The sequence below is a fragment of the Python bivittatus genome, unplaced genomic scaffold (genome assembly GCF_059951505.1).
Source record: "Python bivittatus isolate LINGU-HERP-01145 unplaced genomic scaffold, Pbiv_v1 ctg000080_np1212, whole genome shotgun sequence".
Classification (NCBI taxonomy): Eukaryota; Metazoa; Chordata; class Lepidosauria; order Squamata; family Pythonidae; genus Python; species Python bivittatus.
Window position 1 is genome coordinate 88,080,231 of NW_028277035.1, and position 60,367 is coordinate 88,140,597.

Below are 60,367 nucleotides of genomic sequence, written 5' to 3' on the forward strand. Positions count from 1 at the left end.
TTAGGAATCACAAATATTCCTCGGCTGCAGGAATATTTTTCAACGGGCCCGTTTTGCCTCCCTTCCTGAAGGCAGCTTTTTCTGAATTGGTGATTCACTGTGGTTCATGTTCGATCCAGTGGGAAAAGAGTACTGTGTGAAAGAGCATGATTGACAAGGAGTCCTTAAAATTGGCACCTGCCATGTTGTCACTTGGGCCATCAGAAGACATGATGACAGAAGATTGCTTCCCTGGGAGTCAGCTGGAATAACCATTTGCCAAAGAAGAGAGAATGTGTTTTAAAAAAGGAAATCACTAGCAACATTCATTCATTCATTCATTCATTCATTCATTCATTCATTCATTCATTCATTCATTCAAGCAATTTATGTGGCCACCTAACTCACTCACAGTGACTTCGGGCAGCTTACAGGAAAAATCCCAAATACAAAACCCACTCCGCCCCCCTGCCCCCTGGGGCGACAACAATACATTTACACTAGCCATTTGATGGGCTCTGGGTCGACCTGGGATCCCCAGGCCTGCTGGCAAAACCATGTATTCAGGGCCTTGAAGAAGAGCATCAAGGTGGGGGCCGGACTTATCTCTGCAGGGATGATGTTCCACAGGGAGGGAGCCACCACGAAGGCCCTTCTTCTCGGTCCCACTAGATGGACTTCCTTAATAAGGGGGACCCGTAACATACCCTGCCTCCCCAATCTGGTGGGTTGGGCAGATGAAACCCGGAAAAGGCGGTCCTTCAGATAACCTGGCCCCAAGCCATGTAGGGCTTTAAAGGTGACAATCAGCCCCTTGAATTGGACCCAGAAGCAAATCGGCAGCCAGTGCAGCTCCTGCAAGAGAGAGATTTTTCATCCAATTTGGATGAAAGAAAGAGATGAAAAGTCACCAGTGCTTGGAATGTGTTGATATGTTTAAAACCTCATGTGTAGTCTTGAGTTTTGTGCTAAATAAGATTTGCACAGGAACAAAATGGAAATATTTAAATAACTTATCTGTACAGTTTTAGATTTTTATGGATGTAATTCTATGTAACACATTGCTTTTAACATCCAGGAATAATGCTCAAATATATTTTTACCTCCTCTACTTAGCAAAGGCAGTACTTGGCTACAATGCAGTCAGTGGTAATCAGTTAGACCGTGGATAACCCTTTAATATGTTTATCCAAGTTTATGCTCCGACCACTGATGCAGAAGAAGAGGAGGCAGTTGATTAGTTTATGGTCAAATCCAGTCAACAGAACAGGCATGTAAAATCTCCTGCTTGTGCTTGGGAATACCAAAGTTGGAAATAATTAGGAGGAAGTATAGCTGGACTGTATGGCCTAGGAAGCAGAAATGAAGCAGGAGAATGACTTACCACTTTCTGCCAACTCCATGATTCTTCATTGCTAACAGTCTTAAAACAACCAAAATGATGCCTATACACACGGACATCAGCAGATGGAGTATAGTCAAGTTGACTATATTATTACCACAAGGAGATGAAAGAGTTCAGTTATAATAGCAAAGACATGGCCAAAGGTTGATTGTGCAACAGATCATGAACTGATAACGTGCAAGTTCAGTCAAACTCAAGCAAAAAAACAAATCCAATCAGTTTTCATGATAAGATCTTGAGCATATGACTCATCATTTTCAAGGAAAAAATCAGGAATCACTTTAAGGTCCCATGCCTCATTGGCAAGGAACCAGAGAAACTGTGAAATGCAATCCAAGAAGTTGTTAAGGATGAATGGGAAAAGAGACATTCAAAGACCAAGAAATAGGAGAAAACAAACTGGATGTCAGAACAAACCACGGAAATTGCGAAGAAGAGAAGCAAAAGCCAAAAAACACAAAAATCTCAGGGAGGATTTTTAAAATAATTTCAAAGAGCTGTTGGAAGAGACAAGAAACAATATTGCAATGATATCTGTAAAGAAAAACAGTCTTCCAAAATTCAGGAGGAGATTCCAACCTCATTGAACTGGTATGCTAAAAGATACCAATGGACAGATAGTAACCAGTTCAAAGATCAAAGGAGCATACTCAAATTCTATATAGTAGAGATGTCAACATCCAAGATACCTTAGAAGATATTCCCTATTTACAAGAACCTATAATACTAGAAGATAAATTTAGATCAGCTTTCCAGTCATTACCAATTTGGAAGGCTATAGGAATTGATGGAATATCTACAGAAATATGGCAAGCAACAGAAGAAGAATCAGTAAAGGTTCTAACAAAACTATGCCAGCAAATTTAAAGATTGACACAGTGGCCAACAGATTAGAAGAAATCAGCCAACATACCAATGTATAGAAAGGAGACTTAACGCAGTGTGCAAACAGTCATACAATAACCTTAATTTCACACACTAGCAAAATAATACTTAAAATAATTCAACACAGATTAGAGCTGTACATGGAAAGGGATGTGCTCAATCTGGTTTTAGATAAAGTCAAAGAACAAGAGACATTATTGCTGATGCATGCTGGATAATTGAGAAAGTCAAAAAATACCAAAAATAAGTCAATGTGTGCTTCATGGATTATATAAAGGCCTTGGATTGTGTTGACTAGATGGAATGTCCTTAAGAAAATGGGAATCCCAGAAGATCTCATTGTCCTCATGAGAAACCTGTACACAGGACAGGATGCCACAGCCCACGGCAAAACAAACTTGTTTCTCATCACCAAAGGAGTGAGACGAGACTGCATATTCTCCCCTTATTTATTCAACCTGCTGAATATATATTGAGAAAAGCTGGATTGAAAAAAGATGAGTATGGTTTTAAAACTGGAGGCGCCTGCACTATGCTGATGACACTACTCTTGATAGCTGAAAATGCAGATGATCTGCAAACTCTAGTGATGAGAGTCAAGGAGCACAGCGAAAAAAATAGAAATGTATTTATTTTCTTTAAATATAAAGAAGACCAAACAAAGGATAACAAGAAGAGCAACCAGTCTTAGAATTGGCAATGAAGATACTGAAGTGGTAGATACTTTCTCCTTTTAAGTTTGACTATCAACAGAAAAGGAACCAACAATCAAGAAATATGTCACAGACTAGTTAGGTAGCAATAAAGGTCTTGGAAAAGATATTCAGATGCTATAATGTGCCTATACCTGCAAAGATCAGAATGGTTTTCTCTTTGACACTCTATGAAAGTTGGACTTTGAGGAAACAGAATAGAAAGAGTATTTTGAACTTTGGTGCTGGAGAAGACTCCTCAGAATACATGGATAGTCAAGATAAAGAGAAATATATCATGGAACACATCAATCCAGAGTTCTCACTCAAGGCACAAATGACCAGGCTCAAATGATCATATTTTGGACAATTTTGCAAATACCTAGTTCTCTTGAGAAGTCTATAATGAAAACCTGGCTCTTCTCCAGGCCTTTGGTGAGGGAAAGCTAGGCCCCTCACTTTAACATGCTTGCCATCTGTTACCTTTGTTATGCTTTATTGATTTTACTGTAATTTCTTTCATTGTTGTGAGCCACCCAGAGTTGTCAAGAGTTAGGTGGCATACAAGTTTGAGTATGGTGGAAGAGGATGACTAGCAGCAGGATGGACTTGATTGCGACTATCTACGTGGTCACGAAGAGTCAACACCAACTTGATAGTATATATAATAAGTAACCCCATTAAAGAAATGTGCATGAATCTGTGCAACAATGACAGGCAAGTGTTCTAAAATCAAGACTCCCTATCAGAATTCATCCAAAGGGGGACAAGCTTATCTGAATGGTGGGCCAAGAATGGAAGAGTACCAGTGACTTGGGTTTGCCTATCTCCATTTCCCATGTATATAACTTGTGCCACATCTTGCTTTCAAGAAGTAGAAAAGCACTGATTGGTTCTTGAATTAAAGCTGATGGAAATTCACCAAGTGGGAAAAAAATTTGCTGAGGCTTACAGTTTGTCCTGCCCAATAGCCCACTTCTACCACAGCTTGAGAATTTCATAAACCAAGTGGCACTGAATGTGTGATATAACTGAGAGCCAAACTAGATATATCACAATATGTGTACAAATACAGGTAGTCCTCACTTAATGTCCGCAATTGGGACTGGCAACTCCATTGCTAAGCGAATCACCCACAGTTGTTAAGCAAGACATCATGTGACCACAACTTGCAACTTACTGCTGGCTTCTCCATTGACTTTGCTTCTTAAAAGCTGGTTGTTTGAGGATGGGTTGTAAAGCTACTTTTTCAGTGCCGTCGTAAGTTCAAATGGTTACTAAACAGGGCAGTTGTTAACCGAGGACTACCTGTAGATCAACTAGTACCCTGTAGGATTAAGGGAGAGGAATCTGTGTCCCTCCTGATATTGTGGACTGCAACCCTTACAAGTGATTATGTTAACTGCAGCAGCCAGTTGAGCATCCTTATCTGGGGGATCACCAGTCTCTCCTTTGTAGTCCAGATTAGTCTTCCCCAATCTAGCATCTTCCAGATGTATGGTCTCAATTTAGCAATGGTCATGCTGGCTAGGAATTCTGGGAGGTGAAGTCTGCACATCTGAAGAGCACCAATCAAGGGAGCCTACTCTAAATGTTTTATTCCAACTTCCATCAGCCTCAACCAGTACTGTGAATGGCAAGAAATCATAGAAGCTAAAAACAAAAACAAAAGCCCAGAGGACACCAGGTTGCCTTTCTCTGAAGGGATAGGGAAGGCTAGGGGAGTAAGAGGTCACCACAAGGATGTCCTCCAAGTAATACCGCTTACAAAGGAAAATGGGTATTTCTTCTTGCTCTCAATACATATTCAGGACCTTTTGGGTGCCACTGGCTACTGTACCTGAATTTTGATCCTCCTGTTTGAAAGTACAATCCAAATGATGGTCCTGGAGAGATTTAATGGGATTCTTGTCCCAGAGATACTGAAGGAGCAGCCCTTTCAGGTCACAGCAATGATCCATTACTAATCCAGCATCATGCACTCCAGAGTGGACAACCAGATGTCTGTAGAAAGCCCCAGAGGCCAGGCCCAGAGCAGCACCTTCCCACAATAGTATTGTTCTTCAGCAACTGAGGTGCAAAGAATACTGCTTCTGAACACAGAAACTGGACTCCCCCTAATTGCTAATTGTTGTTGTTTAGTCGTTAAGTTGTGTCCGACTCTTCGTGACCCCATGAACCATATTGCGCCAGGCCTTCCTGTCCTTCACTGCCTCCCTGAGTTTGCTCAGTTTCATGCTCATTGCTTCAGTGATAGCAATTAGCAAAACAGGTGTATGGCCCAATAGATCGAAGGTGAACTTTCAGGATTCTCATTGTTTGTGGAATTCAAGCACATGCGTGCATACAACATTCACATACTTCAGTGAGGACCAACGGTAATTCCCTTCACACTTCACACTTGCCATTTAAAACCAGGCCTTGAGCAGAATACAACCCGTCAGTCACATAGTGTGACTTCCCCTTCCTTGTCAATACCCTACGTTTAAAATCCCTGAGAAGGCAGCCAAATAAATTTACTGCAGGTGTATTGATGGTGGGGAGACAGAGCATGGACTGGTAAGCATGTAAGGAACCAGAGAGCACTGTGCGCTATTCAGGGGGGGTGTTTATTGCCAGGTGGGCATGCTTCCATACGAAACGAAGGGAGAAACCAAGCCAAGAACAGCAAGCTTGTTCTCCTCGGGGAAACGTATGTTGGCTCATGTCATGTCATGTCGGATTTTTTTTTAATTTGTTATCGCTGGTGATGGAGAAGGCTTGTACACCTGCCAATAAGGTCTTTCTCACTTTCAAGTAAAATCACCTTTCTTGTTCTCCCAAAGAAGCAACATGAGAACACTTCCATTCCACTCACTAGCCTAGAATGAAATAAATGAGCTGCAATTCAGAAGATTGCTCCCATATGGGACCCTATCTATTGATTCTCCTTCTCTCATACACTAATACACTCACCACAGTACTAACTATATTGCATCGAATAACACTGTGTTACGGTACAGTGTAAATGACGTCAGTGTATTGCTTTGCTTCCAGTGAACGTCTAATCTTGCCATTTCTCTTAATATATCCCAGTAGTTTTCAATCTTTTCAGACATAGTATTCACCTTTAGTCTAAACCTGCAAACAAAATCCAGGTTCCTTATTTTAAAAGGAAGAAGCAAACAAAAATAAACATTCTTTCTTTTTCTTGCTTTCCAAAACATGGTTACTGGTTGCACCGTCAGCAAAAAGTGGCAGATCCTCTGCTTGGAGAAGTTCTCCGTAGTGCTTAGTTCAAGAAGTGATCATGGCAAAAGGGAGATTCATCTTAGCTCTTTTCGGCATTTTCTTAGGCATATAATTCTGTCTGTTCTCGGTACAGCCAGAAACTAACACGATTCCTCTCTTTTGTGAATTGTTGGCTGATGCAACGTTGATTTGTAAACTATTCTTCTATTTAATTGCTGATAGGTGTTTTAGCCTGCCATGTGGCAGAATAAAAACGTCTGGAAAGAAATCAATCAACATTGCACAACTACCGATTCTTTGAATGTTCTCTTCTGGATTACATTTTGACGCAGAAGAGCAAATCCCATTAGCCTATTGCCAAATATTTCAATACAGAATGTCCACATCCGTATTTACATAAGGTTCAGGCACTGGCTGAAAGCAGAGTGCCACAGCGGCTGTTTGTTCTGAAAAGCAACAAGGAGGGAGAATGGTGACTCTCCGTTGGTAGGTCGCGCTAGTACCCCTTTACCAGTTGCTGCTGCTCCACAGGATTCTGCAAATAATTCTAAAAAACTGAAATAGCTGGAGGAAAAGTATCAGAAGCCAAGCAGATGCAATGTAGTAGGATTATTTGATTTGAAATTGAATAATCAAGAAATAATCCCATAAAAAGCTAACCAAGTGTCACTGTTGTGTTGCGTTTGCGTTACCAATATGAATAGCAACATTCATTCCAAATAAATGCTTAATAAAACAGTACACAGAACCTGAGTAGCCTATAACTTGGGAACTTCAGAAAGCATTAATTTCTCAGTTTGCTAATGCAGCAAACTGCATATCCCTCCCAATTAAGAAGCTGGAGGAAATCTAAGTGGTTTTGACAGAAGATGTCTCATTTTTGCTTAACAAAGCAACGCAAAACCTCAAGTCATTGGTATGCTTATGCATCCTTCCATATTTTTTGTTCAAATGCATCAAGGAAGCATCCTGGAGCTCTGACAGCTGGATTACATAATAATGCTAATAATAATGTATGGCTTTGCATAAATTGAGGACAGCAAAATAGGAAGCAGGGGTTGGGGAGACAGGGTTGTTTGCTTTTGGAAAGGGCTGGGGAAATATCAGCAGTGATTGTTGTGGACCTGGGATTTCCATGACAGAATACCCCCTTGTTGCTGTAGGGGACTTTTGGTCCTCCGTCATAAATTTGAAGGTAGAATCAAGGAACTGGAAGGGGCCACTTGGGCCATCGAGTCCAATCCTCTGCTCAGTGCAACCCAAACTCTAAAGCATCCTCAACAAATGGTTGTCCATGGCTTCTTTGACTAGCCAGCCCTATCAAATGCTAGAAAAAGAATTATAGTAAGAGCCAAACAATTGGAATGTGTGTTCCTGTAACTTAAATCCGTTATCCCATATCCTGCACACTGGAACAACAGAGAAAAGGATCTTGACCTTGTTTGACGTAAATATACATTTGATGTTACTAGGAAGACCAATGCCATGTTGGATGACAGGAGTGACTCCTAGTACAAGTGGAAGGTACCAAATGGGTGTAGAGGCCTCTGAAGAGGCAATGCTATATTCCCTCCCCTTTGTTGGATTCTACTTAAAGCATTACCACTGCAATAAATTGCTGCATGAGATCAATTACACAGACTGTCTGAAAAGGACCGGCTTTTATTTTATTGTGGAAAATAAGTTTTTGCTTCTTTAAGCTTTTCTCACCAATTAGGTCTGAACATAAAATCAGCATCTCTTCATCAAACACCTGGATTCAAACATTCAGATGTACAGACAGTTGGAATTTCAGCAGAGATATTTTCATGAACAGAAGGCAGCTCAGGACAGAAAGGGGGAAAAACTGTAGCTGCTGGTGGAGTTTCCTTTCTGCTGCTCCGCTGAGCATCTTCCAGTTGTTTCACCAAAATCACTAACTGCAATGGAAAGTGTGATCATTTCACTGCGACCTAGGACAAACACTAACACAGACAGTAGGCCAAAGAAAAGAGTTTGGGCCACAGATGGTATGGATTAAGTTACATAGAACTGAGGAGTCAGAAAGAAAATGATTTAGTAGCTCTGCCCTCTTATTCTATTTCCATTTCCCTGATTGATTGATTGATTGATTGATTGATTGGATTGATTGATTGACTGACTGAGCACCAGAGGACAAAGAGGAAAGAAGGAGGGAGCCAGAAAGAGAGTCCATTTTCCCTCCCCTTCTTCCAGAACTTCAGCAGCTGCCTTCTACTGATAGGAAACGGTCGTGGACTTGCAAACTGAGACATCAAGCTGAGTCACAGAACACAAAAACAAAAGTAAGAACAGTTCTGTTACTGTTTCTAGTTTTGAAATGGCAATTCCTCACCCTGGATCCAGCAAATCCTAAAAGTAGGGATTAAAACAACCTGCCAAAGCATCCATTGCCACCATCTTTCACCCCCTGCCCCTCATCCAGATAAGATGGGTTACATTTCTGAAGGGTACCACATTGTAGACAGATGACTCAAGTGATAATTTTCACATGTATATTCTGGAAGTTGTTAAACGCAAGTAGCATCATGCCAAAAGATCTTTGCTCTCCACGGAGACATCCCCACTCATGTTCTATATACATTTCTGCCCTATTTTACTTTCTTTTCAAATGGAAGCCCAACCTAGAAAATTGGCAAATAGTAGTCTCTCTCAAAGAATTAAAGTTAAATCAACTTATGAACATTTCCAAATTATCAAAATTTGAGATGCAGATCACAACAGGACATTTTTTCTTTCTTTAGAGAGCCTCATCCTCTGCAGCATTAGTTTCTTTTTTCAAAAGAAAATCTCAGGACATAAGCAGATGCATCAAACCATTCACAGCAGCCTCCCATCTCCTACCCTCCCACTTGCCCCAGCTAGAAGAGCAGATATATGGAGGGAAAACCTCCCATACCTATTTCATTTAACCACTTCCTTACTGAAGTGGAATGCCAAAACACAGTCTTTCTTCCTCCATTCATCATAGAGGTGGTCTGATGTATTTTTAAAAAAGAGAGAAAAAGTAATAAGCATTCAAATAAAGCAATACCCTTTGGTGTGGTCTAAAATTTGGCCAAAGGAGGTCTGAAGTCACTTCCTCATGCCTGCCTCATAAAGTGGCAGCTGGAGCAGTAAAATGGCAACTCCCAAAGGCAAGAATGGGGAAAATGGACACTGCCCCACCGAATAAGGCTAGACTCCTTTGTTGGAGAAGTCCTTTCATGAGATGCTCCAATGCCTCAAGAAGTCTCCTCCCTCCACTCTTAGTGCCCACACTGTTCCCAAGTATGTAGCAGTGACCAATTCCAATATGGCCATTCAGAAAAACCAGTAATTAAAAACTGCAGCAGAGTCACAAGCACACTCTGCCACAGATCAGGATGGAGTTCCTACACCAGGGAAATTAAGGCAGCCTTGGGCAAGTTCTCCTCATAAACCTGGGAAGAGAACATGGCACTGACATCAAGCCATCAGTCAGCTTCCCTTAAATATACAGGCAACAGATATATGTGAAGCCTCTGTTATTTCAGATTACAAGTGGAGACTGAAATGTTTGCAAGTTCCCTCATGTGTCACAAAGAGCTAGCCTTGGGCCTTCCCCCCAATGCCCAAGAGGAATTTTATAGAAGGGCATCTTCAAACTTAAAGGCTCACCTGCATCCCTTTATTTTCTGTTGTAGCTTACAGAAAGAACCATTTGACGGGAAGTTCCTTTGGCAGGCACCAACTAGAAGGTTGCAAAGCCAGAACTTCATGTATCTCATTACCAGGTGAGAGGATGAGAAGAAAATGCCCACCTCCATCCAAAACTTCATTTAAGCTAAAATTAACAGGCCCCAGCATGGAGCTGTACAAAGGTAGCATGTGTTCATGCTCTCCAACTACCCTTAGTGCCCAAGTAAAAGCAATAAAAGAGGCTCTGACCTCCCTTTCCATCTCATCTGAGTGACAATCATATTAAGTTTGTCATTGTGCACATTGTATCTCCATTGTCCCATTCAATAGGGTTAAAGAATTAGGATATCTAAGAGATCAACATAAAAATGGCCAATATGGTCAATAAAGATGGTCCTTTTGAGGGTTCAATCGTCATTCAAAAGAGCTTCCTGCTTTCAAAACCCTACATATGCCCAGGTGAGAAGTGAAGCAGCAGCCAAGAGATGAGAAAAACCTTTATTTTCTCTCTATAGCTTATCTGTGACCTATCAAGTTGAATGCAGTGTACCAGTTTTGAATGGTAGTTTACTGGGAACTTAACAAGTCTCCCAATTTTGCTTGGCTAGAATTAAAGATATGTATTAAGTCTGTGGCCAATCACACTACATGATTAATGAGTTACATCTGCCTTGTAAGATCACAAGCTGCTCTGGCCTGCTATATCTCAATGAAACTGGAAAAACTTCAGTGGGTCATTGCTTTGGTTTAGCATTCACTTTGACCTCAAAATGCACCAATTTGGACAAGCCACCAAGGATCTAATGAGTGGACAGGCTGCAATGTCAAGGAGGAAGATAGGCACTGGGGAGAGGAGAGAGAGCCCAGAATGCTCCTTCTCATCCACAATGTTGGGGCTTCAGAATACCCCCATAACCTATCCCTCCTGTCATTACCCCCTCCCCCAAATTAAGTGCACAAAACAATCCTCATTCCTGGAATGCACCTGAATGCCACACAGGAGAAGAAAATATAGAGTTTTGCCCTCCCACCCCTACCCAGCACCCTTTTCCCGATGGGGTCCAACATGCTCAAAGATCATCAGCTGCTAACTCCAGCTGGGGTCATAGCCTGTCCAGTCACGGGGAGGAGCCAGGTAAACACGGCGGCCTCGGTAAAGAAAGCTGACAATGCCCTGATAGCCAGCACGGGGCACTCCTGATTTGAGGTCATCCATAACACCCAAGGCTTTTGCAAAGGCCTTGAAAGAGTCGCGAGTGGTATACTGCACTCGCACAGTACCTAACTCCCGGTGTTGGTTCCCCTGTAGTTCTTCTACACGCAGCTCAGGGGCACCATAGACCCGGGCCAAGAATGAGTGTTCATACTCATTCTTCTTGAGGTAAGAAAGGTCCATCTGGGTGAAAGGCACAAAACGGTCATTGAGCTTGATGAACTTCAGATATTGGTCAAAGAACTGACCGTGGCTCACGCCTTTACGGCCAAAAGTCATTGTGCGTGACACTTCAGGCCTGATGCATGAACGGCCCTGCCGCTGTTCAGGCTGTCGCATCCAGTCATCCCAGAAAGCCTTGGGCCACTTGGGTTCCAGCTCATCCCACAAGTCAGAGAGCAGAAGCCAGCCCAGACCAGGGAAAAAGTCAGTACGATAGAGAAGTTCGGGATGGGCAGCATCTACCATCTGTTCCTTGCCATTATCATTCCAGGCAGAGATACACCAAAGGGTTGGGTCGGCTAGCAGAAGTGGAAAAGCTGCTTGAAAGTATTCAAAGAAATCTGGAGCGACTTCCAAGTCATCTTCTACTACAATAGCTGCTTGGTATTTGAAGGTCCGGAAAACCTGACTCAAGGCCCAGCGATAGTGTCGAGCAATTTTGTAGTATCCCTGAAACTTGCGATGGTCAGTGGGCACAGGGATATCACTTAGGTTGGGCTGCTTGATGTGCATGATAGAATCTCCATAGGAGGCAATGACTCTAGCTGTTTCCTCATGTCCACAGTCCTGGCTTACAATGATGGGGAATCGTTCCTTTGAGGGACGGTAATGCAATAGTTTATCTAGACAACGGCGGACTGTGCTGCGGTCACAGGCAATCACTACCACAGGCAAAACAGCATCAGGAGATATTTGACTGTGATGGGGTAAGAGCACAGCTGTGGAAGGCTGGGCTGACACTGGAGTTGACAGGTGGAGGTTTTTGGTCTTCCATTTGCTCCAAAGGGAACTGTAACGGTAGATCTGATGTAAAAGGTCCTTTTGGCGCTCTAATTCGACCTCAGCATCCTGGGCCAGTCGGATCACCTCTTCAGTTAAGTGGCTATGGTCTGATAAAGACTGTGGCCGAGTCCACAGGAAGAAGAGGATCAGGGCGTTCCAGGCCACAAAAAGCACCACGCCCCAGAGAATCAGGCTACTTTTCTTCAGCATCCTTCACAGGCACAGGCCACACGCTGTCCTCTTATGTCCTCCCCTCTGATAAGCTTCAAATCACCACCGTCAACCTGAAAAATGAGTGGTAAAACAGCATTACTGATTCATCTGTCTTTCCATTCCTTCACCACCCTATCTTTTAAAATGGAATTACACAACATTCTTTGTTTCTCATTATTTATTTTAAATACCAAATAAGATTAGATTTTGCTGAAGAGTCTTATTGGAAGAGGCATTTCTGCTTTGACTTAGATTAGCCACTCTCTAAATGGTTCCCAAAGGTCTCCTGACTTGGTTCTTAATCTAATCATTGGTTCCATATTAACCTGCAAGTCCCCTTCACTGTAGACCTGTACATAAACAGACACTACCATCGATTCCTAGATCAGAGGTATAAAAAAACAAACAAAATTACATCATATAAAGGCAAAACAAATTTGCCTAGATCAGGATGTACAACTTTTTCTTGGCTAAAGGCTACATTTGCCCTCTGAGTGATGTGGGTCAGTCCAGAACAAGAATACCATTTTATTTATTTCAATTTAATTAAAATTAAACTGGATTAATTAAGTATAGTTAATATTATTCTCCAATCATGTTTCTCTTCTGTTAACGAAGGTGAAGTCTTTGTCAACAGAGAACATACTTCATGCACTGTATTAAAAGCAAGCACATAAACAAGTTAACTAAGGTATAAGCCTGCATTCATTTTAAACACGTTTTGCATAAAAAGGAACAGGAAATCTTATCCAAGAAATGAAAAAATAGAAAAACAGGGACAACGTTTTTATCTCCCAGCATCACCAAGTTTAAGATGACTGTTCTTGAACAAAGAACATAGAATTAGACTGCAACATAAACAACTAAACCGAACAGTGACTCATGCCGTTATCATCTAGACCAGCAGTTCTCAAAGTGTGGTCTGGGGACTTCTGGAGATCCCCGAGCCCCTTTCAGGGGGTCCACAAAGTCAAATAAATATTCTAAAATTTCTCAGTTTTAATTTCTAATATAGTAAATATCGATACATAACCTACATAAACCAAAGTTCTTTGGGGTCCTCAATCATTTTTAAGAGTGTAATGGGATCCTAAGAACCACCGACCCAGACTACTACAATTTGTCTACATGGGGCTGCTCTTGAAGATAAAGGTGGTGTAAAATACAGCTGCCCACCTGCTGACAGATTAAACCTGTTATGGCAGCATCATTCCAATATTTTTAGGAACTGCACTGGCTCCTGCGTTGCTTCAGGTTCATTCAAAAAGCTGATTATTGCCTCTATAGCTCTTTATTACCTAATTCCAGGTTATATTCAAGACCCTCTACTCTAAATGTACAGATGCCTGGAGCTCTCTGGAGTCAGGTGGTTTCTAAATTTGAAAAATTAAAAAGTAAGTAAGTAGAATCTGCTTATGAAGTAGGAGCAGCCCAAGAGGACATGTAGATATCCCCTCCCCAGGATGTCAGGGGATAGGGATTTGAAAGTAGGCCTTTTCAGACACAGCCCTCTCACTCTGGAGTAGCTTGCAACCTGACACGAACTCTTTTGTAGAGTCTTTGGGAAATAAAGGGCCATTCGGGGCAACTTCCAGTTTCAACGCTTGTTTACTGCTGTGTGATGGCCTATATGTGTTTTTAGAATGTGATGATTTTATCATTCTTAGAATATTGCTTTATTTTTTATTGCATCATTGTTCTATTGTTTCATTGTTTTTATTGCACTGTAAGTCACCTAGAGTCTCCTTGAATGTTGGATAGAAATGGCATGCAAATGATAAAACCAAACATACAAAACTCATCAAGGTTTTATTTCTATCCTATAAAATTAGGCTTTAAAAGTATCAGAAAATATCTTAACTTGTTGCAACAGACTAACATGACCATTCCCCTGGAAATTGTATTTCAGAGTTTAGAATTCCTACATTAAAAATCCTTCCTTCCTTCCTTCCTTCCTTCCTTCCTTCCTTCCTTCCTTCCTTCCTTCCTTCCTTCCTTCCTTCCTTCCTTCCTTCCTTCCTTCCTTCCTTCCCCCCCCTCCATTAAGCTTAGAGGAAGAAAATGAAAGCAAATTTATCATTCCTTGTATTGGCAGGTAGGGAAATCGACTTCCTTATGTGCCAAGCCAAGCTCCAAACCTATGATAATAAAGAAGATGGATCTGAAGAGATTCTTCATTTCACAAGTGCAGAGTGAGATAAACACTTTGATCAAATACCTCTTTTCCCAACTCTGGTAGGCCTCCCAAATGGATAGGTGTGGAGAGGAAGATATCCTAACTCTAACTTCATTAGATTAAATGAACCTTTTTTTTTCCCTGGGTAATAATACTGATCTGTGTGTAAGTGGCGACAGGAAGAAATAGTACGCATAGGGATGAAGTCACACATCTCTTCTCCATGAAATCACCAGATTCCTTTACTCTTTTTCACCATGTTTTCCCTTCAACAAAACCTCAAAGATTTGACTTCAGAATAACAAAAGGACTTGAGTCATTATGTGCAATTTTGTTTCATGGCCATTTGCATAATTTATTTGGAAATACAATTCGATCCTTTGGGGGAACAAAATATGAACAGCTCTCCTTTCAGGGTCAAAAAAGAACTTGGCTTCTTAAGGAAACCACAACATTAGAGAAAGGTTGGGCTGCTGTCACAACCCAGCATGCAAAGTTATAACAAGAGTTTAAAAGATACAAACCAGAATGGGTCAAAAGGAGCTATAGTAACTGGGACAATTGTATATTTAAGGTACATTTCTTTCTGAAGCAATCAGGGTGCTGTGCAGCACCGCCATCAAGGAATAAAAGAGGAAATATTCAGGATGGCTTTGTAACACTAAGTTCATTTTATTTCATACTTTCATTTAACAGTAAAATTTCAACAGCTTTTACATTCAGAACATACACATTCATTTACACTGAACTCAAAGAATAATCAGGAGACAATGGATGATTAACTAGAACTCATACTTTGGCAAGCTATTTCTCTCAGTTATAAGGGAAAGGACTGAAGCATGCTCCTTGAGCCCACTGAAATTCTACCAAGGCTTTCTTTTTAATGTTGAAAACAATATTTTTAAGTCAAATGACATAGCTTTAATAGCCTAACCAGACAGGAATCTCAGCTCTGATGCAAATGAAATGATATACAGTGCGTGAGTGGCATTAATAAGCTGAGAAACACCATCACCTACCTGGACATAGAGTAATTCAATTAGAACTGAGGAGCTTTTTGGGGGGGGGGGGGAGGTATTGGATTCAACAGATGTTTTCAAAAAGTTTGATCATTGTTCTTCCTATGCTAGAGATGTAATAAATGTGAAGTAACAGTGCCTATCCTCTGCTAGTTCTTTTTTGTTAGATGTTATTACTATGGGGAATTGTGTTCTTGGAAAGAAGTTAAGGGTAAAGATATTAATGTATTTTTATATTATATTCCCAAAACATGGAACGTGTCTTTCTCACTCTTTAATACACATGCACACATACACACAAACATCATGCTTGGGCTGTTGCAAAAAAAGATGATTATGTATTCTTGGAAGAGCATGTACATACTAGACAACCATTAGGTTGGCGTAATGAATCTGTCAGCTCTCAGCTTTTGAATTGGTTCTTTATCAGTAGAGAGGTAACATCAGACAAGATGATTCCACGTTCTAGATTTAATCTATTGCTAAGAAAAAACCCTGAACAAACTGCTGGGGGTCTTTGGGGGTCTTTGTTGTTAACTGCCTAAGCCACTATTTTGATGAGCAGGATGGCAGGATAGCTAACATACTTTTATAAATAAAATGTGCTGAGCAGATGCATGGAAGGAATTTCCAGGGAATGTCAGCATGGAAACTGAAGCTTAGGACTGGAACCATTCTGATGTAAGTTTCAGTAAGAATTAGTCAATGTAAAATTGTTTGCCCAACATTTTAATTTCCTGTGACATCATTTATATCAAGTTTACAGCAGCAAGTGATAGCAAGTTTTATTTTATACCTGATAAGAACTCCCTTTTCATACTACAGGGAAGCCCAATCCACGTTCCTGTTATGGAGAAAATAAAATGCTGGCAATTTACATCTCAAAGCACAAGTCATCCATAAAGCTGCAGACTGAAGAAGTGAAACTGCAAGCAGAGAATACATGATACGCCATGACTCCACGCCATTTAATCCAATTTTTCACATTTCATGCTTTAGCTTAAAACGTCCTGGGGAAAAATCTGGTTCAAGCTGACCCTCAACTGGTGACTTTGGGTGAATCAAGCTCTCTCTGTGCCTAACATATACCACAGCAGGGTTATTTCAGGGAAAACTGACAGGAATGCAAATAATCACTTGACCCTATAGATTCTGTTGGTCTTTTTGAAAGAAATCCCTGATCATCCTAACTCTGCTTAGCAGTAGTCTTCTTAATTCCCCTTCAACAAAAGTTCCAGACATAGAGAGTCTCCCAAAAGTCTTAGTGCAGTTTTAAGCTTTTAAAACTTTTGGGAGACTCTGTATAATTAACGCTGCAGGTTTGCATGCGCTTCGTCACCAGATCTCACTCCACTTTGTACATAAATGAAAAGAATATATCCCTACTTGATACAGACAATATCTGTAGAAGGTAGCTATTATCTAGTGCTGTCTGTGGAATCTGAAACACGTCTGTTGAATGGAAAGAGAACAGCCTCACAGCAATGCCATATTTGGTTTACTCCATTTGGAACTGACATGTAACCATATCTAAGGCATAACAAAAAAATTTTTTCAAAATGAACAGCAGTGTGAACTGCACTGCAGTCTTCTACAATCTAATTTTCTCCAGATGAATCAGATTACAATTTCCAAGTTCTCAGCCAGCACAACCATCCTGACCAGGAACGGAGAGGGAGAGAGGATGCCTTGAGTCATTGTTGACTCCTGGCGACTGCCTGGACTAGTCCCTGCAGTTTTCTTGGCAAGATTCAGAAGTGGTTTGCCCTTGCCTCCTTCTTCCTAGGGCTGAGACAGAGGGACTGGCCCAAGGTCACCCAGCTGGCTTCGTGCCTGAGGCGGGACTAGAACTCCCGGTCTCTAGCCCAGGGCCTTAACCACTACACCACACTGGCTCTCTGACAACTCTCTGATAACTGCAGCCCCATGCATTTGAATGGCGTCACATCAGAAAAGCTGTTACAGACCATGTTTTAACAGAGAGGAGTGGGGGGAGGAGAGAAACAGAATTGGGACTTCTCTGAAATTTGGGGACATTCCCAGAAGTTGCATTTAACCAGAAACAGCCCTAGTGTTTATAATATGAATGAGCAGTATAAGACTACCAAGTGACTAAGGCTTGCAAGAGTTCTATTGAAGGCTTATTGCTCATTTCAAAATCTTTTCTCAGGGATCATAATGCCCCTATTTCTGTTAATACACACTGAAATGCTTGAGGCATACCACAGGGAAGCATTTACCGCAGAGCAAAACATGTACAGTACAGTATTCTGAAACACAGACAGGACTTTGTAATAAAACCCTGCCTTTATGTAACGTACAGTGCATTCCTACGCATACATACCTACATCATTCCAACTGTAAAGATTTGCCTTGTCTGATTTCGGCATTTTTGAAGGGCAAAATTCTGTACTTTCAGGCTTTGCGTTACTGCCTGGATGTGGCCATCTGCAAGCAGCATATGTCTCCAAAATGTGGAGAAGCGGAAGTATGTTTCCTCACCCAAATGCTGGAGTTCTATGCAGTTCATCATCCATTAAGTATTACATAAAAATCAACACATTTGCAGCTGAACTCCTGACCAAAGGAGTCTTGAAAACAGAATGCAAAGAAGACATACTTCAAGAAGAAGGTGTGGGTGGGACTGGATTTTGGAGGCCATTCGAGGTGCTGTTGTTGTTGTTTTAATCTATGGTAACTACTTTTGGGCTTATGCTAATCTTCACCTCTTTCCCAAGTCAAAATGGAGGGAAACGCTGCTGACGGTTTTCAACAATCATGATTAAAAGAGGTTTAGGAGCCACAGGTTCCTTACCCCACCTTAAAGCAAAAGGCAACTCCTTGGTTATTTGTTATGGACACATAACTTGAAACTAAATTAATACTTACTCCAAGTATTATCACAGTGTTTCTCAACCTTGGCAACTTGAAGACGTGTGGACTTCAACTCCTGGAATTCCCCATCCAGCCATGCTGGCTGGGGAATTCTGGGGGTTGAAATCCACACGTCTTCAAGTTGCCAAGGTTGAGAAACACTGTATTACTGTATCTCACACCACTATTTATCAGTAATAGAGAAGAAATGCCACCTGTGTTCCCCTGCGGAACCTGTAGCCTCTCAAACGTGGCTGAACTACAATTCTGAGTTTCCTCACTAATGGTTACACTGGCTAAAGCTGGTGACCACATAGCTCAGCCACATCTGGAGGGTCATGGATTCTGCACAGGATGCAAGCAGCTTGCTCACCTGGCTCAAGAAACATTTTGGTTGCCATCTTCTACCCCCTTACCTAATTCCAATCAGTCCTTCTGAGAACCTTCAGCTCTGTACTTTACACGGTAAATTCACCAATGTTGACTGCACGTTCCAAATTGCACTGCACGTTTTCAGGGTGCAAAAGAGAAAGCACCGGGGAGACCCAGGTTCTAGTCCATCCTCAACATGCAAGCTCATGGCCAAATAGTGGCTGTACAATTTCAGGCTGTTTTGGAGTAAATTAATTAATTACTAAAACTGTTTTTAACGGATGCTAATGGGAAAGCTTGCCTTCCAGAGTCTTCTTTTCATTTCCACCCTTTTAAAAAAGAAATAACCAACAATATTATAGAACCAAAATTTGGCAATTTTGCCACTGATTTTCAGCAGTATGATTTTGAGGAACCCAACTGAAATGATTTGGGAGGCAGGAGGTGTGTATTGCATATGGCTTCATCTATAAGGATCCTCTGCAGACTTCTTAGCAAAGGGCTTTACTAGTTTATCTTTTACCAGTAGTCCTCGAGTTACAACCATTTGTTCAGCAACTGTTCGAAGTTACGACGATGCTGAAAAAAATGGACTTATGACTGGTCCCCAAATTTATGGCCATTGCCGCACCCCTGTGATTGCAATCTGGGTGTTTGGCAACCCATTCACACATATGACCAGTTGCCAAGCACCCCACGATCATGTGATCACCATTTGCAACCTTCCCTGCCAGCTTCCCACAAGCAAAGTCAATGGGGAAGCCAGCAGGGGAGGTCACAACTTGCTCAGTTAAATTTCCCCCACCCATCCTGGCCTTTCTTCACTCACATGCGCTGGGTCCTCCTTCCCCCTTCACTCGCTTGCACACACCAGTGCCTTCCTTTCCCCTCACTTGGCTCACATGCACGCACCAGTGCTCTCCATTCCCCTTTGCTTGCACACACCGTGTCCCTTTTGTACTGTGTTGGGGCTCTGGGGCTTTGCTGGAGGAAGACCTCACAGGAGGAAGGAGAAAGCCTCATGAACAAATGGCCAGCAGCTTCCAACATTCACTGCAGAGCACGCACCAGAAGCACCCCTGGAGAGTCCTTGAGCGAGGGAAGGAGGGCACTGGTGAGTGTGAGCAAAGGGGGAAGGAGGGCGCTGGTGCATATGAGTGAGCAAAGTAGGGAAGAAAGACGCGGTGCATGCAAGCGAGTGAAGGAGGAAGGAGGGCCAAGAAAAAGTGAGGATGCTCTCTCCACTTTTTAGTTTGCATTGTAGTTTTAACTTTTTAGCTTAATTTTAACCTTTGTAGTTTTTAACTTATATATATTTTATAGTTTTTATTATATGATTTTATAGTTTTTTATCTGTAATGCCTAGAGTCACTTGTATAGTGAGATGGGCAGCATATATAAATTTGAAAAAATCAATCAATCAATCAATCAATCAATCAATCAATCAATCAATCAATCCCCTGAGCCACAGTGTGGCAATCAGCTCCAGAGCCGTGCCATTCTGGGGCTGCTTGCTGCCTCACAAGGCAAGGTGCAGGGTGGCCAAAAGGACAGAGATAGGTGGGTGCGGGGAGTTGGAGGCAATCCCTTACCTTACTGAGGTTCGAGGCTAGGAGGGATCAAGCCCAGAAAGGCTTGGATTGGGGTGGGTCCTCAGCTAACATCTGGTGGAATTTGCTTAACAACGGCAATGGGGAGTGCCAGGACTGCCATCACTAAGTGATGCAGTCAGTGACATCTCACTTTATGACTGGATCACTTAGCAATGGATATTCCAGTCCCAACTGTGGTCGTAAGTCAAGGACTACCTGTAAAGCAATAGAATAGTTTCCTGGATTGTAATTTACTAACCTGCTGAAAAGGTCTAAGTCAGTGATTCTCAACCTTTTTGAAGCTGCCGCCCCCCCTAAGGAGTGGAAAATTTTTCAACGCCACCCTTTGGGGAGGGGGAGTTACTGAATTATAAAAGGCAAAAATTTTAAGTAATTTTTTTCAGTAGACTTACACACCAAATTTGTTCGATTTAACTCGATACTTTTGCCCTGGAAGGTAATTGCATTCCTTTTATTAAAATTAAAATGACTAATGCAAAAAAAATGAAGCGAACGAAAAACAACTCAAGAAACACGGGTCAAATCAAACATTCATATTGAAAGGACGCTCAACGCACGCACTGCGATTAATCGTGCGGGAAGACAGCTGACGCACGCACTGCGATTAATCGCACGGGAAAACAGCTGACGCATGCGCTGTGCTGGTTGGGATCGGAGAAGAATCGTAGTGTTGAGTTCTTCAAGGTCATCCTACCTAGAATACAAATTTGTCTCACCATTCTTAGAAGTGCGTGAAAGCAGCCGTCGTGTAAGTTCGTTTTATTGCTGGTACAAATGGTGTAAACCGGATAATCGATTTAATAAATTTTTTTGGGAGTTTTAAAATTAAGTTCGAATGCCAAAACATGCTCATCGCCCCTCTACCGCCTAAAACATGCCCATCGCCCCCCTACCGCCCAAAACAAGTTCACCGCCCCTCAGCATCCTCCCACCGGCCCCGTTGAGAACCAATGGTCTAAGTGGATCAGACTCTGTTTTTCCTCCTCTTAAATCAATTGAAATTTATCCAAGCAGCAGCAACTAACTGAGGCTATGGTATTTTTTTGAACTCCCAACAGGACTATTTTTCCTTTAATAAAAACAAAGTACAGTTCCTTTTCAGAACAGGAAATTGTGTTTTTCTATATGCCTTGCAAAATAAAGATTAGGATGTGCTGACAAACAGAATTTCAATATTACTATTGCCTTTCCAGAATGTTACACCAAACCAAAACCTTCAGAATTCAAAAGGCAATTACTTATTATGTTTTCATTAAACAAAAGTTTTGCCTATAGTAGAATCAGTGTGTTGGCCTACAAAGGATAAGATGGCTACAAAGATAGTCAATTTACAGAATGTGAGACAACTGAGCCTAGGAACAATCACAAATTTTTGCTTCAGTAAATCTCAGAGACAACAATTCCTTTTGGGCATTACTCTGAAACTGAGATTTACAAATCAAAATAATTCTTTTTCCCTCTCTAATACGCATACTACTACTTTCCAATTATGGCACAGCTCTGTTCACAACAGAAGATAGAACATTGTCTCATTGTTCCTAGTGCTTTGACTTTGAACTCCTACAATATGTTTCTACTGGCCATTTTAGCTGCAACTTATGAGAGTTGAAATCATCAACATCTGGAGGACACCAGGCTGATTACCTCTGTCTCACAACAAAGCAGCACATTGGTCGGTCCTCTAAAACACATTAAGTAAGATCCTGGAGATGTCAAAGAGCAAGCCTGGGACCTTTAATGTGTAAGCTACCTGGAAGCTTCAGTACTTTCTAACTGAAAGACTTAACTTGAACAAGACAGCTTTAAAACCAAGACAGGTTATTCACTAATCCAAGGCAGACTCAGATTACAACCATGAGATCTGGATTTTTCTTGACTTCTGCTTTTGCCATGTCAGTTTGTTAACTCTTTGATGGCAAAGACATAGGCAGTTTAGAAACCTACAAAATTTGCTTAACTTTACATTTTTACTCTACTTTCTGTCAATAATTACTGTTATTATCCCTATGCTTTATATGAACTTCAGCACCCCAAAAGTGGAAATGGGGAAAAGGTACAAACAAGGCAGCATGGCAAGGAAAAAACCTTCCAGGTTTAAAATTAAGAATCAACTACTTCAAAAGTATAGGAAACCTAACAATTTCAACACAGATTTCACAAGATATAGCACACAAATATATGAGCTGGCTTGGATAACAATGGTCTATAGCAGTGTTTTTCAAACTTGGCACCTTTAAGATGTGTGGACTTCTACTCCCAGAATTCCCCAGCCAGCATAGTGTTGATGTCTATAACACCTGGCCTACATTAGCCATAATGCTGCAAGATTTGAGCAGCTTGATATAAAAGATTGTTTGTAAAAGAAGAAAGTTCTGCTCTGGATGACATGCAATTAAGCTGCTCAGCCTCCCCCTGCCCCAAAATTGTCCACTGGCCAGTTTATTTCTTGATCAGTTCTTCATAAGACAAGGGTGTCCACACCAATGCAGATGACTTTGTTTTCTTCAAATTTTCAACTGAAATACTTGTGCGAGAGTTCATTGCAAGACAGACAATGGTTCCTCCACTATTCATTTTCAACCCCTACATCTAATGAAGAAATGATAAAATGGCTAAAGTGTCTTTTACGGCACTTTAGCTAACAGCTTCACATAGAAATAAATCTTATTACATTCAGTGGAGTCCACTGTCATAGATGCATATAAGTTTCCAAACTTCAAAGTATTAAATGTTTTATTAGCTCACCCATCCCACAAATCACACTATCATCATTATCAATTCTATATAAATAAGAGGCAGAAAGTTCTTTCCATATTTTGGGGAAAACTAAGGATGATAATTACAAATGTCTGGTTTATATTTTAGCGCAAAGCAAAATAATTTGAACTTCTCAAATGTGCATGAAGCAGAACCCTGTTATCCTTTGGTTTTACATTTCACATTTTCTATGAAGCTCTCTAATTAAAAAAATACATAAATAATGGTTTTCACGAAGATTTAAAAACAGATGTGAAAATGGTATAGAACGTGTGCCCAGAATGCAAAAATAATAGCAACAAAATTACATATGCTTTATCTATTCATCCCTAGTGAGTGCTTAAGAATCTCTAACAAAGCTAGGGTACTAATTTTATCATCTTTATTGCAACCTTTATTCAGCACACAGAATTCTGCCTTTTGCAGCTGAATAAACGTACCTAAATGCAGCATCCCATTAAAACCACCCCTACTAAAAGAAAAACATTCCAAATGCATGCCGAATGAATTCATAAGATTCAAATCTCAACTCAGCAAGGCGTAATATAATTCTCTCACATATACCCCTGTTGGAGTTCCAGCCTGAAGATCATCAGACTTTTTAAATCAAGTGATAAACAATATCCCAGTTCCAGCCAGTACAGCCAGACTAGATAGAGGGTACACGATCACAACAAAATCAAGTCATTTTTTCCTACAAGAACTGCAGAGCACAGCAATCTTGTAAGCCTCAGTGCCAAGCAACAGAGGACAACCACTGCCAAGAGAGTCTTAGACGCTCACTCTGACTTACTCAATAAATAGGGTTTTTTTTTTCCACAGAAGTTGACTTAGCACAATTTAAATAAAACACACTGAGATTTTTTTTTTCTAGAAAGAGGACAGTTCTGGGTATTAAAACATGAGTAAAATAAAGGAGCCAAACCTTCATGAATTCATGAGAAATGAAAGGCCAGACAAATCCATCTAGGAGAAGCGAGCAGCTCATGCTCTGAGTCTTACCGCTAGCCCAGAGTTTCTCAACCTCAGCAACTTTAAGAAGTTGGCTTAACTAAGCTGGCTGGGGAATTCTGGGAGCTGAAGACCACCCTTCTTAAAATTGCTGAGGTTGAGAAACACTGGGCCAGACTAATAGCTACTCTACAACATCAAAAGAATTTATCAAGCTGTCAGAGGAAAGTTTGTGGCAGCTAAACCAGTTCCGAAAACCCTGGCCTCGTTTAAAAAGGAAAGGAAGTCAACAGGTCCTGGGCTCTCCCTGTTTCATCTGGCTCCAGCTTGAAGCCTCAGGCTGGAAACTCTGGTCTCCAAAGAGAACCGAGAGCACACACAGGCCAATTTCTCTTTTGCTCCTTTGATTCATAACTTTTCTTTTAAAATACAGCATTTGTTTCTGTACCACATGCTTCCCTCAAAAAACATGAAGAATTCTGAATTATTATTGTATGTATTAAAATATGCATATACATACATATGCACTTCCACCTTGAGATAGCTGGATTTTAACCTCAGACATACTTCAAGCTGGATTTATTCTGAACATTGAGACAAACCACTATTACTGCTTTATTTATTCATTTATTTAATTTTAGGCACTGCCCAACTTCAGACTGACTCTGGGCAATCCACAATAAAAGAAGACAAAATAAGGAATACAATCTAGAGAAAAATAGAGAAAAAAAATAGAGAACAATATGATGAATCTGGCCAACAACATCAACCCATTCCATCATATCCAACAGGGGCCCCAACCACCTTAGCCCAAGATGTGAGAGAACAACCAGGTCTTTAAGGCTTTCTGGAACACCATAAGGGTGGGAGCTACACAGATCTTAGGAAGAACTTATTCCAGAGGGGAGACACACTTCCTGGGTCCCAATAGATGACACTGTTTCATCGAGGGGACCTGGAGCATGCCAACGCCGTTGGCTCGTACCAGCACGGCAGACACTATGGGAGACAGACATTCCCTCAGATAACCAGACCCTATCCCATGTAGATAGCTTTCATTACAGGTAGTCCTTGTTTAGTGACTGCCTCATTTAGTGACCTTTGCAGTTACAACAGTGTTGAAAAAGTCCAATCCTCGCATTTACAACCTTTGCAGGTCTCTAAAGCAAAGGAAAGCTGAAATAAAATCATAAGCACAGTTGCAGTTTTACTTAGCAACCGCTTTGCTCAATGACTGAGTTGTCAGTCCCAGTTCTGGTTGCTAAACGAGGAGCACCTGAATTGGTAACCAGTGCAGCTCATGAAGCAGGAGTGTTACATGGGCATACTGCAGCAAACTGCCTGCACTGTTGCATTCTGACCCAGCTGAAGTTTCCAAATGATCTTCAAGAGCTGTCCCATGTAGAGCACATTGCAACAGTCAAGCTGTGAGGTGAGTAGAGCACGAGTGACTGTCTGAAGGGCCTCCTGATTCAGGAAAGGGTGCAACTGACACACCAGAAGGAGTTGTGCAAAAGTCTTCCTTTTTCCCAGATCCAGTTGGCCCTTAAATCCCTAGCCGCTCCCTCTTGGTAGGATTGAGTCGGAGTCAGTTTCTCCCCATCCAGGCCTATACAGCCTCCAAGCACTGGGATAGAACCTTGACAGCCTCACTTAGTTGGGCTGGAATCAAAAGATATAACTGAATACCATATTTTTCCGTCAATAAGACGCCCCCATGTACAAGACGACCCCCACTTTTCCAACCCAAAATTAAGAAATCAATATTTTAAAGATAGTGCAGAACACATTTTTATTTAGTAATTAGTTAACATTTACCTGATACACTCGGTGGGAGGAGGTCCAAACCGCCTCTCTGCAGCTCTATTTCCATGCTCTTTTGCATAACTGATTACATTCAATCACAAGTGAAACTGCCGATAGCTTGTCTCTGCAAACAGATTTCCTCTAATTGGTTTGTTCAGCATCAGCTGACGTCAGTTACATAAGGCTCGTGATTGGAAGAAGTCTGTTTGCAGACTCAAGCTATTTCACTCGTGATTGGAGGCTAGCAATAGGAGGAAGCCCGTTTGCAGAGACAAAGTATGAGCAGTTTTGCCACCGCGCGGTTCTCTCCTTGGCTGACTTCCTTGAATAAGACGCCCTTCAATTTTTAGCGTAAGGATTTTAGAAAAAAGTATCGTCTTATAGTCGGAAAAATACAGTTAATATCAGCATACTGATGATACCAAAACCCAAACCTGGGGGCCTAGAGACTGAGCTCTCCCCACCAGCCAAAAATGATGGGAATCAGCTCTGAAGGAAGGAAGAGAACCACCGTAAAACAGCACCCCCAATTCCCAACCCCCGGACCAATCTAGAAGGATACTATGGTTGATGGTATTGAAAGCCATCAAAATATTAAGGACTATGAGAATGGATGCACCACTTCCATCTTGGCTGTCTCCATACTAAATCATGGCCTGAAGCCCAACTGAAACCTTTCTAGATGATCTGCTTCCTCCAGGGTCCTCTGCAATTACAGTCAAACCATATTTTCAATAACCTTCCTTTTTTAGGAAACATAGGATAATAGTTATCTAAAACCGTTGGGTGAGTAGGGGGTGCACTCCCATCTCCTTCAAGGCTCCCTCAAAGAGCCTACCACCACAGCATGGACCCAACTACAAGTCACCTCCCTGGCCACCTTAATGATCCAGGAGGGCCCTGGATCCAACAAACAACATTCTTGATAGTATAGCACCTTTGTACCAGGCAAGAAAAAAGGGCTCCTAACTATTTGTTGTTTCCAGTGTTCTAGGAAGAGGAATGACTATGAATATCCCAATTCTCTCCCATTATCAAAAAAACTAATATCAGTACCTCAACAAAAGGGTTCATGAAACATTACTTTAGATTGATATCACAGTTCTAAGCAATTAGGACTCCAACCCTTAAAATTAAAGAATGTGGGATGAAATTCAAGTAATCAAGAAACGCCAGGGTGATACAGTGGTCAAGGTGTTGGATTATCATTGAGGAGCCAGGCTCAACTCCACTCTCAGCCACATAAACTCATTGGGTAACTTTGGACTAATCAGTCACTCTCTATCAGCTCAACTTACCTCACAGGAATGCTGTTGCAGGGAAAAAATAAATAAAATGTTATGTACTCTGCCTTGGGCACAAGAAAGAAATATGGTATGAACATCTAACAAATAAATAATCAATCTGTTCTAACAACTCACCTTGTTTTCATTAGAATTAAACTCTATGAAAGTTAGGGAGCCATTTCTAAATTCTGAACTGTATTTGGGTCTTCTTATTGCATTTATGGAGGATCTGAACATATTTCCTCCATGTTTCTAGGAATCTTAATCTAATGACTAAATAATAAAATAAACAGCTTACTGAGAAAATTGTAAAGCACAAGGTTAATCAAACTCAAATTCTCTTAGTTATTTGTTGTTATTTAGATAACAACTTCCTTTATCCTTGGCTGGGATTATACAGTCCATATATAAACAGAAAGCTGAACATCAATAAGAAACTGAGGATAACATCCCTCAAATATGTTAACAACATTAACATCTTTGACAGGAATAAAATTGGCTAGGGGTGTTTCAGACATGTTTCAGAAAAAAATTGTTCAGCAAATTCTAAGTCAAGCCCATCAGGACAGTTAAGATAGCTTGCTGCCCTACCCAGAGAAAATAAAACGTGTTTTCACACTTTAGTGAAGCTAAATAAACTAAGTTGGGCCGTTCAGGAATTTGGTGCAGCTGCAGCATCAGCTTAAATTTGATGGAAACTCCCTCTTCCATCCTGTTTTATATCCACAGGAACCCAGTCCTGCTCTCTGGTTTGCTATCCAGGAAAGATGTGGAGAGATTGAGAGAGAGAGGCAGATGTGTTCCCTTAACTGCAGTTCTTCAATCTGGAAGGAAAACCAAAAGCACTGAAACTTACAAATGTCAGTTTACCCAAAATGGTACCATGTACGTCAGGTTCAGCAAATAGCAACAAAAAATAAATAGCAACTATCAGCAAGTTATCACAGGATAGACTCGCAAAGCATGCTATCAGCATGGGCCACCCTTTAACCTTGAGTTCTAGTTATACTTCTACACACATGGATAGTGCCCAGAAGGAGCCACAAGTTTGTTACCATTATGGCACAACTTCAAAGAATATGTCACTTGGTGCCATAGTCAGACATTATATTGGGCCAGAATGTGGAAAGATTAATTATAAACACATAGCATGTGATACTGCTAAATCATTCCTGCTCAGCTCTGTCTCTCATGGGTGTAACTAAGCAAAATCACGTCCATGGCTTGTTTAGTGTTAATGTGCAAACCAGAACTCTAGGTTACTTCTCTCTTACCAAAGGAGCATTCTCAATTCTCATAAATAATATTCGACAATGCACAGAACAGGGCTCTCCAAGTCTGTTTAGCACTTCACACTAGCAGGGAGTAGCCAAGCTGGAATGAAAAACCAGTGCCCATTCATGACTTAGCTTGAGCCTCAGTCAGCCTATACTGTAAGTACTGTATCTTGAACGGTTTTTTATAATCCATTTCAAGGCAAAAAAGACTGGAAAGTGTTGAATACAAATATTCTTATAAATAAATGTCACCTTCAGAGAATAAAACTTCACCTGGATTTATTGAAAAGAACCAACACATTATCTAATTTCATTATTCCTAATGCAAGGTAATAGATTTTAACTCTCATCACCCTAAACGAATGCAACCAAGTGGACTGGTGTGATAAGAGCTGCTCGCTAGCACAATTCCTTAAAGAATCTGTTCAGGTTCTCAATGGTTCTGAATACTCATTTTAGGGCAAATACATACAAAAGCAGCAGGGATTACAATGCCCACAACTTACAGAGCACCACTAGAAAATTATGCTACTTTTAAAGGAAAAAAGATATATGTATACAGTCTGCCACAGCAGCCCAAGTCCACACCTGAATATAAAGCTTTGCAGTCAGGTTTTTCACGATTATGCCCACATTCACAAATCTTTACACAGTCTTGTGAACAATTTTAATTAACACAGAGCCACATTCACCACCTAAGACATGCATGACTGTTTATACCGCCCCTATACACCAAGTTCTTTATAATATGTTTGGGTGCCGTAGAATTACTGAGTACAGCTGGAATTCGATCATTTTATAGATATTCAAAGGACCTCGCTACTTTAAACATTTGCTTGTAATGTTCCTTAAGCCTTCTCTCTGTACCACCAAACTTTTACAGAAGTTCAACTTGTACCATCATCACCATATCCCTGTCATACACTTGGTACCAGCATTTTTCTCTCTCTCTCCAAACCTGTTTAATCAACACATGCTGAGCAGATTATCAAGCCTACGGTACTTTGGGGACATCCCCTGTGCCCCAACACAGAAATAAATCCAGCTCAAGAATACTCTGCTGTTGTTCTGCCTTTACCTGCTTCTTCTGCCCTTTCCTCTACCGCTCTCCATTCTGTTCCATTGTTATGAAGCCGCTGTCCATCAGGCAGTATTAATCGCTTGAAAAATCTTTCCTACCAGTATCCAATTTCCAACTGTAAGAAGGCAGCAAAGTTCCTGCTCTCTGTCAGATCTGTGTGGGGATACGGAGTAAAACAGCAAGCAACACTTGGATCAGCTGCCCTGCCAAGTCTGAAGCCCTGTATGCTAGTTTCACTTCCCCAAGGGGAAGTCAGAAATCATGACCCCTCCCTTGGAGGGGGAGGAAGGGCAGGGTTAAGAGGTTGCACAGGACAGCCCTCTCAGTCAGGAAGTCAGGGCCTCTTCTTCCCTCCAACCTGAAGACAGAAGGCGGCTTAAATCTCACACACCCAAAGCCGCAGGGAAATGCGAATGGCAGAATAAGTAAGGCAAACCCTCACAGAAATATACAGCAGCTGAAGATGTTAAGACAAGCTCTCACACTCTTGTCCGGCTGTGTTTTCAGTTAGGCCTTTGCCATCCTAGAATTGCTGCCCGGACTAACATGGGAAAAGATGAAGTCTTGGATTTTTACTTCTATTATTGATATCACCCTAGTCACCGGAATTCCACTGAAATCAAAACAAGAAACAGATTCTAATTCCTGCTATTACATCATATGACAAGTTCCTTATCAAGGTGCAATCAGCCAATCTGAAAATCAAATGGGGTTCCTCTCTTGTTAGCAGTGCATGTGGGATGCGGGTGGGGCTAGTACTAACAGTATTGTATCAGTGAAAAGATTAACACAAATTACCGGCAGAAGATGACTGTTAAAAATGCTGAGAAAAGACTCTAGTAGAGAAAACAGCTTTCCTGGAGATGATTAGCTAGCAAAGCAAGCAAAGACCACAATGAGCTAATTTCTGCTGCCACGTTTCACCACAGAAGAGAGTTAACCATTAACTGTTCTCTTCCCAACCGTTTGCTTGTTTCTTTTGGGCAATGTAAAGGGAGAGTTGCTCAGGAATAAACAGGATGCAGGATGGGAAAAGCAGAACTGGGTGGAAATCAATCAAAACAATTAGGTCTCTTGGGGATCGGATCCTGATTCCTGCCACCCTACCCAAGTCCTGTAATGGAACGGGGACTGGGAGGTAGAGGAAGGATTAGCCTGAGCACCGCTGACATTAGGGCTGGGATATGTTTTTGCCTCTTCCGCCACCACAATGAGCTCTGACTGAATGGGAAGGCACACCTAGCATAGTTTATGTGTATTAAAGTTCTGTGACAGATGAGTTTACAGAGCTATGAAGTGGTTTGAGTTTAATCCCCAAAAGGTGCTTCTGAGCATGGACATGGCACCCATCTGCAACTCTTTAAAGCAGCTGTGTCTTGCCTGGGATTGTAAAGTTGCACTCTGCAGCTGCCATGTAATTCCTGGAAAAGATACAACTGTCTTAAAGAGCTTAACACAAAAGCACCCTTCTGGAATTGAGCACTGTACAGGCCTAATTTTATAAGCAATCTTAGGCTTACTTTAAATCCTCTCCAATTAAAAGTGTTGTTTGGGGGTGGGAGGGAAAGAAGAGGAATTTTGATTTATTCCATTAGGAGCCAAATTAATTAAGAGGACAAGGTTTAATTGTACACAGATGATGGAAGTGAATATGTCTTTTCAGTATTTACTGTTCATGTTAAGCACTTCTAAATTGATTACATCTGGTTTTGCTTTCCAGACAATTCCATAAAATCAGTTATCAAGAGATTTGGAATGCAGAGAAAACATAACTTTCTTTGTGTCCTCTTAATTAAGTTGGCTTCTATTGGAATAAATCAAAATTCTTCTTTCTCTGTCTGCAACAGAACAGGGAGAAAGCCAGACATAAAATTAGGATAAGATAATCCACCTCCATCTACAACATAGCTGCTTGATCACTAATGGGAAAGAGAATTCTGCTTCAACTTGCTTGATATTCTGTATAATATTGGGATGAATTAAAAAACAGAAAACCAGCATCTACAAATCCAGGAGAAGAGATGTAGTTCTAGTGAATTGTTTAGAACCATGGAAACTGCTGCCTGCAAAGATTCAAATCATGGATTTTTAATTTATTCTCTTTTCTTTCTATAATATCAGGTTGCTATATCACATGTCTTCTGACCACAGGAATAGCATGTCATTCCACAGGACTAGGCAGGAAGGAAGAATGGCTTGAAGGCCAGGAAGGATATCCAGAGAGATAACTGCTATTATTTGATTCCAGAGAGGACAGATAGTTCTGCATTCCTTTTCACAACTGGTTTCTTGAAAATACAGAGGGAAAGAGAAGCAGAAGACTGACAGTTCAATTTGACCAAAAGTGTTTTCATTCTAACCTTCAAGAGAAAACACTTCCCCTTCCTTAAGCCACTATCTTTCGTGCAACCTCAGACATCAATAAACCGCTCTTCGAATTTCTGCCCACCATTACTTGCTTCAAATAGTAAAAGAGCTTTGGCAGGACTCTCCCACCACCTCAGCTGCTTAGTCCCGTTTGCTTACATTTTGGCTCACACAAAGGAATGTGCAGCTGGGATGTATTGTAAGGGCAAAGCTCTTCCAAAGTCTATGTTGCTTAAGAAGGAAAGAGAGAGAATTAGCCAATTGTCCATATCTTGACCAGTTCTAGAGCAAGTTCTCCTGCAGAACTGATACCACTAGCCCTTCAATTCAAAATGCAGCATCTGTTAAGAACAAGCTACTCACCACTATCCAAATTACGTCAAGTACTTTCCTCACACTTGGATTGTGTCTCCTCCACAAGTCTAGAAGTCAATGGTCTTACAACTCTAGAATGAAGGCACTTAAACAAAACAACACTGAGAAACACACATTCAGCTCAGTCGCCAATACTAAAATCTCCAAATCCAATGCATGTCATCCACAAATACTGATGGCAAAAGGAAATTCCAGTCTTCTAGCTTATCAATATCTTCTATACACTACTAAAACTCTCATTGTATTTATCTCTTTGTACCCTCAAGTTAGCCCAAATGGTGCATTATACCAGAACAATTTTTGAATCAAGGTACCTAAAATCTGCTAATTTAAAGAATGTGTAGAAAATCCAGGACCCATTACTCCTGTGGAATTGAAATTTCCATGATGTTCAGACCAGTTTTATTCACAAAGTTGTGGCTGTTACAGCATCCCTGTGGTCACATGATCCTGATTTCCAACACTCCCTGATAGCTTCCCACAAGTAAAGTCAATGGGGAAGCCGGCAGGAGGTCACAAGTTGCTCCCGCTCCCATTATTTTTTTGCCTGCCTTTGGTCATCCTGTTTATCTGTTTAGTTAATAATATTGACTTATTATTGAAGTTTGTTTCCCACTACAATTATTTTTCTATTTATGATATATACTCTTCTTAGATGATCATGGGACCATCCAGCACTGGGGTAAAAAACAATATGGTCAGCCTAAAATTTAATGTTCATTCTGGTCACATCAGACTGCACTACCTTTCTCTCAAAAGGAACCACTGGGTCACAGGGTTGTCTCGTAATGGAATAATACCTTGATTCCACACTTAAATTTGCCCAAATGAGGCAATCCTTCATGAAAATAATTTTCTGGACAGCACACCTAGATGTGCCTGCATAATAATCATCGTGCCTTAGCTGTTTCTACCGTAACACATATTTGTTACAACCACAGTTCTATCATATGAGTTACCCAGATTTTAAGAATCTGCAGTAGAAGACCTTCTGCCTTTCTCACTAACGCTGGTGGTACATTTTAAATGGACTTGAAAGTAGGCCTTCTTGGCAGTTACTCCAGATTCTGGAAGTCCATGTAAATAAAGGGAAGCAGGACTGGCTCCATTCTTCTTCTAGTAACCAGGGAAAACATTTTTATTCATGTAAAGGTCTAAGAGGATGTGTGCTGAAATATATTTACAGGGGGTTTTTTTGCTTATTATATCTTAATTATAACAGCTTGTTTTATCTGTACTTTTTACTGCTTATGGTGTTTTCATTTATTACTTCAGCTTACATGCTGCTTCCTTTCTGAAGACTCTGAGCTGCTTATTCAACAGTGTTAAAATTGGTAGAAAATAATAATAAATTATCATCATCTTGATGTGCCACATTCAGGGGCAGCATATTCTTCAATTACAGGTAGTCCTGGCAACTCTGTCACTAAGCAACATGGTCATAAAGTGAAAAATCATGTGACTGTGCCCGAGTTACGATGGCAGTTCATCAGTTCTGGCTATGGTTGTTAACCGAATCATCCATGGTTGTTAAGCGTGGTGCCATGTGACTGTGACTTGTGACTTCCTGCCAGCTTCTCCATTGACTTTGGTTGTCAGAAGCTGGCTTTGAATGTTGCAAATGGCAATCGTGACTGTGGGACACTGTGACCACTATAAATGTGCACTGGTTGCCAAGCACTTGAACTGTAATCGTGTGATTGTGGGGATGCTGCGATGGCCACAACTTTGAGGACTGGTCGTAAGTCTCCTTATTCAGCACTGTCATAACTTTCAATGGCCGCTGAACAAATGGTTGGTAAGCAAGGACTATCTGTACCCCAAAATGTTTAAAAATAACAACAGGGAGGGAGATGGCCCAAATCCTTAACAGAAAGGTGGAAGTAGAAAGACTATCAGTGGACCAACTTATAATTTCACAGAGTTATGCAGTCAACAATGAAGAACTTGTACAAAGGTGTACAAATGCATGCCTTCTCTTGAAACTCCTCCTGTAGTTACTGAATTTTATTATTCCTGCACAATTTCCTACCTGTGGCTCCCAGCTGCCAGGTCTGGGAGAATTAAGTGTAAAACAATCTAGTGTAAAGTATTACCACAAACCTAGAATCATTTCTATCTTAAGAAGAGGATAAGGGGAAGCAAAGCAGAGAGAGTATGTGCTCAAAGAATAGGCTTTCTGCATTCCTCAAGCAGCCTAGCCTGTCTGCTGAGTGGAAAAAAACCACTTAGCACTTTCTTGAAGACGCCACATGGAAAACAGAAACGAAACGACTCAATTTGGCTTCAGTTGAGCAAAACCATCAAGCATAAGGAGGACTGGAGTTTCTAGCACTAGAAAAAAAAGCTGTTAGAGCCACTTGAAGATCACACTTTCTATTTCAGAAGCTCTCTGGTCACTCTATTTGTACACCTGTCAGCTTTAAGCCAAATTGTGTGACTGGCTTTGGGCTGTAGAAACCATTATATTTTAGGGGTACTCTGTTCCTCTTAACCAAGTGCCAAATTCAAATCCAGTTTTGACTGAAACAAACAGGGAGGTGCCTGAATGCTATGAGGCGGCAAAAAAAAAAAAAAAAAGCAGCTTTGTCCTGGGTTTAAACTTTTTATCGTAGTTACTTGGCATCAGTAACAAATCCAGAAACTAAGCAAAGTCTTATAATTTATCTAGGAGAACCCCATAAATTTACTCAGGTAACATTATTACAGAAGACTCCAGCATATGCTGACCTAGAATCATGAGTGCTCTCTTTTGATTATTCTGTTTTTATTATGAAAAGTGATTATGTTTAACAGCTCTACATAAATGTTACAGTGAACATCCCTTCAAGTTCAGAGCCTTTCCATCCAATTTCTTTCCTTCCTTCCAATGACAATTACTGTAACCAGAGACAATGGTCTTTGCACCTCCTGAAGTGGGGTCTAGCTCATGACACAATGAATCTGGTAACTTTTAAGATTTCAGAAGATATTGATTCTTTTGTAAGAGTAGTCAATAAAGCTGCCCAAGGTGATAATTCTAAGTTGGGAAAACAGGTACAAACGAGGAAAAGTTGCTGGACTGTGTTCTTAGATGCATGAAATCCAACCTACCAGACAGACTGTTATTCTGAGTTCAGAACTACATGATGCTTGTGCCACTCACTGTCTTGTTTTACACCCTATCCCCGGTGTTAAAGAAACTGCTAACAAATCCCTAAGCACTGACAAGGCACTGACACCTATCTGCTCTGTCTGGGACATCGTGTGTCTCATAATAGCAAGGCAAGGGGCTATGAACATGGCATAAGAGACTGAACATCTGAAACAGATTTATAGCCATACATAAAGGCAACATTCATAGAGTTTAATAAGACAGATTCTTTGTGAGGAGGGAAGGTACCACATTTTATTTCAGGCCACATCTGTTTTATTTTTTAACAATTTTTCTGGACTAGGTACTCCCGCCATGAGACACAGTTGGTGGCTTCATGATATACTGCCTCCTCCAGTTCATGAATAATTCTGAGGCTAATGAAACCAAGTCTGATCAAGTGGAACACACTCAGACGTTCTGCTTACATGTGCGACTCTGGGGACCCTAGCCAACATTTACAACTGGATGCAGCTAAAAATACATTAATAAAGCATGTCAAGTGTCTGCTATCTTTCTGTTTATAAGATCTCTTAAAGGCAGCATATCAATCTAGGAAATGAACAGATAATACTAAACAGAATACATAAGCATTTCCTGTGCTAGAGGTCCATAGGCAAATGTGCATGTTTTAGTTTCAGGCAAACTACTATAATTGGTCCTGAAACTGTTCAAATCTGAAAGGTGCTACGTCATTGTGGACAGACACCTGCTGAGATAATGCACTCATTTTAACATGTCTACTCTCATTTCAACCACTTAAGAAACTTAAACAATTTCATTTTGAATCAGCAAGGTTCAACTTGTCATTTCCAATTTAGCATTTCTCTTTCTGAGTGAGAGCTGGACCATAAAGAAGGCTGAGTGCCGAAGAATTGATGCCTTTGAACTGTGGTGCTGGAGAAGACTCTTGAGAGTCCCCTGGACTGCTAGGAGGTCAAACCAGTCAATCTTAAAGGAAATCAACCCTGATTGCTCATTGGAAGGATCGATAATGAAGCTCAAGCTCAGATACTTTGGTCACCTAATGCGAAGAGAGATCTCTTTGGAGAAGACCCTGATGCTGGGAAAGATCGAAGGCAAAAGGAGAAGAGGACAGCAGAGGATGAGATGGTTAGATAGCATCACTGAAGCAATGAGCATGAAACTGAGCAAACTCAGGGAGGCAGTGAAGGACAGGAAGGCCTGGCGCAATATGGTTCATGGGGTCACGAAGAGTCGGACACGACTTAACGACTAAACAACAACTTTCTGAGTGAAAATCTTTTCTACCCTATGACAGCAAACTTCTTGGTAGCTTAACAGACTGATGCACACATACACACATAACAAACTTCTGAAGATATCTTTGCTAAGTTTTGTAGGCAAGTCACTTGTTTAGTTGATAGAGATGAATAAGAATTGTTTCCAGGTGGGGAAACAAAGATGATTTTGCATAAAGAGCAAGCAGTGGCTTTCAGATTCCAGTTCAGCTGCCCAAATCCCAAAAGAATGCTAGTAAAACTATTCATGGGCTAGGAACTTTTGTGAATCAATTGGAAAGTCAATTTGATTTGGTTCCTTGATGTATGTTGTCCCTTTTTAGGAGCATTAATGATGCACTACTGAAAAAAGAATTAATCCAACACTAAAGGCAGTCTTTGAAGTAATGAGGCATTTTGCCAACAATCTTCAAAATATTGTCTACTTGAAGCTTCAAGAAAGTTTGCAAACAATGTTATTTTGTGATGTTTTGTTCTTTTAAGCAATGGTAATGAAATAAGTATAAACAGCATTGTGGTTTGCAGCAGGATGCTATTGTGCTGGGAGAAAAATAAAATACCATAACAGCATTGTTTTAAAAAAAGCCTAATGCTCTTTTGTACATTAGATGCTTTCAAATGTATGGAATGTAAAAAAGATATATTTGGCATTTGCACTGAACTCAGGATGAAGTCACTATATTTATTGTTCAAACCCTAATGCCAACAACTCAAACATGAGAATCCTCACTTTATTTTTGGAAATGGAGATTTCTAAAAGGTTTCATTCTATTTCGTTATGCGCAGATTTAACGTGTCATTTAGAAAGTATATCCTAGGATTTCATCTACGATACAACTTAATTTGCATTTTAAAAGCTGTATTTGACATCCCAGCAGCATTTTCATGTGCTTGAGGGTCACATCCAACTCATTTCAACTTACCTGCCATGTGGTAACTCTTATCTGCCTTTCTGTGAGAAATAGGATCTTTTCACAAGAAAGATCTCACAACTCATGCATTCTTGCAAAACTATATAACAACGATAAATCACACATCTCAAATGCATTATGTAATTGCTGCATCAACTTCTCTAGACATGAACTCAGTGACCTCAAACTTTGGTTTTAATGAGACATACTGTACTGTCTTAATCTAAGTTCAGGCACTAAATGCTCATATTTTTAAACAGAAACATAAACTGTAGGAGACTTCCCCTGGTGCCATGTGTGCCAAATTTATATATACTTCCAAAAATTCAGAAAACCCCAGAAGTCCTTTAATAGTACAGTGGAACCTCGGGTTATGAACGCTTCTATTAATGAACTTTTCGGGTTACGAGCAGCTCCGGCCGCAAAATTTTGCTTCAGCTTGTGAACTCCGCCTCGGGGTACAAACAGGATATGCGGCCATTTTCCCTCCTGTGACATGGTCCACGGCCATTTTTCCGCCCCTGACACGTGGTCTGCGGCCATTTTTCCACCCGACACGTGGTCCGCGGCCATCTTTCCGCCCCTGACACGTGGTCTGCGGCCATTTTTCCGCCCGACACGTGGTCCGCGGCCATTTTTCCGCCCCTGACACGTGGTCGTAGGGAGGGGGACTCTCCCTCCAAGCAATAGCCGCCTCCCTGTCCTCCATGCCAGAATGGATTAACGGTAATTACATTGAACCTTATGGGGAAATTTGCTTCGGGTTGCAACCAATTCGGGTTGCGGCCAGAGTCATGGAACGAATTAAGTTCGTAAACCGAGGTTCCACTGTATTTAATGTAGGTATGCTATTCAACTCTTGAAAAAACAACTATCACCATTATAGCCTGATGTGTCATTATGATCTCCACATGCATCTTCAGAAGATGGAACATGAAAAAAGACATTACAGAAATCTAGCAGAAAGTTTACTTGTTATACCTCAAACTGAGATGCTTAGTTTTTTTTTTTTAAAAAAAGATCACAGATCAAAAATACTTACATACAACTTAGGATACACTTGTTTATACACACCTTCTACTTATTTACATACGCAAGCTTAGTCACATAATTATTTAAATTAAACTAATCAGAAAAAAAAAACCAAAATAAGATTGCAATGAAACACACACTTACTATTTATACACAAGTCTCAATAATTCCATCTATCTGTTAACCCATTAAAACCTCATGACTGACGAACAGAAATATGTTGCTTCTTGATTCCTCCTCTTCCACCTAATGCCACCTAATATTTCTATATACATTTCTCCTACTATGGTTCCCCATGTACATAACATACACACATGAGCAGGGTACCATATGATAATGTGTGGCTGCAAATTCAAAGGAAATTACTGATGTGAACATTTACTTGGGATTTCATCCTTATCTTCTTCCTCCACCTCTGCTTACAGGAGGGAGAGAACACAGCAGGCTAGTGCTAGTCAAGTCATCTCATGATTGACTATTTTCTAGGGGATACAGGTAGTCCTTGCTTACTGATAGTTATTGGGAATGGGAACTCCATCACTAAGCTACGCGGTTTAAGGCGTGACATCATGTAACCATGCCAACTTACAATGGCAGTTCTGACAGTCCCAGTTGCTATGTTAGGTGAATCTTGCGTGGTTGCAGTGTCCTGTGGTCAAATGATTGCCATCTGTGACTTCCTGCCAGTTTCCCCATTGACTTTGCTTGTTGGAAACCAGCAGTGAAGGTCACAAATGGCAATCATGTGACTGCGGGGCACTGCAATGTTGTAACTGCGAGCCAATCATTAAGCACCCAAATCATGATCATGTGAACGTGGGGATGCTGTGACAGCCACAACCACAAGGACCTGTTGTAAGTACCTCTCATTCAGTGCTGTCGTTAACTTTGAATGGTTGCTGAACAAGTGGATGTTAAACAAGGACTACCTGTATAAACAGTGGAAGCAAAAAAAGATCCATATAAAAATGGGAGGATAGGGAAAGACTGAAAGGCTCTCTGGGCATAAATATAATTAAAAAATAAAGCACTGATTTTCTTTTTTAGGACTAAAGTCAGAACTGCTAATCTGTTAGCAACCATTTCAAGTTGGTAGACTAGTTCAAGCATATCTCTTAGCCACAGAGGTTCACTGTTGACCTCACTGGGCTGCTGCTGTGGGGAAAAATTAGAGGATATGTGAAATATGTCACTTTGATAAATTATGTAATTATGGAGGCAATAGGAATAATAGAATGTCATGTTCCAAGACACTTGTAAAAGGAATCAAGAGAAATTGGTTGCTTGTCTCACTCATTTTAATGCCACTGGCAAAAATGAAAGAAAATCTTTGACAGTAAGCATAAATGGTCTGTGATGCTAAGAAAGTCACTGACAAATGCTTTTGGTACAAAATCTGCAATTTGCAGAAGGACACAGATGCTAAAAGGGTGATAATTAGCATTTAGAACATTAAATTCAGAAGTAGTTTTATGACACAATTAACATAGATAGTCCTCAGCTTATGTCCATTCATTCAGTGACCACTGAAAGTTATGGCGGTGCTAAAAAATGGACATATGGCTGGTCTTCAAAATTACAGCCATCGCAGCACCCCTTTGGTCACGTGATGGCGAGCTGGGCACTTGGGTGCCCAGCTTGTGATTGCAAAGTTGCAGCAAGCTCTAGTCACGTGATCGCCATTTGCAACCTTCCCCGCCAGCTTCCCTCAAGCAAACTCAATGGGGAAGCCAGCAGGGAAGGTTGTAAGTCGCTTCCATAAGTTGCTCTTGCTTTTTCTCCTGTCTGCAGCACCCCCCTGCCCCCGTGCTGCCTCTGCCAGCCCTTCCAAGGCCTCCCCCAACCTGCACGCAGCCTCCACCAGTCCTCCCAAGGCCGCCTCCAACCCATGTACGGCACCCCCATGCTCCTTACCTGGGATTCCTGCCTCTTTCCACTTAACGACCCACATGTCCTGGGGTTATGACAGTAATTGGGACTGGGATTGCCATCACTAAGTGATGCTGTCATGTGGTGTTGAACTTTATGACTGCATCGCTTAGCAATGGAAATCCTGGTCCCAACTGCCACCGTAACCCAAGGACTACCTTATGTCTTTTGTTCATAACCATCATTCTAAACTAGATAACAAAATTCTTGCATGCGATGATTCATGCAATGTGACAAATCACTGCAACTACTTCTTGAATGTACGTGCTAGTGAGGCTGAGGAAATATCTGATGTTTTGTCTAGCTGTGAAAGTATTTCTTAACTATATATTTGAGTTATTTTCCCCCACTATCAAGAGTGGAAGCATTAAAAATTACAATGCCAAAATCTTCCAATTCTATTTCAGTTCACTTGCAAAAGTTTTTAGACAGTTGTATCTGCTAAAAACAGGTCAGGACTTTATAACTACAAATGATATACTATGCCTTCCTCATGAACATTAAAAGCCTTTAAGATTTTTCACTAAGAATGTGATACTTAAAAAATACCACCTATCACAAGTAACTAATACCCACCAGATTCTACTTTTCTTGTGGTGCTGATCAATTGCGATGTTCCAATTTTGGCTAAATATCCATATAATATGCCCACAGGAGAGTGGCATTCTTTCTAGATTGGATCATTTGTTAGCAATGGCCACAGAACGTCAAGGTCTCCATTCTGCTCAACCACAGAACAGCCAGCATTCATCATGTAAAACTCTTCCATCCTGACATACTTCTTTTAAAATCTGTCACCAATTGCCAACAACACTCTCTTCAGAGGTTTGCTGCTTTCCCCAATTATTAGCTATATGACCTAGCTTTTCCTACTGGCAACTCAAAGCAGAAACAAGAACAGAGTGTCAGGAACAAAGTGTGTAAAAATATACAACCAGACTGAATGGTACAGCTTTAGTGGGCCAACCAGACAGAATGTTATTAAATTGGTTGACTGTCAATAGGGGTGAGGCAAAGCCAGTAAATTCCAGCTGGTCAGGCTGTGTTTTTGTTGTGTCTATGTGTTGTACTGAAGTAAAAGGGAGGTAAAACACAGTACCTACATAGGAAATACTTTGCACTGGGATTGCAAATGCACTGAACAGCGCCATATACTTCTGCCTCTTATTAGCTGAGGATCAGGAAAGTGATTAGCAAAATTTTGTAAAATGTGTTTGGAGAAAGTACAAATGTACGTTCATCCTGCAGATGTGAGGAGACAAATGAGAATGTGTAAAATACAGGTCAAACTTTCTTTCATCGCACCAGGCCATTTCACGGGCAGCACGAAGGAGGATAACATTAACTGGATTCACAATTTTCTCAATGCAGGAAAATCTCTGCAACAGCCATTAACAGTAGTGTTGTCAATCACTATCAAGAAGAAAACTGTTTGTAGTGGCTGCACTTTTTGCATTTCTCTATAACCTCAGTTGTTTTCAATTTCTCCCCTGTCTCAGAAGATACCAATAAACCTAAAATTCAGTCCATCTGATGAAATAGATATATCCCACAAAAGTTTGTGTAATTTTTTTTTTACTTTTATTTATTTAAATGGTTTGTGTGGCCACCCCGCTCGCATCCTTGACTCCAGGCAGAGTATAAAGATTGAAACACAAATCACAACATAGAACTCATGACGCCCAAGGTAATGTATTTGTTAGTTGCTACAGTGCCACAAGTCTTTTTTGTTTGTGTGGCTACTGTCAGGAGGCAGAGAAAAACAGATCACTGCCTAGCAGAGGAAGCATTTTACAGTATGCATAATGACCTGCTGAACTCTGCTTTCTTTTCTTTCTTTTTTAAATCCCTTTTGAGAGGTGAAGAAGGAAAAAGGGGAAGTTTGCCTCTTCTCAATGTCACAAATACTGTGCAGTCATTTTTAAGGCCAAAGGTAACACAAGTCATTGCCCTAGAGCAGTGTTTCTCAACCGTGGCAACTTTAAGATGTCTGGACTTCAACTCCCAGAATTCTGGGAGTTGAAGTCCAGGTACAGGTAGTCCCCAGGTGAAGAACACTTGGGTTACAAATGATCCAGAGTTAAGAACAGAGCCTCTTGTAGCAAAATTTGAGTTAAATACACAATGATTCAAGCTAAATACACAATGGTTCAAGTTCATTACACAATACTACTTATACAGTACTATACAATAATACTGTTCTGGCTTACATACAAATTCAACTTAAGGTCAGATGTTGGGAACAGAAGTTGTTCTTAAACTGGGGACTACCTGTATCTTAAAATTGCTAAGGTTGAGAAACGGTGCCCTAGAAGTCAGGATTATCATAGGCAAATGCATTTGTGGTAAGGAGCAGCCTTTATATTTACTGTTATTCCTGAACTTCAGGATTCCAAAAAAGGATTTTTTTCTTCCTCCTATTCTTCTTACAATTGTTAGTTATGCTGAGGGAAAGTATTTGCACCAAGGCTATCCAGAAAAAGGTTCTAGTTGAGCAAAAATATGAAAATGTATTACACAGCATTACAATCCTTTAAACATTTAGATCAGTATTTTTCAAACTTTGCAACTTTAAGATGTGTAGACTTCAATTCAATGCTAGCTGGGGAATTCTGGAAGTTCAAGTCCACATATCTTAAAGTTGCCAAGTTTGAGAAACACTGATTCAGATATTAATCCTATCTTACTTTATTAGTAATCGAATGCCAATTGTGAAACCTCAACATAACCCATCAGGATTTCTAGCTTTGCAAAAATCTCTGAGCTTGGCAATGTTTCTTCAGTACATTCTGCCAAGCCATACAATCTCATTGAAATGGCTTTCAATATTTAATGCTAATGAAATTAGTTTTTTTTAAATAACTTATCTTTATTACTTTTTTTATAAGTAACTCAAGACAGCAAACATGCATAATACTCCTTCCTCCTCCTATTTTCCTCCAACAACAACCCTGTGAGGTAGGTTGGGTTGAGAGAGAGTGACTGGTCCAAAGTAACCTTGTCAGCTTTCATGCCTAATGTGGGACTAGAACTCAGTCTCCTGGTTTCTAGCTCACCACCTTATTCCCTACACCAAACTGGCTCTTTCTTAGTACTTCTCTAGAACATGCAGGCATTCCTAGAACTCTGAATTTGAGTTAGCTTTTGCTGAACTCTAAATCTCATAGCTTCAGAGAGTATATAATGGCCATTATTCACACAGTAGATTAAATCAAGTTTGTTCAATAAACCACAACACCTCATGGCTCATCACAACAGTCAAAATCAAGGGAACTTTAGTTTAATTTTTAAGGCCAAGCCAATTTATGAATAAACATTGCTAATGGTTAAGTCTAATAATTAAATGGAAGTTCACATATGGAGGCAGCATAACTCTGACCGCTAGTTGTTGGGAAGAAGTGGGGGGGGGACTGTCTTCATATTTTGTTTGTTGCTTTCTAGAGTCTATTTGATAATAGACTTTGGGCCAATCCAGAAAGCTAATAATATTCTTACAAAGGCTGTTAAGATTTTTTTGTGTGGTCCTACTAGGTCATAACGTTTATTTACTTATAATACACAGTGACGTCTTCCTGGAGCAGCAGTGTTGCTGTGGAATGTAGACACTCTTATCAAAAACACAAATAATTATTTAGCAACCATGGACAAAGGGAAGAACTGGATAGCTCAGGCAGATTGAGCAAAACAGAGAGACACAGACTTTTTTCCTTTTAAAGTTGCAGCTCTGACAGTAAAAGAGGCCTCCTTGAACACAAGTCATTGTTGAGACACAAGCTTCTCCTGGATCCATCCACAACATACCTCATATCTGAGCCAAAACAGTTAATCTCAATTGCATGCAAGGGAAGTAGTTATATGCCCTCATACTGAATTGACTAGCCATGGGGCAGAATCTTTAAGATCACACATGATTTCTTCATTTTGTTCTGGAAGAATAAAACTGACCTCAAAAATGAGGGAGGGCGTCTAAGCAATAAGACAGAATTTGAAATGTTTATACAGAATCAAGACCACCTACTGGGACATATATATAAATTGTGACATGGAGACAGAACAAATAAAAAACTGCATAATAAAATGTTTTAAACTTTAAAGAAACAGTCACAACACAACAGTGGTAAGAATTATGGAACATATCTATTAAATTTACTCTAATCTGTTAAATTAAAGTTATAAGTTGAGAGGAAACTGGCACAAAATGTTTTATAGATGGTATACAACTCATCAATGATTGACAAATCTTATAGTAACAAATGTTGGAAATGCTATGAGACTAAAGGCACATTTTATCAAATGTGGTAGACGTGTAAAAAAACCCCGAAAGTACTGGAAAGAAATACACAGCTATTCAAAAATTTAAGGGGAAAAAGAATTGACCGATTTCAACCACACAAAATTTTTTAAATGTCTATAAATATTGTACATTAGGCAGTGTGACAAAGGGACAGTTAGAAACTAATATTTATCTATAATCTTTTTAGTAGTTTTTCTTTTCGTATTCTTAAACAAGAAATAGTGGAGATTTTGGCTCTTAACTCAAGAGACTGAAATTCCTTCTTACATTGTTAAAATAATGTAATGTGCTTAAACGTAATTTAATGTTTTTTATTGTCGATTTCTAATCAAAGATATACTGAGCACTAACTGTACAATCTTCATCATTCCTTTGTCCACTTATATATTTCTGTACCAATTTTTTCTTTTCTCCTTTTGCTCGTTTTCTTTAAAAAATATTAATTAAAAAAAGTTTAAAAGATCACATATGATTTCTCCCCAAGCTTTTATGTCCCTATATGTGAAGAAGTCAATATTTAAAAAAAACTAGCAAAAGATAAAGTTGGACCATCAAGCCCGACTGAATAGTTAAGAGGCAAGGGTGGGAAGAGAATGAGATACCAGCCCAATATAATGCTTTCTTCCTTTCTAGTTCATTTAAACTGAAGCAGTTTAAAAGAACAACTTAACTAAGGATTCTTACTCTATGTGATTATATAAATAGAAGCAGAGTCAGGGATAGGTGGAATCCAGTATTCACAATAAGCACCTGGTAAACATATTAATTGAGGGGGTGGCTAAAACCTCTCAGGGGGACCAGCCTAACCAATTATCACCGAAGTAAATTCAGCATCATGATTTGTTAACAACTAACCAGTAACTTACAGAGCATACACTGTATAGTTGAATAGACATACAGTATAGTGTATTTAAGCACAGGTGTTGCATATTTGAGATTACTCAAATTAATTACTACAGTATATCAATTTATCAGTTGCACTGAAGTAGACAAATTTGTGAGAGCAGATTCTCATATGGTTAAAAGCAAACAGCTTGATATCAGATCAGTCCATTACCAGAACTAGAGACAGGTACAAATTGTCCCTCCTAACTAAAAGGAAGTAGCTTTTAGCCCATTACCTTGAACACATAGGAGAAAGAGGCACAGGAATTTTAACCTTGATTTCATCATAAATTGGGCTGGAATCCTTTCATAATGCTTCATTAACTTAAATAATGTTATGCTACAATAAATGTACTTAGCAGTTTTGGTGTCTTGGAGGTCTATTGCAGTTCCTTGTCTAGCTGGCTAAGAGGTCTGACATATTCTTTCATAAGTACTTTTAGGACCAACGCAGCCCTAATTCCTGGATTCCCCTCAAGCACCCTTATGAAACTGTAATGTAAAAATGTGTTTGCAGCTCCTGTTCTTATGCTCTGAATCATGCCAGATTTTATAATCATCATTTGTACTGGGAAAAGGTGTGCATTTCTTCAATAACTCACATTCACTCTATAAGACCATAAAAACTGTTCCTACAGTAATTATTGCTATCTCCTGGAGGCCCAAGTTCTACATGCAAATGTTCAAGTGCTGGCAACATTAAAACAACTCACATCCTGTCTTTTACAAGAAACATCAAATATTTAAAGAACCGTTAACACCAAGCTAAATTGAAACACTACCCAAGAACAAATAAATGAAAGTCAAACAAACATCAATCAACTTAACTTACCTTATATACTAGGAGAGAATTAGACACAAAAGGATATCTAAAGAGAATAATCAGGAGTTTAGCAAGAAGTCAGCTTTTAAGAGATGCTGCTCCTAGGGCTAGAAACTTAAAATAATCATACTAAAAATGCAGAAAATAGACTAGAACACTGACATGCCAAAAAAAAAAAAAAAAACAACCCCATTGAGTGTGTCATAAATGAAATAACTCAATGAATTATACCCAATCCCATTCCACAATAATAAATCTCACCTGGTAAATATCATTGTTCCACAGGTGTAGAGTGGCCAGTCTAAAATCCTCTCTTGGGGGAGGGGGGTCTTTTGGCACCCCCCTCCCCCTTCAAAGCTGCTTCTTAAAGAATCAGTGCAAAAGGATAAACCAAAATGAGTGATGTTTCTTTAACTGCCTAGATAGATCTTCTTATGCTGGAAGAATGAAAACGTATTCCTGTAATCCCTGACACTACTGCAGGGATCTTGGCTTGGTTTTTGATTCCCAAGGTAATTCCCGTCAAGTCTTTGAGGTTCTTACAGAATTTTCCATCTCATAAAGTAGATGTCCATTCTACAGTAGAAATCCCGCTGAGTGCACAAGTCACAATGTCCCATTATCATATCCTGGCTGTCTCCTCAGATCATGCCCTCAAACTTAAATCCATATGTGTCCATGGAGTAGTTTTCAAAGGCAAACTCAAACAAACACAAATTTTCTGGATTTAAACTATTTGCACAGGGTGTCCTTCCAGTTGTTCCAGCCTCAGCCAACATGCCCTGCATAACACATAAATCCAGATTAGAAAACATTTCTGATCTTGGGATAAGTTACTACCATATGATTTGACTAGTAATGCTAATTCCAGAAGTACAGTTAGGCTTCAGGCTTTCCTTTTATCAATATTTCTCTTCTGCTTCACATAACAAGAGTTCTAATCTAAAATTTTAGGCACAGCAAGACATTTTCATGATCCAAAAATGGAAGCAAGAGTTTCTTGACCATCCCATCTTGAGTCTTAAGGTAAGAAAGAATACACCACTCGCTTTCTTTCTCATATAGGGATGCACACGCATCTATTACACACACACGCACATTTATACCCAAATACCAGTTTGGGAGAGATCTCCACTGACATTTCAGCTGCCAGTCAGCAAGGCCGATACTGGCCTAGATAAACCAATACTCTAGCCCAGTATTAGGCAGCTCCTCATGTTCTTCTATGTTACTAATACTGCGGTGGTTTATACAAATACACCCATCTTTGGGAGTTCTCCTCACTGGTTCCCTTTGAAAACTGAACGCCGGGGCCTGTTCACAGGCTGGCTCGGCCCTCCTCTTCTCAGCGATGTTGGGGGCCTCTTCCTTCCCTCGCCACAGGTTTTATTAAATAAGGCAGTAATTATCTGGAGAGGAAATGAACTGGCTTCCTGCGGTCCACGAGCCCCGCGCCCCCTCCCGGTTCCTCCCCCAAATTGCCTCGGCCAGGCTCTCCCTCTGAGAGCCGTTTCCCTCCCTCCCTCCCTCCCTCCTGCGAGCGGGCAGGAGAAACGGGACTCCCGCCTGCTCCGTCCTCCCCCCTCGCTTACACTGACCGAAGGCAACGACGCCAGACACCAACTAGCACCAGAATTCCAGCCACTTCCGCCTGGCAGCGCCGGAAGCGAACCCATGGCAACCAGCCGTCCCACCCCCCGCCCTCCGCCGCTCGCGCTGAAACCGCACCCCCGAACGTAATGTACGCGTAGAGGCGGGGCTTCCACAGGAGCCACGCCCTCTCCCCCTCCCCTGTTTCTGAGGAGGCGATGAATAGGCCACGCCCACTTCCCAGAGCGTAGGCGTCACAAAGCGTCCCCTCCTAATAGCGATGCATCTCCTCTCTTCTTACGTCTAATATTTATATGAATGACGTAAAAGCAGTCTTAAGTGTCAGGTTCGTAGCCACGCCTCCCTGCTCTGAGCACTCCAATCTTCGCCCGGCAGTCTTCCCGAGCCACGCCCTCTTTGGGAACTCCTCTGCGCTCTTTTCGGCTGGTCTGCGGGTCTCTTGTGCCCTCTAGCGGCTCAGAATAATCGTTTGAAATTCCGTACGGGGTTGAGCTGAACCCTCTACAAGGCTGAAATGGGCAACTAGATGGTGCCAGTTCTTGGCTTCTTCCAAAGTTCGAAATATGGCACAATTAAAAAAAAAACCGAATATGACTCCAGTTTTTATAACTCTCCACCTAAAACTACCCTAATAGATTGATTAGGTGTCACAAGTCATTGTTGACTCTTAGTGACCACATCATGCCACATCATGGCATCTGGACCCATCAATTCCTGGCAAATAGAAGGGGTAGAAATGGAAGCAGTAACAGACTTCATTTATTTGGGCTCCAAAATCACCGCAGACGGAGACTGCAGCCATGAAATTAAAAGATGCTTGCTCCTTGGGAGGAAAGCTATGGCAAGCCTAGATAGCATATTAAAAAGCAGAGACGTCACCTTGCCGACAAAGATCCGCATAGTCAAAGCTATGGTTTTTCCAGTAGTAATGTATGGCTGTGAGAGCTGGACCATAAAGAAGGCTGAGTGCTAAAGAATTGATGCCTTTGAACTGTGGTGCTGGAGAAGACTCTTGAGAGTCCCCTGGACTGCTAGGAGGTCAAACCAGTCAATCTTAAAGGAAATCAACCCTGATTGCTCATTGGAAGGATCGATAATGAAGCTCAAGCTCAGATACTTTGGTCACCTAATGCGAAGAGAGATCTCTTTGGAGAAGACCCTGATGCTGGGAAAGATTGAAGGCAAAAGGAGAAGAGGACGGCAGAGGATGAGATGGTTAGATAGCATCACTGAAGCAATGAGCATGAATCTGAGCAAACTCAGGGAGGCAGTGAAGGACAGGAAGGCCTGGCGCAATATGGTTCATGGGGTCACAAAGAGTCAGACACGACTTAATGACTGAACAACAAGAACAAATGACCACATAGATTTCTCCACTATGATCAGTCCCCAACCTGGTCCTTCAGGTCTTCCACTGGTGCCCTCATTGTGGCTGTAACTGAGTCATCCACCTTGTCTTCTTGGCTGTCCATGATATTCTCAGGAGTCTTCTCCCACACCATTGTTCAAAAGCATCAATACTCTTCCTATCCAGCTTCTTCTGAGTCCAACATTTGCTTCCATAGAGTGTCACAGGGAAGACCATGGCTTGCACGATTCTGATCTTTGAAGATACAGACACATCGCGGCATGACAATATATTTTCCAAGGCTTTCATGGCTGTTCTACCAACTGCTAGTCTGCAGTGTATTTCTTCACAGCTTATTCCTTTGCTATTGATGATTGATCCTAAAAGGCGGAAGCTATCCACCACTTTGATATCTTCATTGTCAATAATTTGGTTACTGTGCCCCTTAAGAAGCAATAATTCTCCCATAAAAACTATTTGTTGCATGAAACTCAATACAGTAACATGTGATAACTCCTATTATCACTGCAAAATAGAAATTAAAACTAAGAACTCTGCTATTACTTTGGGACATTCCAAACTACCCTCCCACACAACCAGGAGAATAGCCCCTATATGCTTTGAATTAATTTATTTTACTTATTTATTTAAATGATTTACAGTATATGGCCACCCATCTCACAACAGTGGCTCTGGTCCAGTGTTTTTATTTACATAAATGGTGTGGTCAAATGTTATGCTGATTGACTGATTATCTGCCATCAGGTTGATGTCAACTCTTAGCAACCATCTAGACAGGCCTTCTCCAGAATGACAAAAGTTATATGCCCCACCAATATTACTCAGACAGTTTTTGAAAAAGAAATAGGATTGGTTGCTACACAGTCCCTTTCCAGTCACATGTTCAGTGCAGTGTCCTACAGGTTATTGTTATGACCAGCCTTGATTGTCCTAGACAGCTAATTGTGCAATATGTTTCTTTGTAGCACAGTTCAAAATTGATAATTTTGATGCTAATTGATAATGAAGTTTATTCGTTTGGGATCAATGTGCTGTACAAGCTCACCTATGTGTGCTTTCTAAACCATGGTTTATGATGTAACAAGTGTGAAACTAACCAGTTGTAGTTGATTTGATATACCATGGTTAAACAAATCATGGCTTAACATGGTTTAGAAATCTGATCAATAAATCTCACCTTATCTTATTCTTATGGATGCTTAGTGGCCAGGAGTTATATGTAACTGGGGTAAAATATAGTATAATTTAACAGAGGAACAAACCCCAACAGGTAGCCTTTGAATCACAAATATAAGCAGTGCGTCTACCACAGTGTTTCTCAACCTTGGCAGCTTTCAGATGGGTGGACTCCAACTCCCAGAATTCCCTGGCCAGCCATGACGGCTGGGGAATTCTGGGAGTTGCAGTTCACCTATTTGAAAGCTGCCAAGGTTGAGAAACCCTGGTCTACTGCATAGGAAAATATACTTTTAACAATTTGTTCAGTCTCCTACAATAAGACAGCTCTCGTTCTATCAAATGTATTTTATCAAAATACATGTGAAATGTTCTTGAAATAAGAGTTAATTGCAAACCGGTAGCATCTGTGGGGAAAGGCAAGGGATCAGAGTGATGAAGCATACTTACTTCACTAAATCTCAACCCAGAACAAGCTACTGCAAGAAGAGAAGTTAAAACAGCCCTGGAGGGAAAGCTGCATGCCCACAGCTACCTGAGCTGAGCAGATCCTTCCCTGACATTGTCATTAATTACATCACTGATTAATTCAATTACGGCAATTCCTCCCGCCGGTCTGGATTCCATTGGTTCGGCACTGGGGCCGGGTGGTTGCTCCCCCAAGACTGTGGCCAATGCAAGGCCTGACTGGTCATTCCCTTGCATCTACCACTGTTATTACTACATTCCACTACCACTAGTAGTACATACTACATGAGTGCTGGAAGAAGTAGTGACTCGTGGTCTTAGAATGCTTCCTCACCGCTTTTAGTGTCATCCCCTCATCCTCATGTCAGCATGGCTGCTAGGCTGATCCCACCCCAGGGGTCATCACAAGGGTTGATGAGGCATGTCAGGTTGTACCCCTGCTAGAACTACTATGGCTTGTTGCCAGATTATGGGGAAAAGCTGCTTAAATTAACCCTGGAACAGCTACTTAAATTAATTAAAATTAATTAAAAGCTATTTAAATTAACCCTGGAACAGCTAAGATTGGCTTTAAGCTGTCTTAGGCTTGTTGAGAACAAGATGAAGACAATATTGTGGAGATATAGGGAAAAAAAAAGAGGCAGTGGGCTGTTGTTGGCTGTTTTAGGCCTTTGGTAATGAGCAATCACAACCCCATATTAGTATTCTGTATTCCTTTCTCAAAGGTTTGTCTTTTTTTTTTATTGTTTGGTATATGACCGTATGTTTTAAATAAAATTAAAAATTAATCAGAGTGCCATTTTGCCGCCTTTTAAAACAAACCATGCTGTGTGCTCAGATTTGAGAGAAAGCATACAGTGCAAGGAAGATGTATTTTAAATAAGCCAAATGATTAAAAAGTCAAACCGTTCCCACTGTTTGCGTTATGGACCACATCCAGCTGCAAAAGCTGCCAGCGCAAATCCAAAGCTCCTTAAAGTCCAGCAAGCACAAGCAAATGAGCTAATAGGGCAGTTTATTTTAATCCAAGGGTGTAACCAGGAAAGTTAAAAGATATCCAATAAAATCAAATAAACTGAAGACGCCATACAAACTAGGCAGCAGCAAGGTAGTCATCAAAATTAAAGACAATATGAATTAATATCTGATTAGAATACAATTAAATACAATTAAAAAGCCTGGGAAAATAAAAAAGGTCTTTACTTGGTGCCAAAATGATGCTAATATTGGCGCCCGTTGAGCCTGTCTGGGGAAGACATTCCATAAATTACAGGTTTACTGTGGTTTCTGTTTATCTTGGGAATCCACTTAGAGTCAGGCAGCATGGCAATCTTTGTAATAAATAAATAAATAAATAAATAAATAAATAAATAAATAGCTAGCTAGCTAGCTAGCTAGCTAGCTAGCAAGCATTGGGGGGCTGGGAGATGGTGCATTTCTAAAATGTACAAAATACTGGAATTTAGCCGATGGTGCTGATTGATTGGCCAGCAAGAACCTTGTCTAAAACCATGTGGGGATCCAAACTGAGAAGTGAGGATGGCTCGACTTCCAGGGGAGGTATGGTGAATTGAAGATGGCTCTGCAAAAGCGGAGCCAATGACCGTGTCACCAGTTCCCTGGAACCTCTCTGGATAAGGAGAGGATGGGAAATTACCCACATGTCCTCTGGATGGCTGTTCCTTGCAAGGAGACTGCAGGACAGCGGTTTTACCTGAGTTTGAGCACCAGGAGATGATGGGATCAGCCATCTTGCTCGCAACCATGGTGGAGATTTTTAAAGGACACTAAGTTTACAAACCTCACTTTCTAATCACTTTCAGAAATTGCCTATTAACTATTCTAAAGCTACAGGTGGCCCCCAGGTTAAGAACGCCTGGTTTAAGGATGACCCGTACAGGCAGTCCTTACAACCATTCATTTAGCAACCATTTGAAGTTACAAGGGCACTGAAAAAAGTGACTTACAACCAGTCCTCACACTTATAACCATCACAGCGTCCCCATGGTCACATGATCAAAATTCGGGTGCTTGGCGACTGGAATGTATTTATAATGGTTGCAGCATTCCGGGGTCACGTGGTTGCCATTTGTGATCTTCCCAACCAGCTTCCAGCAAGCAAAATCAACGGGGAACGGTGTGATTCACTTAACAAACATATGATTCACTTAACAACCGCCACAAAAAATGTTGTAAAATCCAGTGTGGTCACATGATGCCTCACTTAATGACCACACCACTTAACGATGAATTTTCTGGTTCCTATTGTGGTTGTAAGTCGAGGACTACCTGTAGTTAAGAACAGAGCCTATTGCTTGGGGTTATTTAGGGCTCTTGAACATGGCACCTTTCATCTCTGTGTTTCTTGTGCATAAACTGGCTAAAAGTGAGGCCAGATTATGAAATCCCTTTTTAATTTCATCCCCTTTCTCCCCTTTGGTCACTGGGATGGTGAAGTTTTCCATCTGGATGGTTGTTCATCTAGCCCAGTGTTTCTCAACCTTGGCAACTTGAAGATGTATAGACTTCAACTCCCAGAATTCCCCAAGGACATGCTGACTGGGGGATTCTGGGAGTTGAAGCCCACACATCTTCAAGCTGCCAAGGTTGAGAAACACTGGACTAGCCCCTTAGTTGGTAGATTCTTCTGCTATCTTTCCCATCCCAACCTTGCTAGGAAAGCAAGCACTTTTGGTGGGGATGTCCTTTGAGGTCTGGTGGGGAAAAAAGACAAGGATTTTACAGCTCTTCTTTCTTCTGGGAAATTTCACTCGACTCCTGTCAGTTTCGATGATCCAACAAACTGATGGATCATCAAGGAAATCAACCCAGAGTTCCCACTCGAGGCACAAATGACCAGGCTCAAATGATCCTACTCTGGACACATGATGCAAAGACTTAGCTCTCTGGAGAAGGCTGTAATGATGGGAAAGTGGAAAGAAGGAGAAGAAGAGGACAACCAACAGCAAGGAGGGTGGACTCAGTTACAGTGGCGATGGGGGCACCATTGGGAGACTTGAAAGAACAGGTTAGAGACAGATTGTCATGGAAAAAAAATCTACAGTACCTACTGTATGTGGTCACTAGGAGTTGAAAATGACTTGATCACATAATCAATCAATAAATCTTGTCAATTTCACCCATTGAAAGAAAGAAAGAAAAAACAGGGGAAGGGCCAGCATTTCACAGTTCTTTGGCCAACCTATTAACAACAACAAAGACAGCCCGGTATGAAATGGCCACTAAAGGCAGGGAGCAGGTCTGGGAATGGGGTGTGCCCACCAGAAGGCACATTACCCAATTGGAACAGAGACATCTGTATAAGATGGCAGACTGTGTGTGTCAGCAGAGGAGGGGAAAACGCTACTTCTCATGCAGAGCAAGGAACCTTGGGGGGAAGACACCTTCTCAGCAGGCTGGGGGAGGCCTGAGGATGACATGATCCTTTTGTCCCCTCCCACATTGGTGGCTCGTTCTCATGCTGGGGCAAGCTGGAAGTTCAGATCAGCCCAAGCAAACAAGGAAAGCATTTGCGCTGAGGAAGGAACATACTAGGAAATGTTTACTTTCTGCTACCCAGTGAAGGTGGCTTATTAACCTACAGAAGCCCCAGTTGTAGTAAATATATTAATCTATACTGGTGTGTTGGTAGAAGGATCGGAGTCACAGCACTGGGCTCCATCCTGCCACTGCTGACTTTGGCCTCACTAACCACTGTCTTCCCTTGATAAAATGAGGGCAAATGAGGCTCACTGTAATAGCAATGGTGTGAGGTTTGCCACTGTAAAGGACAGAGGGAATGGCCTTGAGTGACAGAAGAAAGAGCCACTACCAAGGCAACAGTCAGATAAAAGGGGCTTGAGTCTGGGGCAAGAATGTAACTTGAGTTTCAGACAAGCCCTTTCCTAGTTCTCACAAAGGTAAAGGGAGGGATGGGCAAGCGCATTCAGACTTGCAAGATTCTGTTACTATAGTTGTACAATAAAAGTAGTATTGACTTACATGGCATTGGCTTCCTCGTCTGATCTACCTTGAAGGGCTGGTAGACACCCTTGTTTCAAATGGAGCAAAATCAGATAGATAGGAGAAGCCCCTTTCTCTCCCTCCATTCTCCCTAGTATTATGCTTATGGCCACTTTGCACTGGCCTTTGTGCTCTTTGGGGATGGAAGGACAAAACCTAACACTAAATCTCTCTGTTCTTCCTCTGATCCCACTGGCTTATAGCCTAAGACTTCAACAGCTTGCTTGTAGATGGCTTGAATGTCTTGTACCTCCCAGACAGTAAGGTGTCTCCTCTAAGCTTGGAAAAACTCACTGGCATTCTGCTCTGTTTCCAGTGGTGTCACGCTGAGGTAGTTGGGCTCGTGAGATATATAGCAGACCCAAGACTCAGGCCTGCAAGAGAAGTCCAGCCATTGAAATGGTATCATTCAGCTAGGCGTCCTTATACAATACAATACAATACAATACAATACAATACAATACAATACAATACAATACAATACAATACAAATACTTTAATGACCAAGTATAAAATATACACAAGGAATTTGTCTTCGGTGACGAACAGCAAGATCTGTCATCTGTTATTAGGATTGATTGATTTAATTTCTAGTCTGCCCAACTCCAAAATGACTCTGGGTGGCTTCACAAGTTAAAAAACAACATTATATAAAAACAACCATCATCCAAGGAGCAACATCACATCCTACGGCACCCTGCCCATACACACACACACACACTTAAAGGATGGAGCTTTGTATTATGATAAGAGTCCCACAAACCTGAGACAAGTGGGAGAAGGCTGTGGCAGATCTTGCACATGACTTCACAAGTGTTGGTTGGGAGTGACAGTGACAGCGGTACTGATAAGCAGATCATCAGGAAATAGAAAGACTGATAGGACACATAGATAACTTGAGGATCCCTGACCAAGTGGCTTATATGAAGATGGAGGGAAGGATCATTCAAAAGTGGGACAAGATATTCCAGCTGGAAGAAGCAAACAGTCTTTATCACCACCTGGCTGTAAGTGGCACAGGACTCTGCAACCTCCCTGGGAGAGGGCAGAACCCAGTGCTCCTCTGAGCATGCAATGCCAGGATATTTGAAGCCCTTGCAAGCTGGAGGGGTTAAAGTCTTCAGTTCATGGCCCTATGAAGATGTAAAAGTTCCTAGGATGCTCAGTTTAGGAACCCAGGTTGTCCACGCCACACAGAAAGGTGGAGCACAGCAAGTCCTACACAGGACCTTGTAGGAGTTCAGGATGCCCCAGGACAGTTGGTGTCATGCATGGATGACTGGCTCCATCACAGAAGACTTCCAGGTTCTGACTGAAGAGCTGTCCTGCACAAGCAGAGTCAGGGTATCGGTTAGAGAGGATTAGGTCTTGGCTGGAGTCAAGACTTCTTGGTGGATCTGAGGCCTTCTCCAGGATAAGAATAGGAAACACAAGAGTAATTCTGAGACAATGGTAGACATTAATTCAAATTCCCATTTTGTAAAGATGAAAGGGGACCTATGGGACAAGCATGCAGCAAAGATTAGAAACATATAGCTCTGGAGCTCATTCAATCTCCATAACTTTTAGTACCATGGACATATGGATTTTACATGAACTAGTGGTAAACATCCTTTCTGAGAGGATACTTTCATGAAGTGACTGCTATGGGAAGGCATGGCCATCCTGCCACAGTGGGCCTGACCAGTCACAAAATGCCCCTTTTGCAAAAGGCAAACTGGTGAGACTGCTTCCCAAACCACCACCTTAAATATCCAGGATGCCCTCCATTATCCCCCATTTATCTCTGTCTATTGCTTTTCTGAACATCTGAGTACATTTCCAAATGAAGCACTCGTCTGCATTCCATTGCTCATTTTTATTTCCAGAGAATATTGATGGAGACTCTAAGGCATTTTTGGAGACAGAGGATGCTACAAGCTGGCACTCCCTGGCAGGGAGTGTCATGGGTACAAACTGTGCCTTGGGGCATAGATTGTATGACCTCTCTCAAAAGGAAGATGTTTCAGTTCTGGTTGGGTTGATTTGGGTTGTGTGTTCCTGGTCCCCAGATGTATGTGGCATTGATACTTTGTTTTCTGTTTCAATCTGAGTTATGTGCTGGGGATTGTACATGGCTCAGAACCTCTTCTGACTGGACCAGCTTATAAGTAAATAAACAAAGTATTGGAGGGTGGAGAGGATAACTTGCAGATAGATTGGATGAAGAATGTGGCTTTTATTTTGGAAATGCCGACATCTGCTTTTCTCTTGCCCACCCCACCATGTGCAGCTCCAAGATGCTTCACAAGATCCAGATGCAGACCTCAGAATGAACTAAGCAAATTTGGAGAAGCCTAACCAGCTTCATTTCTGCATGGGCCAATTCATTCTTCTAGCCACGCTTTCCCTTTAGGGCCCACGTGTCCATCTCTAGCAGCCCTCTAACCTGATAAACCAGCCCTGCCTGCCAGCCTTGCAGCTTTCACTTTAGGATGTCTCCTCCTGCCACTCGCGCATCCGCTTCTCTCCCACTGAAATACCCTGAAAGCCTGCTGTTTAGCAGTCCAGATCATCTGAATTAGGAGCGAGAGGAAGAAACGCTTGATCTCTTAGCTTTCTCTGCCCACCCTTCCATCCCATCTCTTGATCCCATTCTGAAGCCAGAATATTTTCTACAGAGCACTCCTATGGTGTGTTAAATGCCTTTCCTCCATTACATCCTCTCACCAGAGTTCCCCCCTTGGGAGCTCTGCTGGAATATAGGGCAGGAACACACAACAACAGAGTTCCATGCGGTGCATGGATGTGTGCACACATACACCCATGCACACACACACACAGAGTCTCTGGTGTAGGGTGGAAATAGAGAGAAATGAGGACTCTTTATTTGGAACACCGCCCCAAAAGTATTCAAGAAAAAAAAAATCAGTTGAGCCAGAAAGAAAAAAAAATAAAGAAAAGATGTGATCATCAGGAAAAAAAAGACGAAACGTGGGTTTAAAGAGAGGGACACTTCCTTTAAGACAGTGTTGTCCAAGCTTGGCCACTTTAAGATGAGTGGACTTCAACTCCCAGAATTCCCATGCTGGCTGGGGAATTCTGGGAGTTGAAGTCCACTCATCTTAAAGTGGCCAAGTTTGGACAACACTGCTTTAAGAAATGGCATTTGCTGAAGAAAGATACAGTTCCTAAAGTCTCCATGAGATGGTAGCGTTTACCAGCAGATGTGGAATTCTTTTGCAAAAGGACTAGAACCAGATCCCCAACTGAAATCCTGGCCACTGTCCAACTGTAGATCACCTTGCCCTAAACTGATGCCCTCCAAATGAATTGTACAATAACGTCTGTCATCACCAGCTAGCATGTCTAATGGTTGCAGACGGCTGGCGTAGTCATCTGGAAGAGATCAAGTTGAGAAAAGTTGTTCTAGGCATCCCAGCTGAAAGCTGGTTCTGATGTCAATCACCCCTTAACAAGTTCTTCCAATACAGGTGGTCTTTTTTTCCTAGGGGATACAGTATTCTAGCAAATTGTGTCTCCAATTTATGTTTTTGGGAGTTCATATTACGTGCTTGCGCCACAATGAAAAAGTCAACTTGTGTTTATGTAAAGGAATATAGAGTTGACTTTGGGCATAGGGAAGAAATGCACGAGCCATTAGGAGGGGACTTGAAGAAAAGCTGACACAATACTGAGAAAGAGGGAAGCATGGTTAAGAAACTCAACCCCATCCTGATTTTGCTTACTGTAAGATAGGACGGAGAGAAACTTGGACAAGCTTTCTATTACTTTACCTTATTGCAGTAAAGAGAATTCCTGGAATTTCTCCTGTTCCTGTTTATTGACCTTATAGGGCTAACAATTTCCAAGGGCCTTTCCCCAGCTGAAAAGTTCACCATTCATCCTTCAGTTGGCAGAAAACTCTATTGGCATGAAATCTGCTGCCTTGATCGCCAGTCCCTGTCCTGCCTCCTTTGTTTACAGTCCCCCAACTTCCCTTCGAGGTAATGGGTGACAAAGCCTAACTGTTTTTATAGACCTGGAGATCCTTGAACAAAGTCAGAATAAGAGGGAAAGGACTATTTTAAAGCCAGTGCAGCTGAGAACAACTTTGCCTCTCTCACACCTATATAATCTTGAGGCATGCTGAGGTAAAAGAGCCTTACACTTTTGAAAGTGATTTTCTTACTATGTTCATGAGACTTCGCTTTGTGACGTCGCAGTTCAACTTTTCAAGGTAAGCGTGCCCAACGTTTACTTCAGGGGATAGAAAGGAAAGGTAGAGTATTGTATACACTTCCCCATTGCATAATTGGGACCAATGTTTGCCCTGGCGTAACCAGGGAAGCCAGATTTTATCTTTTGTTGCCATTTTCTCTCTTTCTTCTAGTTCTTATCTGCAGAAAGAAGCTTTCCTTGAAGACGAAAGATGAATCTAGAGTCAAGCAGAAGCAGGAAACATACTTCAATCAAGACAGAGACAGGAAGAGAAAGAGGGAGGGTGAGAAAGGGAGAGAGAGGGAGGGGAAGGGGGAAGGAGGGGGAGGAGAGATGGACAGGCAGGGAGACAGAGGGAGAGGGAGAGGGAGAGAGAGGGAGGAAGAGGGAGGGAGGAGAGATGGAGAGGCAGGGGGACACTGGGAGAGAGGGAAAGGAAGAGAGAGGGAGAGAGAGGGAGGGAGAGGGAGGGAGAGGGAGGGAGGGAGAGATGGAGAGGCAGGGAGACAGAGGGGGAGAGGGAGAGGGAGGGAGAGGGAGAGAAAGGGAGAGGGAGGGAGGGAGAGATGGAGAGGCAGAGAGAGAGAGGGGGAGAAGGAGAGGGAGGGAGGGAGAGAGAGGAAGAGGGAGGAGATAGGGAGAGGGAGGGAGGAGAGATGGAGAGACAGGGAGACAGAGAGAGGGAGAGAGGGAAATGGAGAGGGAGAGAGGGAGGGAGGGAGAGAGGGAGAGCCAGTTTGGTAAGGTAACAAGCTAGAAACTGAAAGACTATAAGTTCAAGTCCTGCCTGAGACACAAAGCCACCAGGGTGACCTTGGATCAGTCCCTCTCTCTCCGCGTAGGAAGAAGGAGGAAACAAGGGCAAACCCCTTCCAAAAACCTTGTCAAGAAAACTGCAGGGACTAGTCCAGACAGTTGCCAGGAGTCACTAATGAGTCAAAGGCACAATACACACACACACACACACACACACGCAAGTATACACACATGCATATA

At 41.4% G+C, this 60,367-nt stretch overlaps 1 protein-coding gene across 8 annotated transcripts; it reads right to left on the reverse strand.

Annotated features, from left to right (window-relative positions):
• Window positions 1–7,834: 7,834 nt before the first annotated feature.
• On the reverse strand, window positions 7,835–48,240 carry MGAT1 (alpha-1,3-mannosyl-glycoprotein 2-beta-N-acetylglucosaminyltransferase). Of its 8 annotated transcripts, none has more exons than XM_007431304.3 (3): window positions 48,123–48,240; window positions 46,786–47,306; window positions 7,835–12,372 (listed from the first exon to the last, which is right to left on the reverse strand). In XM_007431304.3, the coding sequence occupies exon 3, from the start codon at window positions 12,296–12,298 to the stop codon at window positions 10,958–10,960; it is 1,341 nt and encodes a 446-aa protein (XP_007431366.1). In that variant the 5' UTR covers window positions 12,299–12,372; window positions 46,786–47,306; window positions 48,123–48,240; the 3' UTR covers window positions 7,835–10,957. The 8 variants fall into 8 exon arrangements, with proteins under 8 accessions (XP_007431366.1, XP_087990660.1, XP_025024371.1 ...); XM_088134534.1 differs by lacking the exon at window positions 48,123–48,240 and adding an exon at window positions 46,534–46,570 and having other exon boundaries at window positions 46,786–47,983; XM_025168603.2 differs by lacking the exon at window positions 48,123–48,240 and adding an exon at window positions 47,809–47,982.
• Window positions 48,241–60,367: the final 12,127 nt, after the last annotated feature.

Bases quoted from the DNA above. Each gene is read 5' to 3' on its own strand.
- MGAT1 (XM_007431304.3), bottom strand. From the start codon at position 12,298: ATGCTGAAGAAAAGTAGCCTGATTCTCTGGGGCGTGGTGCTTTTTGTG.